Source organism: Kryptolebias marmoratus, linkage group LG6 (genome assembly GCF_001649575.2).
Source record: "Kryptolebias marmoratus isolate JLee-2015 linkage group LG6, ASM164957v2, whole genome shotgun sequence".
Classification (NCBI taxonomy): domain Eukaryota; kingdom Metazoa; phylum Chordata; class Actinopteri; order Cyprinodontiformes; family Rivulidae; genus Kryptolebias; species Kryptolebias marmoratus.
In genome coordinates this window covers 25656256-25725103 of record NC_051435.1, presented here as the reverse complement: position 1 = coordinate 25725103, position 68848 = coordinate 25656256, and the positions used below count along the sequence as shown (strand labels likewise).

At 39.8% G+C, this 68848-nt stretch overlaps 1 long non-coding RNA gene across 1 annotated transcript; it reads right to left on the bottom strand.

Annotated features, from left to right (window-relative positions):
• Nucleotides 1–31490: 31490 nt before the first annotated feature.
• Nucleotides 31491–40202, bottom strand: LOC119617076. Its single transcript, XR_005233252.1, has 3 exons — nt 40160–40202; nt 33669–33743; nt 31491–32763 (listed from the first exon to the last, which is right to left on the bottom strand). It is a non-coding gene; the product is annotated as an uncharacterized LOC119617076 (long non-coding RNA).
• Between the last annotated feature and the right edge of the window lie 28646 nt (nt 40203–68848).

Below are 68848 nucleotides of genomic sequence, written 5' to 3'. Positions count from 1 at the left end.
GGAAGACGCCTGGGCCGCTCTTGGGTATTTTGATTTTCTTGTTTTGTTTTTGTGTCCCCTGGTCTGGTACCTGGTCGTTTTTTTGTTTATTGTTCCTTGTTTGTTTTTTCATTCTTGCCCTCTATCCTTTGTTTTTTTGTATGACCATGTCTAAGCAATTCACTTAGACTTTTGTCAGGATCTTTTAATCACAGCACAGCAGACTGATGGGATGATATGAACCACAGTCTAACAAATTTTTATCTTTTTTCATCAAAACTAATTTAACTGCTAGGGTCGTGGTGGGAGGCAGATTCTTGTCCAACATTATTTTCTGAAACAAGCGTAGAAAAGGTACCAGCTTAGATACAAACTATTTATAAAATTTTAAAGGAAACCCACTGGGACCAGGTGCCTTGCCATTTTGCATGGATCTTATTGCCTGAGTCATCTCTTCTGTTGTTATAGGGGTATCAAGAGTGTTTTTGTCTACTGTGGTACTTTGTGGTAGTGTTAGGCTGTCTAAGAAGGTCTGAATGTCTGCAGTGTTTATAGAGGCTTGTGTTCTATATATGTCTGTGTAATATGCTTTCAAGTGGCCATTTATGGTCTGTGGCTGTATATCCAATACCTGTTGATTTAACTCAATGAAACATTTGATTTGTTCAATTTTCCCCTAAGATGCATATGAGATAATCTGACCCCTGAGATGTGCTTTTAGCGACTCCCATATAGTGACAATTAACATTCCTGGAGTTATATTTATTTGGAAGAAGAAATCTATTTGGTCAGAGATAAACTTTTCAAATGATCTTTGCATTAACAGTAATGGGTCAAATGCCAGTTGCGTTGGCATATCATGGTACCATAAACCATCATCCCCACCATTCTAGTTTTGATACCAAGCCCCATTGAAAATTGTTGACAAACTAAATACAAGGGCAGCAGACCTGAGGCTGAAGATTGACACCTATGACTCGCCCCACTTGCCAAGGCTTATTGATAAAGCACCCTCTGAAAGTCTGCTAGAAAATGTGAATACAGCACTGCTAAGTATTCCTACTGGCACCACAGCTACAGTAGTCCTCAAACCTTCTAATAAAGATCATTATCCATGGAAGAGGAGGAGGCTGGAAGCTAAGATGAAGGCATCACGTCTCTGCTCTGGCTACTCGCGTGAGGAGGTGCAATCAAGAAGCAGAAACCAAGAGAATAAACAGGGTATTCTGCACCACACCATTCAAAGTGTACTCTCAATGGTGGGGGAATAACAAGAGAGTAGATCCACCCAGAGCTGAAATTGAGCAATACTGGAGAAACATATGGAAAAAGTAGGCATTACACAATGACAATGCCCAATAGCTGAAGGATATAAGATCTGAACACACCTATCTCCCTGAGCAAAAACCAGTATCTATCACAGTAGCAGACATTCAAAAATCAGGAGTCTCAAGAATAAAGAGCAGGACAGCACCATAGCATTATCCACACTATTTGTTAAATAAACTAACTGCTCTCCATGAAGGCCTAGCAGTACAAGTGAACCAGATACTAATATAAAGGTCCCACCCCTGCTCTTGCTTCCAAGTTCTCACATTCATTCTGCTGTGATTCCACCAGGGTTTGAAAGTGTTTCACTTCTCGTTGTAATGTAACAATATCATCTGAACATGGGGACAGGGTCTTCATTTCCCTGGCAGCATCTTTTAGCAAAGTTAGTTTTTTTTAACAACTGAGCTCTAGTAAGATTGTAACTCAGTCTTTACTGTGTTTAGGTTGCCTCAGAGCCCTGCCATCTCCCTCTCCAACACTATTTTGATCTGCAGTTTGATAACTTGTCCAATGTTTTCACATAGTAATGTGAGTAGCTCCCGTCTGGTGTTGTGGGTTTTTGGTGCTCTGCCAGTCATGTCTTCTAAGTATTACAGAGATGTATAACAAAATGTAAGAAACCAATAAAACCACAGTTTGTTTCAAGTAGTGCTATTTTAATGCTTTTTTAGCAACATAGTCCCAGAAAGCCTTGATTGCTCATCAGCAAAAATCAAGGCCCCTCGTGCCCACCTCTGACATGCCACCTCATTTTGTTGCATGCTGTGGTGGTATAAGCTGCCTGTCTGTCCATCTACCTGAGATCACAGGAAACTTGCGTTGTTACTTTTTGAGCCATCAGGGTTTCCTGAGGTGGGAGACTGACTAAAAATCTGAATACACATTTGCCTCACTCTGTCACACATGACTCTGCAGTTAATCTAAACCTAGTCTTAGAGGATGATGTGAAAGCAGATAAAATGCCTTGTCCCAGAACTGACACTTCACCTCTGACTCCTCGTTACAAATCGTAATTCACAGAGGTCACCTGTTGTTGTCAGTCTGGGTGGAGATGGAGACAAACCCAGAATGCAGACTCATTCTTAAAATGAAAAAACTAATTTATTAAATAAGGAAATAAACAAAACAAAAGCTGACGTGGCAGCAAACTCAAACATAACAAATGATCCAAGAATGTGGCAAGGGAAGATATCAAGAAAACAAAGCACAGTGAGCAGCAACCGACAACAAACAATGAACCGACAGGGTGTGGGAGAAGTGACCGGGTTTTTGAACACTGAGGGTGACGAGGTAAGTGGAAACAGGTGAGTGGGGATAATGACTGACAAGTGGAGATGGGCGTGGCAAGGAAGGCAAAAGAGTGACGGAGGAGGAGTGAATACTGACAGCAATACAAACAGGAAAAAACCAAACTGAAACAATAACTCAAAAAAACAACAAGATAATAAAGATAAACTAAAAACAACAAAACCCAAATCCTCACAGCTGTGGCTCTCTGTCTGCCTCCGTGTCACCTGTATTATGGAGATGTAAAAAGAAACTATTTTAAAGATGGCATCAGTGAACTCAGGATGATCCAGCCATCAGCATGCATGACTAATTTATTCCATTCAGGTTGTGGGCACATAGTGCTTAATGAGGAAGTTTGGGTTAATTATCTCATAACATACTGATGTATTTCCACTGAGCTGAGTGCTCTAAGTGTGTGTGTGCTCTCCTACCTTTTCTCCTGAGTTAGGCAGGTGTAGCTCCAGCTGCAGGCTATCAGCCTAATCAGGAGATGCCTTTAAATAGGAGCTGATTCCTGTGACAGATGCCAAATTGTTCTCTTTCTCTCATCTTGTGGTAACCTGACCTCAGCAGTTTTTTTCTTAGTGAATCTCAGTTGTAGTACTAACCTAGTTCCTGTCCTGTTCTCCAGATTCCACGTTCCTGGTCTGATCTCTGTAAGAGCCAATCTCCTTTGACGCTGGTTCTCCCTGGTCTCGTTCCATCAGCTTCCACACTGACTCTGGCACTCCCCATCCTCTTTCGCTCCCAGGCTGCCTCCTGGGTCCTTCGCTCAGGATCCACCGTCACCTGCTCATCTGCCTGTCCACCCCCCAACGGTCTGTCACCCTCACCCAAGCCTGACGACATTGTGCAGAGAACACCCTCCTCAGTATCGCTCACCCGCGCATAGCCGATCTTTGCCTCAGTGGAAAGACATACCTCTTACGATCACCCTCATCTTAACCAATGGTAAGATCCATCTCATTCCTGCATGTATATTGACCTCATCCAGTTCCCCTCTATTATTAAATAAAGGTCGATTGATTTGATTGTGTGATCCTTGTTAAAAGAGATAAATCTGCCCTGAAGTGATCTGAAAAGGTGTCTCATGCTGAATAATAAAAAGTACAATAGATCAAATACCATTTTTTTTCTTTTTTTAAATTTCATTTTAAACAGTTAAAATTTCAACCAAACAAACAAAAAAGCATAATAAACGTAAATAGTTCCACCAAAATATTATGTACACAAAACAAGTGTTTGAAAAGAGAGCTGGGAGAAGCAATAGCTTATCCAGTCCTGTCCCTAAGTTTATATACACCACACATACATCCCCATGGCTGCAGATACAAATTTACTCCCGTATCACCTACAGATCAAAACTTAATTTGCATACACTCTGAATAACAAATTAATAGTTGGAATAATGTAATTTCATCTAATTTGTTTTTATACACATTGATTTTCTACTCAAATAAAAATGTTTTTACTTTGCTTAATCTCTTTGTCTAAGCCATTCCACAAAATCACTCCAGGAAATTATATGCACATGCTTTTAAGAGTGCTGCAAACACAGTTGCTTTAAATTACATTTTCCTCTCAGGTCAGACCTTCCCTCTCTATTCCTAAATAAATTTAGAATATTGTTTGGAAGCATATTATTACTAGCTTTAAACATACCTGTGCAGTTTTAAAATCTACCAAGCCCTCCCCAAAAAAATCACAATTTGTGATTTGAAAAAAAAGTTGATTGTGTTCAAGATACCAAACATTGTGTACCATCCTTATTGCTCGATTTTTTGCATTGTGCATATTTTTTGTAGAAAAATTTGTCTGTATTACCCTTCAACAAAAAATGAAGTAAGGCAGCAATGAGCTGAGCCTAACCTCTGAATGCGCAATACATCACAAACTGCAATTCAACCTGGAGAGACTCACACACAGAGAAGGCAGCAATTAAACGGTTTATTGACATGAATGACATGAGAATTTGGCGCTCGGACCCCGGCGGAAGACGCAGGAGTTGTAAATAGTGCTCCGCTTGGACAGGAAACTTAGGTTGGGGATTAGAGGCGTCTTCCCCCCCAAAGAGAGAGCCGGGACTGAGGCCGAGCAGAGTTCTGGTGAGGGGAGACTGACAGACGACTTGTGGGAAGACACGAGGGCAAAAGAGTCGAGGCTGAGAATTCGAGGCGTAGCGAGCCAGTAGATGAAGCCGGCAGGAGAGTGAGTCGGTGGAAGGGGAACGCTGGTACGAGAGGTAGCTTGTCAGGTGCTGGGGGATGTAGGCCAGCTGCTAAAGGGGTGTAATCGGATGCTGGTAGATGTGGGCCAGCCACAAAAAGGGACATAAGCGGACGCCGGTAGATGTAGGCCGGTGCCCAAAAGGGGGCATTGTCGGATGCTGGTAGATGTAGGCCAGCTATGGAGGGACGTTATCTGGTGCTGGTAGATGTAGGCCAGCTACAGAGGGGCGTTATCGGGTGCTGGTAGATGGCCAGCCGCTAGATGGGAGATACTGTGTGCTGGATCGAGAAACCCGCTGCTAGAGGGATGACAGCCGGGGGAGAAGAGGGAATGAGCGAGGCGAGCGAAGGGACTTACAAGGTAGATCGATAGAGAAGCGTTGTAGCGAGGCAAGAAGACGAGGGTCGACTGAGGAATGAGTGTAGGAGCCTGCAAGAGGAAAAACGGAGAGGGAAAGGAGGATGCGGACGAGTGAACGGGGTTTTAGTATGAGAACAAGGAGAGAAGGTAGGCCGCCACCACCAGTTAATTGTGAAGCACTTACCTAGGCGCTGAGAGAGCGTTGAGCGGCTAGCACGGAGGAGAGGTCTGGACAGATGTAAGAGGAGAATGCTGTGGAAGACCAGTGCCTGAGCTGCTGCAGGGATGAGGTGGAGATGCCCTGACTGACGGCGGATGTAGCTGCCCCTATCCTAAAGGAGTGGCCAGAAAATTGGGTAGGTTGCATGACGCTAGAGCCTCTCTTGAGAATTTTATAAACCAGGAGGAGGACATGGGAGAACTGTCAGGGGTTAGGAACAGAGGGTTTCAGGGTGAGCCCAGTTTGTGACGTTTGAGCATGAATCTGACCATAGCGAGAAAAGGGCATGGCGGGCTGTTTAAACGAGCGATGATGATCGAGCATGGGCCTTTCCCTTTTGAGTGCTTAAGGGATAAACTGTAGAAATCGGGATGGAACTTGAGATCCGAAAAGGCCAGATCTCTGTGTGGAACGAACATTTTATTCAGGGACGTGAACTCGCTTAGCTGGAGAAACCCATAAAAAGCTAACAGAATTGCGCTGGAGAGGAGTGACTTCATATAGACGGAATAAGGTTTGAGGTGAAGCGCGGAGAGTAAATTTTTTAGAATGGGGAGGGTGATTGGTTTCCGGTTATCGGGATGAGTATCGCTATGCTTTGAAATACCTTTTAGGAGGAGCTTGATGGCGTGGACTGAAAAACGACTTTGAGAGCTGCAGGGATCATGACATTTAGAGAAAAAATTAATTCCTGCCAGTAAACTGTGAATGTACGGGGGTTTGAAGTGGCAATGATCGAAGCAATAGGCAATGAAGGCTAGAACTGTGCTAATGAGGACGGGGAAGAGGGGGTGTTATGGGATGCACAGAATTTCGCAAAATTGTGCCACGCGAGGGTGTAGGATTTGAGAGTGGAGGGGGCGAGACCGGCTTTCATGTAAAATTTGGCTGACAGAAGAAAGGGTTGGAGGGAAGGGTTGACTAGGCCAGCATTAGGTTCTCTAATGGAGAGAAAGGAGTTGGGAGTAGATTGGCTGAAGGGCACAGATGACGGAAGACCTGGAATTGAAGGCGAGACAGAGCATCGATGATGGAGTTAGAACGACCGGGGACATGACGAGCAGAGATGATGAAATTGTTGATGACCGATTGCCAAGTGATGCGGCGCAGGAAAGGCATGATGGACGCGGAGGAGGAGTGGCCTTTTTGATAGCGTGGACTGCAGCGGCATTATCGCAGAGGGCGACGATGCGCTTTCGTCCCCAGAGATGGCCCCACAGGGTGCAAGCCACTGCGACGGGCACAATCTCGTAAAAAGCTGAGGACTCAGCCTGGGGAAAGGAAGGGGGCCATTTTTCGGCGAACCAGTTGCCCTGGAAGAACCCCCCGAAATCCGAGGATGTCCATGTAGAATTGGGGGGAACCAGCTGGGGACGTGGCGTCGTCATAGAAAAAACAGATGCCGTTCCAGTATCTGAGCAGTTTGGCCCAGAATGCTAGGTCAGAATGGCAGAGAGGGAACAAAATTTGCCAAATCGAGCAGCCTGGATATGAAGGAGCGGCCTTGTGGAATGATGCGCATGGCGAAATTAAGATGGCCGAGCAATGATAGAAGCTGATGCTTGGAAAGAACTGAGGATGTGATGTAGGATTGAGAGATTGCGTGGATACAGGACAGTTTATCGGCAGGCAGCGAAGCGACCATTTTTTCGGAACCCAGGATAATGCCCAAATACTCTAACTTTTTAACTGGACTTAAGGAGAGAGGGATGCCAACGCAGAGGAAAAGCTGTTTGAGTTTTAAAAGGGACAGGGCGGGGGAGGGAGAGGGGGGGTTGATTAATAGGAACTCATCGAGCAGATGCAGCACGGAGGGAAGTTTGAGAGTGTCAAGCAGAATCCAGCAGAGGGCTTCGGACAGCGTATTGAATAGGCTGGGGCTACAATCTATGGCTCGCGGAGCACTGACTGAAGGTTGGAGCTGACGTAGGTGGAGACAGGGGGTTGGGGAATGCCTATTTCGAAACCCTAGGAGAGCCCGGTGATGAGAAAATTAACAAAGGTTTGGTCTGGGTGAGGCTGAAGGAGGGTGGCCAGTTAGGGGATGATGACGGGGTTAGTGAGGTACTGGGAAATCAGAATCTGGAGCCGCGACGGTCCCTGCTGGGGTACGTGCGGCGAGGGCAGACGAACTTGATGGGCAACTTTGCAATGGCTGCATATGTGGAGAAAAGCACTTTTGGGGAAAGCGCAAATGCTTTTGTTGAAATTATTGCAAATGGGCATGTTGTTAAATACCTGCACCTATCTTCCATAGCGATCGAGCGGCGGAAGGCTGGGGGTGAGTCGAGCGGGTTCGGGGGCGGAAGAACCGGGTTTAAAGGGGAGTGTAGGGCAGAATGCGCTCTGATGGCCTGCTGTACTGCAGAGGAGGCAGGACACGGCCTGAGTGAGCATGATCAGAATCTCAGTGTCTAGGACAGACCAGTCCGACCTGCCATATTTAAGATGGAGGTCGGTGATAAAAGCCAGGTATGTGTCTAGTTCAGTTCTGCGGTCGGAATAGATGGAACAAATCACGTCCCTGAACACGCTGAAAGCTGCGACAAAGTCCCTGATTGAGAGATCTTTTAAAAGGCGAGGGTCGGACAATTTTAGAATGGCGCTAAAACCATCGGTTGAAGCAACACTCTGATCGACTTCGGGGGAAGGCAAGATGATGGACACCAAGAGAGTATCCATGGCTGCGGCGAGGGAGGAGGAGAGGTGGAGAACATCGGCGGGGCCAGGGAGAGATGAAGGCTGGCATTCTGAAGAAGCACCAGCGGTTGAGGCGACAGAAGTCCGGGTGGAGGCAGCTGGAGCTGGGAGGGGGTTATGGGCTGAGGCTGATAGCTCGGGCGAGGCGGGAGCCGAGGACTGGGCGGGTGAAAGGCGGCCTTGGCTGCGCTTGGCAGAGGGGGGTGTGTGATTTGCAGGTCCGCTTCCCGCTGATGGTGGCTTGAGGGGGTGGAGATGGCGGAAGAGGAGATGATGAGGAGTCCCCAAACGGCAGGACAGTGGCAAGTGCGTGAGGGGAGACTGAGGATCTGTGCGGGTGGCCAGACGGACGCTGCGGTGGACGGAACGAGGGGAGGGAGGGGCAGGGTCCTCAAAGTGAAGGGTCCCAGTTGAGTTGTCAGCGTCGACATTTTTTTCGAAACGCGGACTGGCTTACTGAAGTTCATCAGGTAGATGTACGGAGCCGTGATGTTGGAGTCCTTTTAAGCGAAGGTTTGCTTGCTGATTGGATGCGATAGAGGCCTGGGCGGGTACTGATGGGCTGAAGAGAGGCGCATGACGCGACGATTAGAAGATGCAGGTGAGGCCGGAGCAGGTCTTACAGTTTGAATTTACGCCTAGGCTTCATTTGGCCTGTGCCTGTTGCCGTATCGCTGCATGTCACCAATATATACGTTTATATACCCTGATTTTCCACAGTCTGGCTAATGTCTTTAACCAAACGTTTAATGTTTGTTAGTGACATATTTAGTTTTGCTGAGGGGACATAAAACCGCAGTGAAAAGGCACAGGGTGAGGCAGGCAGTACTCTGCTGCACTGAAGGGCGGCGTACGTGAGCCAACGGGTGCTTGTTGCTGCTGTCCTTTAACGCAGAGGCGAGTCACGTGCACTGCCACGAGTCATTAATTTTTGTGTTTTGCTCCATCGGACTGACAAAATAGTAATTGTAATGTTTTTTTCTTATCTTAGCTTTAATCCGTATGTGTGTGTGAGAGAGAGAGAGAGTGTGCATGAAGAACGCTGATGAGATATGAAATAACCAGTGGTCAATTGAATAAGCTAGCCTTTTGGGTTTACATATTTGTAAACCTGACTCTAAAGGAGTCAGTGCCTCACCAACCATGAACCTCACCACACGTCACTGCTGGCGGTACCAAGTACTCTCCCTCCTCAGCTGCAACCAATTACCTTGACGAGCAGCACCTGTATTTAAGCCTGCGGCTGGTGCCAGATCTTCGCTGGAGCATCGAGCAGCGGCTCTACTCTGAGTCCCTCCTGGATGACTGAGCTTCTCACCCTATCTCTAAGGGAGAGCCCAGACACCCTGCTGACAAGGCCAGACGTGAGTGGAGTTAAAACGAGCAGACAATAACAAAGTTTTAACTTTTTATTAGAAAACATCAGACTAATAGGAACTCTAGTTCCATTAGCAACACTCACAATCTGGATTGGGACTTGGTCTGGACCAGGTAAGACAGCTGGCGGCTGCGAGGTGGGAGCAGCGGCGGTCTTCCGAAAGGGGCTTAGGCGATTGAGAAAGTCCAGGGTCAGGCAAGAGGTCAGAGGAGGCAAGGCAGGCATGGACTGTGACGTAACGCTGGACATCTACTTGAAATGAACCGTTCAATAATCTGGCAACTAGTGGCTGTGGACAGAGGACTTAAATACAGGCTGTGGCAGGTGAGACTAATGGCAGTGATTGTGTAGGCATGGAAACAGGGGCGTGGCATGAGACTGATGACTGTGGAAAATTACTGGGACTGTGGCATGAGAGCAGGAGGCGTGGCAGGAGCAGTGAAACTGTGACACCTGCAGAGAAAACTCATTTCAGCCGCTTGTATTCACCATCTTGTTCTTTCGGTCACTACCCAAAGCTCGTGACCATAGATGAGGGTAGGAACGTAGATCGACCGGTAAATCGAGAGCTTCGCCTTTTGACTCAGCTCTCTCTTCACCACAACATTCTTATTTGTAATAGTCATATTATTTTGTGCAAAGTAATCTGGATAATTACCTTAGTTTGTTTATTTTGAATAAAAATATTTTATATACTCCATGTTCCTTTCATGTTATTCTCAAAAGGTTTCCAAAAGAAAAATGCAAAACACCTTGAATCTCAATGAATAGCAGTAATTAGAAGAGAAAATTTTGAGCCAAGTACTTTAAATGGTCTATATTTGTATTGTGCTTTTTTAACCTCTCCAGGTTCTGCAAAATGCTTTACAGTGCTTCTAATTCATCCATTCAAATTCATACTGTGCTGTCTATTAGATATTTCAATATTCTTACTCAATATGCCAATAAGCATATCTGTCAGTCAGTGTCTTTCCCAAGGACACTTCAGCACACTGTAGAAGGTGGGGATCAAACCCCCAACCCTCCAATTGGAGGGCAGCCACTCTATCCACTAGGACAAGCCACTGTCTCTGTTCAGTGACAGGTCTAAGCATGCTGCCCTGAGGGCTTGACAAGGTTTGATAGCAAGCCATGCTAGGAGGTTTGGTGTGAGGTGCAGTGTACCGTTGACTCCAAAAACTTAAGAACTCACTCTCTAGTGGTAGTCTCCCTCTGGGATTTGACTGAGATTAATATGTACATATAAGTTAAGTGTATTAAAAGGATAGTCTGGTCATTTTTGAAGTGATGTTCTGTTAAATTGTTATGAATATTGACTATCTTATCAACAATGACATCAGTCATGGAGCACAAAGTATGAAGAAAAGGTTATAAATTTTGATGGGCTATCGCTTTTAGCTTTGATTACGGCACACATTTGCTGTGGCATTGTTTCAATAAGTTTCTGAAAAGTCACAAGACCTATTTCCATCCAGTGTTGCATTAATTTTTGACCAAGATCTTGCATTGATGATGGTAGAGTCTGACCGCTGTGCAAAGCCTTCTCCAGCACATCCCATAGATTCTCAATGAGGATGAGGTGGCCAATCCATGTGTGAAAATGATGTCTCATGCTTCCTGAACCACTCTTTCACAATTCAAGCCTGATGACTCCTGGCATTGTCATCTTGGAATATGGCCGTGCCATCAGGGAAGAAAAGATCCATTGATGGAATAACCTGGTCATTCAGTATATTCAGTTAGTCAGCTGACCTCATTCTTTGAGCACATACTGTTGCTGAACCTAGACCTGACCAACTGCAACAACCCCAGATCATAGCACTGCCCCCACAGGCTTGTACAGTAGGCACTAGGCATGATGGGTGCAACACTTCATCTGCCTCTCTTCTTACCCTGATGCACCCATCGCTCTGGAACAGGGTAAATCTGGACTCATCAGACCACATGACCTTCTTTCATTGCTCCAGAGTCCAGTCTTTATGCTCCCGAGCAAATTGAAGCCTTTTTTTCCGGTTAGCCTCACTCATTAGTGGTTTTCTTAAGGCTACACAGCTGTTCAGTCCCAATCCCTTGAGTTCCTTTCACATTGTGTGTGGAAATGCTCTTACTTTCACTATTAAACGTAACCCGGAGTTCTACTGTTGTTTTTCTTTAATTTGATTTCACCAAATGTTTAAGTGATCGCTGATCATGATCATTCAGGATTTTTTCTGGCCACAATTCTTCCTCAAAGACGATGGGTCCCCACTATCCTTCAAGTTTTTAATAATGCGTTGGACAGTTCTTAACTGATGATACAGTGGGTTGAAAAAATATTCATACCTTTTTGGTAATGTTTCTGTTTTGTTACCTTAAAATGTAGAATTAAATGCCCAACTCAGTGTCCCATCTCAAAACATAAAAAACTCACTGAAAGATTAAACACTGCAGATCCGACGCTGACGATTTATATCAATATTAATTCAAACTCTAAGGATTCTTACTTTGGTACGGGGCACTTAGCGGTTTCAAACCGACATTTGTCAGCGGTCCGAACCCTGACTGGTAGCAGGTCGGGACACTGGCAATCAGCATATCCAAACCTGAAAAGTTTCTGAATGGCCACCTGTTAGATCAGTTTTTTTTTTTTTTTTAACTTTTCTTCTCTTTTATTAACATAGTTCTAATGTTAGTTTAGACAAACCTGTCATGACTTTAACAGAGACGTGTTTCTGGGACAGGTGAGTTGTTCAAACTACAACTTTCTTTAGCAATATCACAGGGACATTACCATCAAAAACAAAATGAAGCCACAGAGTTCTGTTCTCCATGACTGGGAGAACATGCATGGACACATGTTCTATATTGCAGCCGACAACAGAACCTTTTCCTTTTCCAGCAGACATTGTTCAGCAGTAAAACCAGCAGAACTAATGTGATGGTCTTCTTGTAATGAAGTGGGTGGAGCTTCACTTGGGTTGCTAGGTGAGGGGCTGGGCTCGGCTTGAGGTTGCTAGGTAACAAGGATTGTGACACAACAATGCCGAGGTTTTTGAAACAGGTTGTTTTGCAGACACCAGAAAACAGTGTTATTGTCAGAAAAATGGCTAGGTGTTTTTTTTGCACTTGGACTGTTTCTAGAAGCAGTAGATACCCAAATAGAAGTACAAAAACATGCAAAAAGTGAATTTTGCAAAAAAGGTCCCCTTTAAGAAATTATGTGGCTTCTGAAGGTAATGGCTAGGCCTTCAAAGCAAAGGGGTTGAATACATATGCATGCAATACTTTTCAGTTTAATATCTGTTTTTAACTATTTAAAACAAATTTTTACCCCATCTTTTTTACCTTCACTATTCTGATGTGTATTTGTAGAATTATTGCTTTCAGTTAAGTTAAAAATGCAATTATTCAATAAATTAAAAATCCAATTAAGTTCCAGGGTGTAGTAATGCAATAAAATAGAAAGAATACCAAAATGGTGACTACTTTTGCAAGCCACTGTATATATTACCCACAGAGGTTTCCAAATCAAGCTGAAACCAGTTGTTAAGAAGGCCTTACACAAAGCTGTGTGGTAAGATCTCCCCCTGCTTGACTCACCAGGTTCAGTATGTGATAATGGAGAGATAAACATGCTGGTATTTGTCTTACTCACCAACACTTTATATTTCTGGAGGTCTATCAAAACCAGAGACAGGCACAGTATATAAAACCAACATTGCTTTACAATGATTCCTGCTCTCTCTTGTCTTAAATTCCAATATCAGGTTACAAGGGATGTTTAGTCACCAGTTTGAACCTCAGATCTTTATGTAATGGCCATGATTCAGTGTGAGTCATGAACTACCAAACATTCTCACTCAGCTTTGCAGCGGCCATCTGTCTGCAAGGAGATGGTTTTTAGATGCAGATGTGGTTAATCATGTCTGTATCCATCACTGGCTTTTTTGTTGCATAATAATATTTTGAGTCTAAATGTTAAAACTGAATGTCTTTTCAAGACCAAATGAAGTAGTTTTGTATCAGTCAAAAGTTTGAAGCCCCACCCCATAGTTCAATTTCCCTGCAAGTGGAAAGTGAGTATGAACTGATCTACAAAAAGTCTAAATGGTCAACATGTTAAAGTAAAGCCTTTGTTTGTGTTTGTGTAGTTTCAATATGAAAGAAAGTAGCAACATGCAATAGTTTAGACAACTAGAGATATTTGAACTCTTTGAAATCTTTTGTCTGACTCAGAGCTTAATTACCTTGATGCCTTGTTTGGAAAGACTAGGTGATATAAATCTCAAAAATTTAAAAGTACTCTTTCTTCTCAGACCTTGTCCCAACACTCAGCAGCCATGAGGTCCTCTAAGAGGCTACCTAGAACTGTGAATATTTAAATAATCTAGCTCAATGATTCACAACTTGTGGGACAAGAACACAATAGTAGGTTGCAGACCCATTTTAGTTGGTTGCAGGCTTTTGGGCAAAAAAAAAGTAAGAAAAAAATAAATCAACATTGTTATTAGCTCATTGTTATGCCATACCTTTGGCTAATGGCTAAATAGGTGACAAAATAATTTTAATAGGACAATATTGTATAATCAGTGGGTGGGTATTCACAAACTACTTCTCTGTAGTTGGACTTTTTTATTTCACATTTGTGTGTGAAAGCACTGGATTTTGTTTTTTTTACAACAGTAAAAAACAAAAACAACAAACAATTTTATAACAAGAAAAAACTAGCTTGGTTACCTCAAGATATTGCAATATTCAATTTGTCATCTTAAGAAAATTGCTTCAAAATTTATAATAGCAGGTACAGCTGTTATCAGCTTCTGTAATTTTTATAAATGTCTGAAATTAAATAGCTTCTAAACCTGACAGACTACTGTAAGGTCTGTGACTAAAAACTGCTTACATAAATACAAGAGCCATGCAAAAATTTCCAAATTTTTATTTACTTTAAGAGAATTAGGTTTACTGATCAAAATGATTACAGGTTCATTTCATCAAAGCAGAAACCGGATATTTTGCAATCAACCCTATGTAAATTACAAAATGTAAAATCCCTTGCAGGCTGTTTCTGCATATCAAGGCTTGTTGATGGGTAAAGTCTTACTGCAGAGATCATTGTGTGACACTCATTTGAGTTATTACAGCCATGACGCAGATCAGACAGGGACTGTTTTTTGCTCAGGGGGGAAGTGGTGCATCAGCAGATGACTTCACTGATGCCACCTTCAAAAGTCTGCACCCTCACCTTTTGCCTGACCTCCTTGAAAGTGTTTTTCAGTGTGATAGAAGAAGATTGATGACCCATCTCTTTTTTTACAGTCCCTTTTTCACTGAAAGATCTGTTGTTTTGTGTTCTGCCTGTGCATGCAGTGCTCACACTACATACGTCATAAACAGCTTATCAAAGCAACAATAAACCGCCCACACATCCCTCCCATTACAGCCCATTAGTAACCATTTGCATTGTTGGGATTCTCATAGTAATGGATTGGCTCGGCTTGTGTAATATTGTCATAAAAACAGAGTTTGTGAAGCTGAACCTGAGGGCTTGAGTAGTGAAACACTGGCAAGACCTTTATTTCTGCTCAAAATGAGATTGGCAAATCAAGTTGTGAGAAATACCATAATAAAAGCACAACCATAACTCTAGTTATTCTTTTACTGAAAAGCCTTATTTATGAGGTCATTTGTGGCAACCAGTTTTTCTGTTTTATCAAGCTTCACTGCTTTTACCTTATAATAAAGTGTTTGCAACCAGCCATTAAAACCATGTTAAGTCCTTTGTTTACTCAGATATCATTTCTGCAATTTATAATAATAAAAGCAACACAGTTCATATTATGTAAGGTTTTTTTGTTAAGTTTGTTTTTTAATAACCAACACCATTCAGAAACGTTGTACTTAATTACTCAACCTTTTCCTTTTGAATACAACAGTTACATCAGTGTGTCAGACAGACAGAGGGTACTATTAAGGGTACAATCAAATTAATAAACCAATCATTCTTTAAAATCTTTACAGTTGTTTGAAAATGACAATGTATTGTAATCAACAAAGTTGAGTCATATTATAAAATCAAAAATGACTACACAAAAGCACCAGTTTAATATTCAATATGATATAAAATAACAAATATTTTGGAAAACTGTATAATTTTATCCACAAGGTTCCAACAAAAACATGTCAAATCATGTACAAAACAAAACAAAACAAAAATACATGAACTTGGCAGTATTGAAATGATTTCAATGCAGGACCTGGAAAATCAGCCACAACACAGGAGTGAGTAAATAGAAGATCTTTATTTGAAAACTGTTCAACCTCAGCACACCAAAACAGGATCACTAGAGACAGCTCAGGTGAGCAAGAAAGTCTTGGGTTTGACTTCCAGCTGGTGGCTTTCTACTCGGAGTTTGTACATTATGTTCCCCCCATGCATGCATGGGTTTTTTCTGGTTTTCTCCCACAGTCCAGAAACATTATTATTATTAGATTATCTACATTGGCCCTTGAAGTATATCTATTTCTGCTTTTATTCTTGATTATGTCAGTTTCAGTCATCCATAGAATGCAGTTCAAACTTACAAAATTTACTGAAACTATTACAAAACCTTATTTGTTGATTTGTGCTCTGTGTTATAATGTTTAGTTTTTTTTGTTTGTTTGTTTGTTTGTTTTTTTGTAGAACATGATTTTTCTCTTTGTTCTTAAAAATGTCAAGGACAACCAAGATGGTGTAAAAGATTCTTTTGGATGGAATGGGGGCGCAAGTGACAAAAGGACCCAAGAGAACAGAAATCAACAGTTCTGACAGGTTTTAAGACAATCTATTCCTGCTAAAATTATTTTAAACAGTAATAATTCAATTGAAACATTGCAACCAATGCTTTGTAGCAGAAAAAAAACATAAAATTTCTTAGAGGTGAATACTATTTGTTTGTGCAGTCCAACACAATTCCACAGGACTTGTTTTCTTTACTCTTCAGCTGTGGCGTGGCAGGTGCAGTTTCTGTGAATGGTTTTGCGGAAAGACGCTGACCAGCACATTGTTCATCTGCTGGGTGGATGTCCACCAGCAACAATGACTGAACCTTTTCCCATCTCTTTATTAGTCCCACAGTGTCAACCCCTAAATATAGGTTTAGGGGAGAGGAATACTCACAGGCATGGACAGAGGTGAAGCCCCTGCCCCACTCCTATTCAAGAAGGCATGATGCTCACCACTTCAGTTGACTCCCCTGGCAGCATCCCTCTTGGCTTAAGGCTGCATCTCTCCATCCTGTCCTGCGACTTGTCCCTCATTCTTCTCCTCTGGACCTTTCACCTGCTCTCAGGCTGCCCTCAGGTGCCCACTTTTCACTGTTACGACTGGCTCAGGGCTGTAACAAAAACGTGAAACCAAGCCGTGATTAAAGTGCATATAAATAAATATTTATTAACAAAAACAACTGAGGGGAACTGAGGCCTGGCAACCAAACATCCCAGCAGCAGAGTGGACGCTGAGGGCAACCAGCGACCCAGCAGACGGAGACAGCCAGGTTAAAGTACTCTGCACCAAATGAACGAATCAGCAGCACCTGTAAAGGGGAGGAGCACAAAAAACAGACAAGCCCTGCAACCCAAGCCCAACAAGGCCCAGGGCCGTAACACCCCCACCCATAAAAACAGGTTCCTATAGGGAACCCTGCTCCTGTCTAACTCACCATGTGTAGCAAACCCAGCCACCATTAAGATGTTGCTTTTACCACCAGTTGTACTTAGCCAGGTTGACATGTAATGCACAGGTTCTCTCCTCCTCACTCCACTCTCCAAACCAGCAACTGGTGCACTCAGAAGCTCTTTTAAGGACAGGAAAAGGAAACAAAGAGGGAAAACAAGCACAAAACAGGCTACTAAACTGGAGCGCGAGATAACGCATCAGCTACGACATTGTTTTTCCCTTTAATGTATTGAATAGTCAGATTGTAGGACTGCAGGAACAACGACCAGCGAATCAATCGCTGATTTGGACAGTTCAGGGAAGACAAGAACGTCACTGGATTATGATCTGTAAATACCACAACGTTAGCGCCACCACTTAAATAAACATCAAAATGTTTCAGGGCTAAGATCAAAGCAAATGTCTCTTTCTCAGTCACAGAGTAGTTCAATTGGTGCTTATTGAACTTCTTTGAAAAATAACTCACCGGCCTGCCAATACCCAGATCATCAGTCTGTGTAAGGACAGCTCCGGCACCCACGTGACTGGCGTCCACATAAAGCTGGAACGGACGGTTAAGATGTGGTGCAGCCAATACAGGAGTAGCACAGAGGAGTCTTTTCACCTGCTCAAAAGCCTGTTGACAAAGGGAAGACCATTCAAACTTCACATCCTTACGCAGCAAATTTGTTAGCGGCGCCACCACAGATGAAAAGTTTCGGCAAAAACATCTGTAGTATCCTACCAGCCCAAGAAAATGCATTAGTTCCCTTTTTGTAGCCGGAACAGGAAACTGCTCTACCGCCTGAACCTTCGCTGCAACAGGGCGGACCTCACCCTGGCCAACAGCACGACCTGCAGGTAAATGAGCCAACAACGTGTCCAATTTACCCAAAGTTTCAGAGTTTTTAAGACGCCCATGAATCAGAGCGCTGTCCAATTCATCCATGCCGCTGTCACTCCCCACAGGTGACAGTGCGCTGTCCGTGGTGCTGAACGTCTCGCTCCCCCCAACAAGGCTGTTTACAGCACACGCCGGGGTAACGCCATTACACTGTGGCTGAAATAAATCATCACGAGCATAATATGGTTTTAATATGTTAACATGACACAACTGGCTTTTTTTTCTCCGCTCTGGCATTGATATTAAGTAATTCTGGTTGGAAACCCTCTCCAGAACTGTATATGGACCAGCGAATCTCGCCTGAAAAGGAGAAGTCGTGACTGGGCACAAAGCCAACACTTGATCACCAGGCAGAAATGAGCGCGCCTCAGCACGGCGATCAAACAGGCTTTTCATTTTCCTCTGTGCTTCAGTTAGCTTCTCTTTAGCAAGTTCCCGCGCCAGATACAAGCGTCTTCTGAAACCATTTACATAATCCAACAAATTTGTCAGTGGAACAGACTCTTTAAGCCCGTGTGCCACCACAGCTAACGGACCCTTCACTTTGTGTGCAAAAACCAGTTCGTTTGGGCTAAACCCGGTGCTTTCTTGGGTTACCTCCCTGGCAGCCAGCATCAGCCACGGCAAACCTTCCTCCCAGTCGCCCGCCAGTTCTGTACAGTAAGCTCGCAGGAGAGATTTCAGAGACTGGTGGAAGCGCTCTAATGCCCCCTGACTCTCTGGATGATACGCTGTTGCTTTACTGTGTCGCACCCGTAACTGCTTCAAAACTTGACTGAACAAATGTGATGAAAAATTTGTTCCTTGGTCAGACTGAATGACTTTAGGGATGCCAAACACCGAAAAGAACTGGGTGAGCGCACGTACCACAGACCTAGCAGTTATTGTACGCAATGGATAGGCTGCTGGATAACGTGTAGTTCGACACATTACAGTGAGTAGATATAATGAACCAGCCTTTGAGCGAGGTAACGGGCCCACGCAGTCAATTATTAAATGCTCAAATGGCTCAGATGCGGCAACAATTGGGCTTAATGGGAACGGTTTTAAAACCTGATTGGGTTTAGCAATGAGCTGACAGACATGACACATCTTAACATAAGACGACACATCCTTTCTAAGACGCGGCCAAAAAAAATGTCTGAGAACCCGGTCATATGTTTTACGTACACCAGAATGGCCAGACTCGTCATGAGCAACTTTTAACACTGCAGAGCGGAGTTTAATGGGAACCACTAGTTGAAATACTGGCTCACCCACCATGTCAGCATGGGGTAACCACGTCCTCACCAACAAGGAGTCCTGTAACATCACCAACATCGATCAGGTCCAGCACCTTTCGTGTGATATCCACAATTTGGGCAGGGTCCAGCCACTACAAACATTAAACTGCCATTGGCAGTTTGCAGTTTGCAGATTATCTGCAACCTTTACCTCTTTTCACCACAGAGTTGGAGTCGGAAACGTGGTTGCGAGATGTTCGTTTTCACACACACCTTTCATAGTCCACAAGACACTTGGATCAGAACTCCCGGGAAGCTCCTCTCCTCCCTCGTCCTACAGTGTTAAAAGGACTGTCTTCTCAAATCTGCTTCCCTTACTGTGACTGACTGTGTTTATTAAACAGACTGAGACAGTACATGCCGTTTGGCATTTGCAATCAATAATAATGAGTACAATACAATAATGAGTGAACAAAGGGAACGTGTATCGACGCTGCCCAGCCGAGGTGCACTTCCTCCTGGCCACCACTGCAACGAAGAGCCACCTGTGTCTCCTTCTGGTCTTTTTAGGTTCATAGGTTTATAAGTTTTGCTGGAACAGTTGTAAAGATGTATTTTCCAACAACCTCAGCCAGCTGATTCTCAGCAAAGCAGTAGAACCAAATTAATTCCATTAAAGCTCAATGGCATTTCCACATAAATATGCCCACAACAACTTCTAACCAATCACACAATACTTGGCATAAACCCCTGTGCAAAGAAGTTCAACCTGGGCTGCAAAGCTGCTTTGCAAACAAAAATGATGCAATTTTTGTCACACAACTGTGTGAATGAGAGCCTACTTTGTGACTTCCCATGGAGTATAGAAAGGCCTTAAATCAATATTCTTAACCTGATGCTGGTTTCTGGCAGAAACAACAGCACCTCAGCTGGTCCCAATCAGGTAAAAGGGCGGTTATCTGCTACTTGTCTATAAGAGCAGCAAAACCCACAATACAAATATTCACGCCAACATGTTTAAACATACATGAATGGAAACCAGCTCAAACATACAATCAGTGAAAAGCGTGTGTATAAAAATATTAAAACAAATTTCCACTTTGTGATGTAAAGGGTGATTACTAGTTTATAATGGTGAAAACTAGAATTGGGCAACACATTAGTACCAACAGTTTAGAGGAATGTTTTAAAAAGGGCCCTGTTAGCAGTCACAGTATATCTAGTGTACCACTGACAGCTACTATCACACAAATGTTTAAATAGGTACATTTAAATGACTTAGTTATAGCCAGTTTTTTGTTTGTTAATGTAGCTGTGGTGGCCATCTCAAACTCACACTGGCTCCAAAAGGTAATCTGTTTGCAATGCTCATATAAAGATTACGGTCCGAAAGTTTGTAAAAATCCATCTAGTGGTTCATGAGATATTTTGCTAACAATCAGAGTTAACATTATATTTAAAACATATGTTTATAAGGTCAAAAATAATTAAAGATACAAAAAAGTCTGAAATTCATCATAACAGCCAGTGAACTTCAAATCAACTGAATTATGTGGCTGCCATTTTTATTTGCAAAAGCTCTGCCTGGCTCTGCTTTATTAACAAGTGGTTTTTCTACCTTTTCTGCCTGGAAACAGCCTTAGCCAATCAGAAGCCAGATTTCCCCTGCGTTAGGGGCAGAGAGAAGGGATACCTGTTGTCAGAAAGACATCTACTCCAGTGCTTACTATACTCTTCTTGAACTCATTATGCATCATCCTTGACCCATGAGGTGTCCAGCTGTTCTTTTTGACATCCCTACATCAAACTGTTGCAGAGATACAGCATACAGTCATTTCTAACATTGACCTTTGACCTCACTATGCAGTTTGACATTCCTATGATACAGTTATCCATTTAGAGCTCAGACAAGAAATTGTCCACACATAGACAGACTTTCTTATAATGAGCATTTAAAAATGGCTGAATTAAAGGCATTGTCCAGGAAGCAAAGTTGCAGTCTTACACACCTTTTTGCTGCTTTTCCTGTTTTCCACTCAAATCCCCACTGAAACAGTGTCAGCTCATTTACGGCCCCAAATCAATAAACCACACATCAGCTTGAAAAAATCAAATTAAATCTTATAAAATTAACATTGTTACTTAATCCAGAATGAAAAAATTTAAATCACTAAATGTGGATTATTAAACATGAGATCTCTCTCCTCTAAGTCTCTCTTAATTAATGATTTGTTAACTGATCATCATATTGATTTATTTTGCTTTACAGAAACCTGATTACAACAGGAGAATTTTGTTAGTATAAATGAATCCACTCCTGCTAATTACCTACGATTTTATATTCCTAGAAAAGTAAGAGGTGGAGGTGTAGCTGTCATTTTCGGTTATTGATTATTATCAGGCTAGACTGCTGGAGTAAATACTGACCACATTCCCTTACTCCGCTACTGTCTTTACTCTTTACTCTCTATGTTTATATTTGTAATTATTTCTGTCATTAACATCTTTTCTTTGTCTTTCTTCCAATTGAAACAACATCTGGATCAGTCATTCTGTGTCTATGTCTCTTTCCTGTCCTCTCAAACACCAGCCGGTCGAAGGAGATGACTGCTTATCCTGAGCCTGGTTCTGCTGGAGGTTTCTTCCTGTCAAAAGGGAGTTGTTCGTTTTCACTGTTGCCAATGTGCTGCTCAGGATGGGAGACAGCGACAAAGTGAGGACTCAATGCAATCTGCTGGCTTCTTTATATAGAAAACTTTTACTAATTGGCTTTTTATAATGTATGTGCATGTTTGTACAGAGCCCTGAGAAGACTTTTGTTGTGACTTGGTGCTATATAAATAAACTGAATTAAAATTTAGTTTAATTAATGCTAAACCAATTATTAGTTTTAATTCTTTTGAGTCTTTGAACCACAGTCATTAAATATAGTTACTTTACCAGAACAGAAAAATTAAACTACAAAATGTGGATTATTGAATATAAGATCTCCATCTCATCTAAGTCTCATTAATTTATTGATTTGAAAACTGATCATCATATTGATTTATTTTAACTTCGAAAAACCTAGCTACAACAGGAGGATTTTGTTAGTGTTAATGACTTTACTGGTAATTATCTAAATTTACATATAGAACAACAGGTCGAGGTGGAGGAGTAGCTGCTATTTTTTGGTCAGGATTACTGATTAATGCTAAACATATTATTAGTTTGAATTCTTTGATTCCTTGATCCTCAGTCTTTTTCATCCAAAATGGAATTTAGAAAAAATACTTTTACTTGTCAAATATTGTACACCAGGCCCCTATTCTCAGTTTTAGTAAGAATTCTCAGATTTTTGTTTTGTCTGACTTAATATTGAATAGAGATAAAGTCATAATAGTGGGGTATTTCAATATTCATGTAGATGTCGAAAGCGATAGCTTAAACGTAGCCTTTAATAATTTAATAGAGTTAATCAGTTTTACCCAAAATGTCCACAAATCTACCCATTCCCTTCACTTACTTCTGACAAATGGCATAAAAACTAAGGACTTATTAATACATCCTCACAATCCTGTTTTGTCATAAAATAAGAACAACCCCAGATTTCTGTTTAGTACTGTAGCTCGACTAATGAAGAGTCCTATCACTATTGAACCATGTATCCCTATGACTCTAAGTAGCGATGACTTCATGAGATTCTTTATAAATAAAATTATTTCAAAAAGAGAGAAAACTCACGCCATCCTTCCTACTGTTGCCTCTGATTTCCTCTCAGACGAGGCAGCTGTAGAAGTGTCACTAGAACCTGATTTGTGTTTGGACTGTTTTTGTCCTGTTGAGCTTTCCAAATTGTCAAAAATAATAGCTTCATCCAAACCATCAACATGTCTGCTAGATCCCATTCCAACCAGACTGATCAAAGAGATATTTCCCGTAATATATATGTCCATTTTAGATCTGCTTAATATGTCTCTAATGACTGGTTATGGACCACAGAGCTTTAAAGCTGCTGTAATTAAATCTTTATTTAAGAAACCCGATCTTGATTCAGGACTTTTGGACAATAATAGAACTATATCTAACCTCCAATTCATCTAAATATTCTTGAGAAAATAGTTGCAAATCAATTGTGTGAATATCTGGACAGAAATAATCTGTTTGAGGAGTTTTAGTCAGGGTTTAGAGCTCATCATATCACAGAAACAGCACTGGTGAAAGTTCCTAATGATATTTTCTAATGATACATTTTCATTGTTATGCTGATGATACTAAATTATATTTATCCATGAAACCTGATGAATCCAATCAATTACTTAGATTACAAACATGCCGTAAAGACAAAAAAAAAACAAAACTGGATGACTCTTAATTTTCTGCTTATAAACTCAAACAAGACAGAAGTTGTGGTCTTTTGACCTAAGCATCTTAGGAACAACCTTTGCAGCCTTTCACTACCTGTGGATGACATTAATTTGGCCCCAGTTCTAATGTAAAAAACCTTGGTGTTATTTTTGATTATGATATGCCTTTTAAACCCCACTGTAGAAATGTTACCAGGACCGCTTTTCTCCACCTATGTAATATCACTAATAATAGAAACATCTTGTCTCAAAATGATGCAAAAAAACTGGTCCATGCTTTTATCATGTCTAGGTTGTACTATTGGAATTTTAATTAACTGGGTGTCCAAAAAACTCTTTAAAAAGTCTTTAGCTGATCCAAAATGCTGCTGCCAGAGTTCTGATGAGAGTTAGGAGAGATCATGTTTCTCCAGTTTTAGCGTCTCTCCATTGGCTTCCTGTCAAATTGAGAATATAATTCAAATTCTCTCAACAACCAATCCCCACCTTATATTAAAGATCTTATATTTTCACGTTTTCCTAAAAGATCACTTTACTCTCAAACTGCAGGTTTACTTGTGGTTCCTAGGGTTTTGTAAAAGTAGAATCGGAGGAATAGCTTTCAGTTATCAGGCTTCTCTGTTGTGGCTGACATCCTGTCTATGTTTAAGACTAGGCTTAAGACTTTCCTTTTTCATGAATCCTATAGTTAGGGTTGGCTCGGGTTTCCTGAGCTATCCCTTAGTTATGCTGCTATAGGCTTAGACTGCTGGAGGATAAATTGACCACATTTCCTCACTCTGCTGCTGTCTTATTTGCTCTACTGTAATTATTTCTATCATTAATCTGTTTTTGTTTGTCTTTTTTCCAATAGAAACTACACCTCGGCCAGTCATTCTTTGTTTGCCTGTCTTGTGTTCCTTGTGTGTCTTTTCTGTCCTCTCAAACCCTAGTTGATCAAAGCTCAGCCACTGCAGAACTTTATAACTACATCAGTGACCTCAGTTCTGGTTATGAGCTGGCCAACCCCAGAGTCCCCAGACTCAGCTTCTCCCATGGAAGACGTGTTGGTGGGGCTCCAGCATAGTCCATAAAAGTCACAAAGTCAATTTGCAGTCATGTGGTTGCAAGCTGCACCTTTCATAGTCCAAGAGACACTCGGATCAGAACTCCCAGGAAGATCCTCCCACCTACAGCCTTAAAACAGGTTTCTTCCTGCTGGCTTCCCAACTCCTGTCCTGGTACATATTTTGCTTTCCTTACACCAACCAGACGTGTTTATTACACAGACTGAGACAGTACATGCCATTTGGCATTTGCAAATATAACAGTGCACAAAAATGAGCAAATGAAGGAAACGTGTCGATGCTGCCCGGCCGAGGTGCACTTCCTCCACAGCCATGAAGAGCCACCTGTGTCTCCTCTGTGTTTTTAAGTTCATAGGTTTAAAAGTTTTGCTGGAATGTTTTAAGACAGCTGTATTTTTTAACAGCCTTGGCCAGCTGCTTCTCAGTGGAGCAGTAGAAGCAAATTCACTCCTTTAAAGCTCATTCTCATTTCTGCATAAAACCACACCCACAACAACTTCTGATCAGTCGCACAATACTTGGCGCAAACCCATGTGCAAAAACGTTTGGCCACGGCCTTGTGTTATGAAGGGGTGGATGAAGCTGCTTGCAAACAAAAATGACGCAATTTTCATCACGCAACCACATGACTGAGAGCTGACTTTGTGACTTCTCAGGGAGTATGGAAACTCCTTAAGCAGGTCCTTGAAGTATTCCTTTCACCATCCAACGACATCACTGGTTGAGGTGAACAGCACCCCACCGCCACTATACACAATTTTGGTAAAGAGCTGCTTCCCCCGCCTCGGCCACCATATGGTTTGCCAAAATCTTTTTGGAGCTCTTTCCAAGGTCTCGTGAAACTCCTCCCACACCTTATCCTTTGCCTCAGCAACAGCCACGGCTGCAGCCCACTTGGCCCGCCAGTACCTCTCAGCTGCCTCTGGAGTCCTACCAGCTTGGCAGCCTCCCTCACCCAGTGTGTCCACCACCTGGTGGATGGCTGCTATGAGAGGCATCAACAACCTTCCAGCTGCAGGTCAGGGCAACCACCTCAACAATAGTGGTGCAGAACATGGGCCACTCTGACTCAATGTCCCTCGCCTCAGCTGGGATGCAGTTGGAGCTCTGCTGGAGGTATGGGTTGATGATTGTTCGGACAAGTTCTTCTACCAGGCTTTCCCAGCAAACTCTCACTACTTATTTGGGTCTACCAGGTCAGTCCGGCATTTTCCTCTGCTATTCAATTCAATTCAAAAATACTTTATTAATCCCAAAGGGAAATTAAATGTTGACGTAGCTCATTTAAATCAAGGAGTTATTATAGATGGTGATGGCTCAGGGCAGGAAAGATCTCCTGTAGCGGTCCGTTTTACAGCTAATCTGAAGAAGCCTTTGACTAAAGAGACTCTGTTTTCCGATGACGGCCTCATGAAGAGGATGGTCAGGGTTGTCCATGATTTTCTTGATTTAATGCAAAATCCTTCTTTGCATCATCAGCTCCAGAGGTTCCACAGTCATCCCCAGAACAGAACCAGCCTGGGGATGACTGTGGAACCTCTGGAGATGATGATGCAAAGAAGGATTTTGATCCAACTCACCACCAAGGAGTGATCAGTTGACAGCTCAGCTCCTTTCTTTACCAGTGTCCAAAACATATGACTGCAAATCAGATGACATGAATACACAGTCTATCATTGATCTACAGCCTAGGATGTCTTGGAGCCATGTGCACTTATGAACACCCTTATATTTGAACATGGTGTTCATTATAGACAAAGTGTGACTAGGACAGAAGTCCAATAACAGAACACCACTCGATTTCAGATCAGAGAGTCCGTTCCTCCCAGTCACGTTCCTCCAGGTCACACTGTTGTTACCCACATGGGCACTGAAGTCCCCCAGCAGAATGGTCCCCAGCTGGAGTACCTTCCAGCACCTCCACTAAGGACTCCAAGAATGTTGGGTACTCTGAACTGCAGTTTGGCGTATAAGCACAAACAACACCCTGAGCCCATCTTATCAATGAGCCCCTCCCCCAGGCCTGGCTCCAAAGTGAGGCCACGGTAACCCATGTCCGGGCGAGGGACAAGTTTCTTGCTGTCTTTTGTCAATACAAGTGGTTTTGAATTGCTCTTTGTCTGGCCTGTCGCCTAGGACCAATCTGCTTTGGGAGACCCTACTAGGGGGAAACTGTACCTGACAGCATAGCTTCCAGGATCATTCAGGCACACAAACTTCTCCATTACAATAAAGTAGCGAACTATGGAGGAGATAGAATTTTTATTTTATTTATTTTGTAAAGAATGAAGAAATCTTCTTTTGGTAAATGTCTTGTTTTTTTATTATTTTTATTTTACAGCTGAAATTACTAATTTAGAAACAGCACAGTCACTACTCAACTTACTGAATCTTGTCCCCCTGTCAAGATTCCTGCTTTTTGTTATATTTCCCACTAACCACTTTGTATTTCAGGATGAGATTGATAGTGCTTGTGTTTTGCCACTGGGTGGTGGTGTCACTTCCAACAGCATCTGACACAGCTGTCACTGATTATACTTGATGATTCTATGGCATTTAGGCCTGAGCTGAACCAAAACTCTTTCCTTGATTTTTAATGTCACATGGTGATTGCCCTTGCTTCAGCCTCTACGTACGTACTACATAAACGTACCTGTGCTCCTCCAAAGAGTTTTTTGTGTGTTCCCTGTATCGATTGTTGAAGATTCTTTGTGAAAATCCTCCAATGATTGCCTCCATTTGCAAACCTCCCAAAACAAGTAATGATAAATAAGCTCAGCTTTCCAACTCACTCTGCCTGCCTGTCCGCTCTCTTGTCTCGTCCAAAAATAGTACTTATCTTTCTTAGAAATATGGAATCCTCTCCCCTCTTGGAAACGTGCAAAAGAAATAATCAAGTAAAAACAAATCAAATTGTGTAAAAGAAACATTCACCTTTCAATTTACCTGAAGATCTTTAACTTCTGCCCTTCTACAGATTCAGTCGTTACTTGTTTCCAGTCAGTTTTAAAATAAAGCTATTTTTTACTTACCTGTTGTCCCATTGTATCTTTTTGGCAAACTTACTCAAATCCTGGGAAAAGCATTGTATATTATGACACTCAGGGCCGTAGCCAGACTTTAAAAAATACTGAGGTCAACCACTCATTATCCCCCTGCACATCAGTTACAATGAAGACCAAAACCTAATTAAAATAGAAGCATTTATTTAAAACAAGTGACTTGAATGTGTATATGACATGTATTTGTGTGTGTTTGTAAATTCATGAGGCGCAATGTCATCTTAAGCAACAGNTGTTTGTAAATCCATGGGGAGTGATGTCATCTGAAGCAACAGAGGACTCAGGGCACAACCATGATGACTCACTGAAATGACATGAATTAGTTAAATGAATGTTGATTGTTCACGCTGCACAAACACATTCAGAACACAAGATTTTAGCATAGATTTTACCTTTTTATCAAATACCAGTGAGGTGTTGTAGTTTTGGAGCTGGACCAGTTCTAGTGTGGTCTGGATGTAAAAAAAGTGCTAAAATCCCCCTTTATTGAGGTTTCACAAATCAGTTTAAGGTTTCACAGATCACACACTTGGTTTTAAATGTTCTGCAATCAGTGCAGAATAATCTGTTCCAGGTTTGAAGTGTCTACGTGTTGTAGTTTTTTAACTAGAGTAGATTAAAGATGCTGAAGGTAGTAAAAAAAATCGGTGGAATCGCCCTTTAGCCATTTTCCAAATCGGAAGCTGCAATCGGAAACCAACTTCAGCTTCGTGGAATTGAAGGGGAATATTTTTAGGAAATTACCTCGGTTGTGTTTCACTGTAAGTGGCGCTCTTCTTTTTTTGGTCCTTATTTTAGCAGTAAGGTAGCAAAGCCGCACTCTTCTTCGTAGACATTGAGTTTGGCTGCACACAGTTGTAGCGCCTCCTACAGTAAACTGGTGGAGCTACGCAGAGAACCACGCCATTCAAAAGCGTTGTTTTGATTCATTTTTTAATAATATATACAGCAGAAAAATACTGAGGTCCGGATCTCGGTGTCCTCAATGGTAGCTACGGCCCTGATGACACTTCCTCTTTTTTAAATATATATTAATTTATATATAAAATAAGAATTTAACTTCCTGAGACCCTGCATTTTTATATGAGGACACTAGCTTTGTGCATCAGAATATTTATTTATGTTTAGCTTTGACCTGTTGTCTGACTTATCTTTATTCAGTAAGACTAGATTTTAAAGCGTCTTTTTAATATTTCAAGTTTTAATTAAATATATTTTCTATAATTTTTTATATACTAACTTACAAGAAAGAGACGAGATGATATTTAGTTTTTAAGAAAGTTTTTGCCATAAACTCAACTGACTGGCCTCTTTTTTTATTTCTTATGAGTCTTTTCATACCTTAGAACAAAAGACCCTCTGTCTTCTCATAAAAGCTGTAACCTTTCAACTTAAGGGAGGTCAAAATAATTTTATAAGAACCCAAATTAAAAAGCATTTCCTTTAATTTTTTCAAAATATAAAATTACTATGTTTTTCAGATTTCTACAATAACCTGGAAATGTTAAATTTACTTTCTCAATATATGTATTTTTTTTATCAGTCAGAACAAACAGTTTAATGGATATAGTCACTTTTTATTGTTTCTAATGAAAACATTTTTAGCATAGGCTAAATAAAACAAGTAAAAATAACCTAACTAAAAATTCAGACAAACATTTCACGATAAATTACAGAAAAAAACCCTCAAAAGGATAAAATAAATTTATTTAGACAGTCTGTAGCTGTGATGTGACGTGATAGGTGTTTGAGAGTCTGAGTAGAAACTCAGTAGATTGACTCCAGTGGGCATTAGAGTGAAACTGTGTATTTTTTTTTTTCTTTTCATCACAAAGAAAAGTTGCTCACACTGATGAACACAGAGATGCTTAAAGTGCTTGTATGGATAACAGAGAGGGCGACTCTCAGTCATCAGTATATTCAGATTTCTCCTTTCCTCTCAACTCAAACAGATTAATAAGAGGTTCATTTTCTCAGCTTCATATTCAACAAATTACCTTTGACAAACTGGCCTCTAACTGGAAGATTTGTGTGTAAGACAACAGTTCCACTGTTTTTAACATTGTTTTATACATTACCCATCTTAGACATACAAAAAATAAAAATGAAAAAAAAAAACCAAACAAACAAACAAACAAAGAAAATCCTTTATTTGTAAAGAATAACCAGGAAAAAAGGATGTAAAGAATTGTCTCAAAAATAAATACACTACTTTAAGATATAAATTAAGAAGTTATTATTATAATCTATATTCATATAGACTAAAGTTGGAAAAAGTGTTATATACTCTGCGTATGAAGCCAGGATCATTCTGGTCTTCCAGCCCCTCCTCAACAATCATAATCTATTTGTCCACTCAGCAATCTGTCTCAGAATTAGCAGTAGCTTTTTGAAAATCAACTGTGTATGAAAAAGCACTTTCATGCCCACATTAATGCCCCTAATCACTTTCAGAACAAAATGGTTATTTATTTATTTTTTATTTTTTCATTACTTACTTTCTTTGAGATTAATACTTTGCTTTTAATCCTCCCACAGATTTCGGGTCAAAGTGACTCAAAGTTACAAAGGTTTCTCTACTTCTCCTCATTTCTATATCTTTTGAGGTCTTCAGGAGGGCTAAAAAAATTATCTTCAAGATCTCTTACAGTAAATGCCAAATGCTTATTAATACCCTAATGTTATATAATTATTTAAAAAATTGTAACAATGTATCAATCACTGCAACTGCATTTTCTCTGTTTAAAATAAAGTGAGAAAAAAACTTTATTCAGTCAAGTTTAAAATTCAAACTTGATATTTCAGTTGGTGCTTAGTGGTATCAGGCAATTGTTTAACCCTTCTTTTTGTTTGTTTTTAAAGTTAAAAATACCAACGGACTTGAGAATGAAACAAACTCATATTGACAGAGATATTTTCCTGATGAATGATGGTTTTATTTCGTAATCTGTAATCTATACACACAATCTTTATACTTTTCACTCTTAGTGTTGTTCATTGAATGTATGGGGAAAAAAACATGATGTTTTGATGGTGAACACTGATTTGATTGTTACCTGTTTTGCACCACAGCTCAATGTATATATTCACTAGAGGGACCAGTCTCTTTACAGGGTTTTTCCACGTCTCAGTGCTTTAACATGTGTTGCATAGCTTAATGCCTGCTGCTGTTTTATTCATTTACCTGTCTCATATGTCAGTGCCTGAATAGAGGAGTTTATTGAGATAAGTTTACATCAGGAATCTTTAGACAGAGACAATTTTACAGTTTGTTGTAAACATTTGAATCTGAGTTTTTATTAAGTGCACAGTTAAGAAAAACAAACTTATGGATGTAGAAGTTGCTTTTGGGCTTTGTGCAAGATGTTCATAGCTGTGCACACAGGTAGGGATGCCGAGTGTCTTCGAGAGGCATCATGGGACGTTTTGGTATAATTTGAGGTGTACGTGTCTGAGTGGGTGTGTGTGTAAGTGTTATCTGAAGGGAAGACATTGCTGTTCCACTAATAAGAAGCCAGTCTGACAGGAGTCTGACAACCTCCTGACAGACAACAATCCAGCTTTGTGCTAAGTTACTAGAATATTTCTGGCATCTCTTGCTTAAGATTAACTCCTGCGATACAGAGGCTAAACAGTGCATCAATTTAGATTCTGAGATTTCTCTTTCCCTTCAAATAAAACCAATATCTCGCTACTTAAAAAAAAGAAACAAGAGTCACACAGTAGTTGTAAATTTCTTTTATTCAGTTGCTAATGTCAGGCACATTGACAGAATGCATGAATGCTTACCTTTTGGAGCATGTGTAAGTTATGTAACAGCTGATTATATTGCTAGCCAGAAACCCAGCAGACAATGTAGCTGTAGAACTGAACCACACAGAAATCTACATTGTATGCCAGGTTCAGGACAAAACAAAAGTCTTCCCCAAAATGTTTTTCAAACACTCAAAAATACATTTGATTATTTGGTGAAATCATTCATCAAAACTGCACTCATTCTGTGAATGCTGATTCAGCATTCTCCATATTGTTTTCTTGTTTGTTATTTTTCCATCTATTTTTTGTACTCTTACTACTTTTGCACATTTTGTGATATTTTAGCCATTCACATATAAAACATTCAGTTCATTCGACAGAAGGGTGCTATGACATTTGGTTCATGTAACTTTCATACTTTTTAAAATATTTAACTTTAATTACATATATTTTCCCCCCACAGAAATAAATTAAAATGCCTTCAGAATATGTTCAAAAACATTGTTTTATTTGAAATCTGTTTCAAAATACATGCTCTGTTTTTGTCATCTAATACTTTTAAGTCTTGTTGTTACATTAGTGTTTTTAGCTAGCCTTTTAGTGTTTTTAGCTAGCCTTGGTTTTTTTGCCATTTGTAGTTAGCATCTTGGTAATTTTGGGTTTTGGTAGTGTTTTGATTTTTTGTTTTGTTTTGTTTCTTTTATCTAATTTTTTCTTTTTTAGCTTGGACGAGCCAGTTTCTGCTTTCTCAGCTTCTTCTTCAGCCCTCGGCATTCACATTGCATTTTTGCAAAAAATAGTTTTTTAATTTATATTTTAGTTGTTCAAACTGATGATATTTATTAAAAAGAAATTTAAGGAGTGGCAATTCAAAACTTTGAAAACTGATACAGGATATTCATAAGAGCAAGATTTGCAGGAAAAAAATAACCCCAACAAGGGCCCCTTGTGGAGTTTTAACACAGAGAACATCCTGTGTATGTGGTCACAGAATGGAAGCCCCTGATATCGCAACCAATGATGGGATTGGAATGTAACACCAGCCAATGGAGTAAGAACGAGCACCCTTGACTGGGAAGTAAGCAAAGCCGTCAGAGACCCAGTAGCCAGATGTAGCTGCTGATTGCCACACAGGATCTACACTGCCTACTGAGCAACTGACAGCCCCCAAAGAGCCGTGAAGCACTGAGCATTCAGCCACATCTGTCATGGAAGACATTGCACCTCTGTTTACATGATCTGAGGAAAAAAAACAAAAGTTTCTGTTATAAACAGACACCAAAGGCAAAAAAGAAGGAATATGTTGTTCAGTGAGGGGAGAATCATGAGAATTTGGCAAGGATGAACACTAGATGATGCAGATGGGACAGGAGAGTGTGGTCGTTGCAGCAAAATGAAGGGACAAGATCAAGCAGAACGAAGAAGAGCCTGAGGGAGGGGAAGGATATGGGAGATTATCTGCTGACGAACATCTCCAAGCCTGGCATTATCAGTCACAAATTCCTGTCATTCTTTCCCATTAGGCCTGAGGCATGACAAGCAGAGGCCACACCATGCCGGCTCCAACACTAAGCCTGACACATAATGGAAGCGCTAAGTCACTCCTAATAAACTAGATATAGGGGATGAAAAGGAGAGGAGACAGAAAAGGTATTCAGCATGGCTGTCAATTTTCTGTCTCTGCATACCTATAGCCCCATGACCTTATGGATCAAACTTACTAGAACCAGCTGATGGTCACTTGACTCCAATTCTAGTTATTAAGGACAATGTGCCGGGCTCTGTCTCCATTATACCCATTTCTTCCTTCTCTCTCCTCACATTTCCAACTTTCTGTGACCATTCATGCTCCTTATATCAGTTTTCGTTGTTACTACACAGCAGAAAACGCTGGGGACATAGAAGGGAAGGGAGCTTTAGGTTGTCTTACACTGGTTAGGGTTGTATCACTTGTCTTTTTTCACTTCACAGCAGAAATATCTGTAAATTATGTCTGCTCCCCCACTGAATCTTTGTACTGTGGGATTTGAAGGGGTGTAAAAGGATGTGGCCTGCAGCACTGTTCTTTGCTGGAGAGACTACAATTTTCTAAATACAAAAAAGTGAGGAGGGAGAAAGTGGTGAAGATAAAAAAAAATGGTTACCTTTCTTGGAAATAGCTGTGGATCACATGGATGCACAGTTGTATTTCAGGAAAAGTCATTGCAGAGGTGGCTACCCTGCAAAGAGGAAAGGAAAACTTAAGACTGTACTCACTGCAGCTATACTGGATCACAAATCAGTGCAGTTATACAAACGGTTTTGTGCAAAAGTTAAGAACAGCTGCATGTTAATGTGTTGTAGAAGCAGGTCCAGACCGGTGAATATGTTCACAGGGCTGGAGATAAGAGGATCAGGTTATTAAGCTGACTTTTTTCCATACTTTGGTAGTGTTGTCCCCGTCATGTGGCAGATAGGGCAAATGTACATAAACCAATCTGTTTTATTTTTCCACTCAAGCAAAGCTACTGATGTGTTAGACCAGTGGTCTACAATTAAAATTCAGTGAGGTCCACCTGAATAAATTTTCTCTAGCAAAGGTCCAGAATATACTGTATATATTTAACCACTCTTTTAGGGATAGCCATGCTAGTTTTCTTTTTAGGCCTGTACCTCACCGTGGACTGGTATCTTCTCTTTGCAGAGAGAACTGCTGGTCAGACATGGGAATTACCACAAATGCTAGAAAGATTGTGCTGCCTAAAATGAATTACTGTAATTGTGGGAAAAGCTGCACTGCCATAATAAATAAATATTAATTGTAGAAAATTTGTGTTATGTAAAATAAATTACCATTATTGTGGGAAAAGCTGCACTGCCTAAAATAAATTACTTTAAATTTGGGAAAATGTATTTAAGTAAATACTAATACTTATACAAAATGTAAAAATTAATTATTTAGCAAAAAATCGGGGTCCAGATAGGGCTTTATTTGGGGACTTCTATGTTAGACAAATTCTGAGCTTAGCATGACAAGAGAACTGAAAGTGACTCAAATGTAAGTTGGGTAAACGACACAGCAATAGCTTTCAGAATTTTACAAGCATGTGTAGCAGGTGGGGATCTGTGCAGTGGTACAGTTTGTTGGAATGATCAATTTTGGTCACCAGAACCACAAAGGAAGTGTGTGCCTGTAAGCCCCACTTGGGATAAGAGCAACGACTGAGCAGTATATACTGGAAGAAAATGGTGCACTCGTTGAGAAATAGGTGAGCTCTGGGATGGATGAGGAGGGGTGAGGCCAGGGGTGCCATTCCCTTTCTACTTGAGCTTGGTACTTCTATTCCTAGAGTGTGGTCTATGGCAGTTGATGTGGATTTCCTCTTTAGCTGCCTAGAAGATGACTGGGCCTGACCACATCCACATTCACACACACACACACTCACACACACTAAGGAAGCACATTCACAAAGTGACAACTGTGCACTCTTATGCAGCACATACACATTTTAGGGAGGCAAAGAGGAACTGAACCATTACTCTGCTTTAGTCTTAAAGTATGTGTGTGTTTGAGGAAACACAATAAGTTGCACTTCTGCTGTGAGTTACATTGGTTTATTGGTTGTGCGCATGAACTGTTTGTTGCTTAAGTATGTGTGGGCATGCATGTGTGGGTGGGTGTGTAGGATGTGTGAGCTGGGTGTGGATGCATTCCCTTTCCCTCCACATCTGAATGTGTGTGCAGTCTCTTCAACACTCCATCTTTGGATTCCTGCTGCAGCAGCTCAGGGCTTCATATCTATGGCCTTTCTCCTCAAAAATCTTCCATTGTATAATGTTCTAAGCAATTGTGGATTCGACAACAAGTCAAAAATGATTTGGTTTTAAGCCAGTATCTCACTTAACTACAACTATTGGCAACTAGTTGGTAATTGGTATTCTTATGGTGGTCTCCAAAATGTTTCAAAATGTTTGTGAGGGTTCTCAGTTTCCTTGTGGGAGTTGCAGAGGTGTGCAGTCTTGTGCAGCAAACCTTCTCTTAACTAGTCACAATTGTTACAGGTGTCTTAAAATCATCTTAATTTTGCCGAAAGTGTCTTCAGCCTGGTCTCAAGAGAGCAAGAGCTGTATTTTGACACCTGCATGGGGGCTCTCCTCCGACAGAAAACATGTCCAGGTCTAAAAATCACAAGCTCTTTTCTTCACTTTCTGTGCTAGCCAGTGTCTGTTTGTAGAAACTCTTTCAGGAAAAAAAAAAAAAGAATTATCAGTCAAGATCTGTCTATTTTCGTCAAAAATAGGCCCAAATTATTTTCAGTGGGGTCATAAAATAAAAAATCAGACACTCCACCAATCAGGAATGTTTCTGAAAGGCAAGATGTGGCGATCACCAGCATCATTTCACACAACTATCAGCTGCACAGGTTCTCACAGAACCAAGACTGAGTCTAATCGGTACTGATTTGCAAGTAAAACCTTCCAACCAAAAAGTGGGAGCCAACAACTCAGATTTTGTGGAAACAGATTATGGAAGCTAAGTGTTTGCAGCTACCACTGTTTGCTATTCAAAGTCATACACTGTTCCAGGACATTCCTCTGCGATCCGGTAAACGGCCCTCTGCCTAAGAGACTTTTAAAGTCACATCACTCCTCATACAGGCTTTACATGTCAAGCACTTTCAAATGATTCCCTTGGGTGATGCTGGATGTTTTTTAGCCAGTTTGCATACTGACTTCAGACTTAAAGACTAGAGAGCCAAAGATCTTCTCCAGAGGGAGCCCCAGCTTCACACATCCAATCTGTACACCGGAGGACAGGGATGTCTACAAACTCTTCCAGGAGGCTGGACTGATGGGAAAGAGCTGGCGAGACGACCAAGAAAAGCTAACTCCCTCAAGTTGTTTTATAAAGGCCTGGCAAATGTGCAGAGAGAAAAAAGGAGGTGCAGTAAAAGAGGGGGAAAATCAGAAAAGGGTTAGAAGGATGAAAAGTGTCCTTTTCTCCAAAGTCAGCATAAGGGCACTTTGCCTTTATTGGGTCACAGGGTTTATGGAGAACTTGGACTGCACCCGGACAAACACAGCCATAAATCTGCTTCATTAGTCCCAACACAGAGCGGCAAAGAGGTTAGAATGTTATAATATAAGCTCTGTTTGAGAACGCTACAACCTGACGATTAATATCTTAACTACCTCCACCCTTAAGTCCAACACACTCATTGATAAAAAAAAAGGTCAGAGATGAGATAAACCAGTAGTGGTTTGGAAGATTTTAGTAGTTGACAAAGTGGTTGAGTATACTATTAGGAACTTGAAACTTGATTTAGTAATCCAGCTGATTATTTGAGATCTGATTTTTCTTGCTTTAGTGTTTGACACAACTTGTGCAATAGTTACACGTCTTCCCACTACTACTTCGAATTATCAGCCAGGCTGAGTCATTGTGTTAACTGATTACCTTTGGAAAACAAAAGGAACACCTTAAAAACGCAGCCCTGCCGGCCTTGCCCATTGATCCTGGTTTTCCATGACGTGCATCAGTCTCTACTCCCTCTTCTCACACACACTCAAGTAAATGCACGCATGTGCATACACACACACACAAGCGCGCACACACATTGCCACTTATTGGAATTCAGAGTGGGGCCCAGGTCGGGGAAGCTCTGCCCATATATGAGCAAAGGAGGAAATAGACCAGGTGTGTGTGGTTTGTACACCGTTAGAACGAGTGTTCTGGAGAGCACACACACACACAAAAAAACGCTCACATAACAGCATACAAGTCACACACACAAATGTTATAGTGGACTTCTTATGTTGGTCAGACATTAGCACTGTGACGTTAAAGTTATACTACTAAGCCTTAAACTTTACAATTTGCCCTTGAATGACCGGCATGTTGTATAAACAAAGACGAGACATTCTGCTGTATGTACTCATGTATTTAAGTTGTATGGCTGACAGATAAATGTTCTCAGTGTATAAAACAGGAAGGGCTGAATGAATAAGTGAGTAATTAGGTCAGCTAGGACTTTGAGTAGTCAACAAGACAAGAAAACCATAAAAAAACAACAAATGCATTTAACATTTGTGTGATTACACACCTAGATGGATTTATTGTAAAGGTGCAGCTGCAACACTTTGGTTTGTCAGGACACACCTGTCTAACTGTGCCAAAACTGTCTAATAGTATACATGCCTGATGAGAAAATAAAAAAAAAAAATGTATTCTTTATTATATTATTGGAACATGTTCATTCAGGTAAGAAATATCAGCATTAGATTCATTTTAGAATTAGGTAAAACAAAAGCTATATATAATATGTGCCCCTTAACATCAAAAATGAATAACTACTTTAGGAAACGATCAACAGTAAAGACTAAACTTGTTTTTATTTTTGTTTTAGAGACAAACATTATACTGAATAAATTTAAGGCAAAAAAGCTGTGATTAATGGTGTATTTAACTTCTGCAAACTACTCTGGATTTATCATGAAGTAAAATGGGCATGTGTGTATGTCTGGAAAAGAAAAAAACTTGAACGCACTACAGAAATAACATCAAACTCCTTGGCTACGATGTGCAACCTCTGCCTGCACAAGAAAACATAGAAAGACAAAAGATGTTCTTGAATGCCGATTGTCTAATTGATGTATAAGGACCCTGAACTGCAAACATTTTCAACATTTTATGATTAAATATTTAATAATGTTCTCTATTTTTAAGTCAGACACATACTGTAATTACAAGAAATGGACATGTCACACTATGACAGGCTTGAGACAGTTTGAGACACCCACAACAATTCTGTAACTATTTTAGGAGAAAAATTTGTAGCTCAAATTTTTTGAACATGTTCAAAATTCTAGTAATGAGACTGCAAGCCTCTGTGATTAACGTGAAAAAACTGAGAACCCCTACAAATGTTGTGAGACATTTGGATATTCTCCTTCAAATGCCATTTGCATACTAGTCACCAGCGGTTGCAGCTCAATGAAATACCAGTTTTAGCTCTACTTCAGCAGGCACTTTTATTGAAAAAATGTGATGTAATTTACTTAATTACATCGACTCACTGTGTACATAGACCATCTTAGTGCTGTCTTAGGTTTAGGCTGTTGTCTAGTTTAAATAAGTTAAAGTGTTAGCCAACTTCTTTTAAACATAGATTTCAAAATTCACTTCAGTGAATTTTGCCCTGGAAGTTGTACAAGCACAGTTGTCTTGTTGAATTGCTTCCTGCCAAGTAAAACAAGGCAGGGTTTACTTTGCAGAGCGATAAAACGAAAAGGGCAGATTCTATGCTAATCTCCAGCAGGGAATTTAATCTGCTTCATCAAGATACCTGCAATGCATCTCACCGCCAATCAACCCACTATCGTGCTCACACCGGAAACACTGCTCAGATAAGCATGGATCCTTGTGCTTGGACGTGACAATTCCTTATCACCACTCCTCACTCTTTTTTGTTGCTCTCTCTCTCTCTCTCTCTCTCTCTCTCTCTCTCTCTCTCTCTCTTCCTTTCTATCACACCTCCTGGAACCATAACCTATAGAGTCTGGCCTTGGTGGAGGCCCCCGAGGCAACTCCCGGGAAGAAAAACAGGACTGTAATCATCTTTGGTGGAGCTCAAGGAGTGGCTGTCATTGTGTTGCAGTAAAAGAAAGAGACCGAACAGGGTGTGCACGCATGTGTGGCCATAGGCTGAGCTGCTGGCAGGCGCTCACATTGTTATGGAAGTTCTGGTTGCTTTATGACCAAATACACATGCATGCATGTATGCACACACACACACACACTGTTTCCTCAAATAAGCGACTTCAGAAGTCTTAGTCAGATAGAGTGGGAGATAAAATGAAGGACAACAGCTGGGCAGGCAGCCACCTCTTTTAAAGACCTACACACATAAACCACTGCTCAGCTTGTGACTAAGCCTGTCTCAGGCAAACATATCATTCAGAACCACTTACTCTGATTCACAGAACTAAAAAACACACACAAACACCTACTGACTTCCAACGGGGTGTTGACAGATCTAAACGCTCATCGGTTGTAACTCCAAGCGCAGCCAATTGCCTCAGCCATCTGCAGTGTCCATTCATAAAGAAGTAACACGGCACTGTCCATGCTCTATGACACTGTGTCCCCACCCACCCGCGTGCTCAGTTCATTCATGGCCTCTGCTGCTAAGCAGACAGAGTGGACGGTGCTATCTATGTCAAAGGAAAAGGGGGAGGACTGACAGGCAGAGAGAGGAAGTAGTGCCTCTGTATAAAAAAAAAGAGCGTATTAACCACAAAAAGTATTTTAATCACTTTGTATTGAAGGTTGATGATAAACGTACATAACCATGAGGTGACGCTACCATTGACCATTCAGACTTCAGGCAGAAGGTTATCATACAGCAACTTCAAAACTGCAAGCTACTCACACACAAGTCAGAGCACATAATGGCATTTCCTTTATTTGACACAGCTTCAGTCTCTGTCAGCGTTTGGTGACCAGCATCGAGAGGATCTACCAGAACCTGGGAGCAGTTTCTCAAACCTTAACTTCAAAAATACAACAACTATCTACAGCAGTAGCTGAACTTTCTGGGAGTCATCTCCCCCCCTCCCCTCCTTTTCAACTTTTTTTTTTTTGTTATTCACTTACCCGTCTAGGTGAGTTTCCTTCAAGTGTTGACTCTGGAATGAGGGGAACCCCCCCCCCCCGCCACCCCCACTGCCCTCCTCTCTTCCTCCTCCTCCTCCTCCTCATGTAATGTCTTCCTCTCTGTTGTCTCTCCTCTGCTCTGTCTCCGCTTCAACGAAAGAATTCCGGCTTCCTTTCACTTTAACTTCTCTTAAAGTGACTTCTCTTAAGTTCTCTCACGGTCCAGCTGTGAGAGAAGAAGGAGCAAGGACGCTTTTGGGTAAGAACTTCTCACCCATGTCACTGTCCACGACTGTGACGGCAAGTTGCGCAGAACTCTCTGAGACTCCCTACAAGATTTCATCCTCATCTCTTTTCTCTCCTTTCCTCCTCCCGTTGCATTCTTCTGAGTGTAATCAGTAACAGGCTTAAAGTGACAGCAGCAGAAGCAGCAGTGCTACATAACCGGCTCTCACTTTCTATCTCTGACACACGAACACACAGTTTTTACACACACACACCCAGACAGAATGTGAGGCTCCCTCTGGGCTAAAGGTGCTTTCCCAAAGCTCTGGAGACACCACAGCCGTTAAACTCCCTACAAGCCCCAATTCAAAGTTGCGCTATCACAAGTTTCACAGCAGTCTCCCTCTCCTCTTTCTCTTCCTCTCACTCGTCACCCTCCCTTTTCTCTCCACCAACCCCCACCCACCCACTCCCTGACTGACACTGTCCGGCCCTCAGACACACTCACAGGTCCGACAAGAGCTCTCTCTTATAGCCTGGCTGTTAGAGGGGGCTGAGCCTACAGCGGCGGAGGGCAGTGTCCTCTTACACAGCTCTCAATTGAGGTTAGAGAGAGGACATCCATTGAGAAAAAAAGAGAAGAGGAAGGGAGGAAGAGTGGGAGAGGGGGAAGGAGAGAAGTGTGTGTGTGTTGTCTAAAAGAAGGAAACTCCCCTGCTAGGGACTCAGGGCATCTGTGGAAAGGTTGAACCATCTCTAAAAGAAGAATTAAAGGCCTAGCATCACTTGGAGGAATGCTTACCACTCACCACCTTTCATGCCAGAGTTTAAAACTAAAGCACTGACTGATCTCCTGGGAACGTTAGAGATTTTTTAATGTTGATTGGGGAAAAGTTACATGTTTACAGGATAATGATGTGCCCTTGTTTCCGCTGTAGTTTCCATGCCAGGTCACTAGCTACTATTGTGATTTTTGTATTTCAGCGACGCATGCTTGGGTATGGACACTTCAGTCTCTCCAGCATGAAAACAGTTACTGTACATCCAAAAAGGTGAATTTTTGTACATTTGTTTGGACAGTGAGGTTGAGTTGCTGCTACATATTGAAAAGGGAGAGTAGCCCAAACAGTACTCCGCTACCCGCCATTGTTACTGTTGTGATCTACACACACAAGCCCAGAAAAAAAGTTGATTGCAGTTGTACGGTGCATTTCCAAAACCTTCCAGTCTGAAACCTGGGTGACAGAGAATCTGATAACTGTTGTTAGGTATATAAACGGCTAAATCACAGCAAATAAGTTTTGGTTGCACTTGGAAACAGCATTGTGTAAACAAGACCTATATGTTGTCGCTGCTTTGGTCAAACCATGAAGGTAATGTTAGGCACAATCTAATGTGATATTGTGAGATGTCTTGCTCAAAGTCCATGTTGTGAATTACACTCAGCTATTGTCACATTAAAATTAGCTCAATATCTAATCAATTTTTGTGTTAGCTGATGTCAATTAGCTGTGGCAGCTATTCTAAATTAAATTTATTTTAAAAGTTAATCAGTTGTAGATGTACTTCAAATGATTACTTTCTAAAAGTTTCATTTGAATCTGTCCAGTTGTTCATGATATGTTTTACAGACAAACAGGATAGACACAAACAGTAAATGCTAAAACTTTAAGCAAAGATCTAGCTCAATGAGTAGTGCTTGAAGTATAAATGACTCTCAGCTACTACCACACCAAATCTAAGTATATATCTGTGAAACTGACTAAGTTATAGCAATTTTGTACGTTTTTTAAATATAGTTGTCTATGGTGGCCATCTTAATTTGGGTTGCTCCAAAAATTAATCAGTTGTAGGTTCATAAGATATTCTGACCATAGAGACAGACAGATCTGACTCCAAATAGTTTATGGCAAAGCTTCAAACAAAGCTTTTGTGCAATCTATTACTGCTCAGAATATTTGTTGAGGATTTGTCTCAGTTACTACCACACCAACTTTCAGGTCAATATCTGTAAAATTAGCTGAATTATAGCCATTTTTAGCCATAAAAAGGAAACACTGGGCTCTTTATGATATTCACCCTCTGTCATAAACAGATGGTTAGTGTGCATCATGTGTCAGCTGCTTCATAGATTACATAGAAACCACAGAAAGAAAGTACCAGAGTTTGCAGGACTGAAGGGAGTCAGAAGCCTTATGATGACTACAGATTGTTCAGAGAAAGTACCTGAGTTCTGATGCTTGACCTCAATTTGCCCCTGGTTCTCCACCCTAGTATCCATCCCGGTTCTCACCTACATCCTGCCATTTTGCCCCAGTTCTATTCTTCACTGAGTCAGCCAGCCACACCTACAAGGGGGCCCACCCTGCCCTGCCTCTTCCACCCTCCTCCCCACTGGTGCATTTGCAGCCTAGCTGGGCCGGGGTGTTCAATGGGAGTCTTGAATTTAAGGAATCACATAGTTGGCGTGTTACTCACCAGAGGCCATGTGACTCATCACAGACCATGCTTCACGCTCCTGTTACACATATTGTGGGCCGCAAACACAAAGTCACACACAAGTGTTTAAGTGATTCCTGCTATTGTCAGGCTCCATTCAGAACTATTTAAATAACCCAAGTGAGTCATGGAGCAAGTTAAGTTGAGCAATATTTGACCTACATGCACACGTTTCTACTCTGCACTGCCTCCCCTCAGTGCAATCACTGATGTCAAACGTTTCATAAATATAGCAACGTAATAAAAGTCTTTTTGGAAGTCAGAGGGTTGAGTCTTGCTTCTCAGACTGGTTCATTCAGGTGTATTCATTTCTGAGGTAAATTTTGTAACTTAAAACAACAATCCTAGTTTTATTCCACAATATTAGGATCTTGTGTTTGAAGCTTAAACAATTGTTTCTTTCTATTTAGAATCTTCCCCCACCAAAGATGAAAGGGTCCTAATGTTTTTTTTTGCGCTAATAGATTGTTCAAAATTATTCTTAAAAATTTTGCCATTAACTGTTTAGAATCATGTTTTTGTCTGTTTAATACTTCAATTATTAAACAAGTTTTAATAAAACTTTTAGGAAACAATCAGAAGAAGTACCTCAACAACTGATTACTATTTGGAGCTAATCCAATTCAAGATGGCCACCAGAGCCAACTGACAATGGAAAACACAAAAAGACTTAAATATTCAGTAAGTTTTACAGATATTGAGCTAAATTTGGGCGTGGTCATAGCTGACAGTTATTCACAACCCATAGTTCAAGAGCTAACAGACAGATTACAGTATTGCATAACATTGCTTAAATTGTTATTTTCAAGGTTTGACCAAAGTGGCTATAACTGTCATTTCTCAATATGAGACTATCTTACTTCAAAGGTGTTTGGAGATATGCATTTTTTCAAGTATTACTGAGCCTTTAATTCAGCTTGTTTTTAACAACCGATATGTCATTAGGAGTTAAAGATGAACTGAAAAGTGTTTTGAAGCCAACATCAGTTGAAATAATATCATAAAACATGCTTCTAGTAAAATAAATAAATAAATAAAATAAATTGTTCTATGTTTTTTTAATACCGAACACCGAAAAAAACCACTTGGGTGTTTTCATTACTTTCTGTGACCCCCCACCCAATGTGTGATGTCCACAGAGCCACTGAGGTTTACGAGCACTCAGTAATTCATCAGTGAGTTGTTGAATACCGGTACAACATGGTTCAGTAAGTTGGAATTAATTGTTGAATCAGCCAGAAAACACCACTGGAGTTTAATTTTTTTGCTTCCCGAATAATAAAAACCTTTCTCAGATTTGGATCCATAAGCTCCGATGTGGGAATTACTTTCAGAACTCTGGTTCGGACCACTTCAAAGAGGAGTACCGCTCCGACCCTCGTTAATGGGGTGAACTGGCTTCACGCTAAAAAAAACAAGACCATTTGCCAACTATTTTAATTGTTAAAAGAGAGGCAAATGGAGAGAAGGACATCACCACAGAGGAGACGAGAAACAGGAAGTTTTACTTCAAATGTGACGCTGTGAACGCACTCTGTCATAAAGGTATAAGCTGCTTACAGACCGACAGCCTGAGATCAGTTTGTGATTCAGAGCAGTTTGTTATTGATGAAAAATAGACAATTCATGTGTGGTTAAACAAATGTCATAGTCTGAAACTGCTGTTGATAAGTTTACTCTGGTGTGAGAGTTTATAAACGCTACTCTGAGGCACGCTCATGTTGTTTACAAGTTAGCATCAAGTTAGCATCCAGTTTATCCGCTTTATGTTGATTTGCAGTGTTGTGTGCTGATGTCATGACAATGATCTGGTGGTAATCGGTTCTATGAGCATTGTTTTGTCAGCCATGATGGTCCTGGTGATCATCAAAATCTGAATCTAAAGAGTTTTCATCTGATTCCAGAGATCCAGCCGTTGGTTCAGGTTCATACTGGTATGGTTGTATATCCATTACTCCTGCAAAGTCTTACGGCATTTCTTCATATTCAGAAAAGGTTTCTTCTTCCAGTTCCACTAGTAAACAACCCGACAGCAGCGGCTTTCTTGGCCGGCTGAAGCACAATGCCCGTCATGAACCCAGGACGGCAACTCCTCCCTAAAAATCACCCACTTTGGAAATGATTGACTTAAACACTAAAAACAATTTATTTAAATTTTAGGTCAGAAAAATGGGTCACTGGAATGTTGCGCGGATGTGTTTGACTGAATAACATTCATGAAATGTCAATTTTTTGTGATTTCATTGATTTCAGTTCACCTTTAAAGAAAAAAAAGTACAGTAGATTCTCAGCAGACATTCTTAGGAATTCAAAATTCCATCATGTCATTTGTGGTTGTAGTTTTCTTATTTTTTTTACTTGTCCCAAATCATATTTCTAACTTTGATAATAGTTTAATAATATCTACGTTCACGAGATGACTGTGGATCTCATCAGCTTTACCATCAAAAGTATAAATCCATAAAACAGTATTTGGCATAAATACACATAGAGTGTGCGGGTGTGAGTGAATCACAGAAAGTGAATGGGTTTGACTGGGTGTCGCTGAACCACAGCAGCATGTTTTATGACTCAGGGCTGCAGAGGGTTACAGATTCCAGACCAGCCAACAAATGGCGGCATTAACCTGCAGGAGTCAAAGATCCGATGGGTACACTCCCTCCTCCTATTTGTTTTTGTGGATATTGAAGCTCCTAGCAATAATTGCTATATGAATAAACATAAGATGTCTAAATTAAATAAACTAAATAAATCAGAATTAAAAATATCTTTAAAATGGAACCTTTGTGATATTGATACAGTTCATGGTGATATTAGGTATTTTAGGTAACCCTAATTATGAATATTTACGTAGTAACTTTTAATTAGTCAAAACTTAGATTTTTATCATCCAAACTGTAAAAAATAAAATTAAGGATGTCCTTTTTGCTTTGTTTTGTCTAAATATGATGAAAAAAAAATAAAGGGGAAAAAAATCAAGGCATTCTCGTTTTAAACAATTTTTAATGGGGTGGTCAAATATTTTTTTTTAAAAAGTAAAAAAATTTACATGATTTACAAATTCAGATATATTTAAATATATTTCATAGTTATTGTGCTATATTTTTTTACAGAAAATTAGAGCTGCTCTGACCAATAATAATTATGATTTTGATTTTAAACATTTTAAAATGTAAAGCCGCACAAAAATGTAACAGAGTATGACTGTGGGCACAAAATGAAAAGCGCCTGCTTGCTTTCTCTGGGTGGATACAAGGGCGGAGATGTGTTTCAACACACACGCATGAGATGGGTGGGGGCCTTTCCTTCATGTTGTCTCACACACACACACACACACACACACACTCACACAATGGAGACTGCGATGAAAAGGAAGCTGGGGATTCCTGAGATTCCTGTGGACAAAAAGGTGTGAACTCAGGCAGCTTGGGAATTCTGCCAGGTTAGCTTGAGAGAGGCAGTTTAATGGCTGACCAGAGTCACCAGTGACACACACAGATGAAAGAGATAAAGTCAAAGAATTCAAACAGCAGGAGAGAGTTGAGTACAACGGGGAGAGCAGGAGACATGACTGAAATGCCAAAGTGAGACAGAGCAGGCTTTATTCTTTAGGCGTAAATATCAAAGATACTCATCTGCCATATAGACATGAAACTGAGGCTACGTTTACACGTGACCGATCTCCTGGAAATGTTCGAGATTTTCTAATGTTGATTGGGAAACAGTTGCACGTTTACACAGTAATCCTATTCCTGTTAAATCCACAGTAGTTTTCATGGCAGGACAGTAGCTGGTGCTGACACGCACATGACTGCAAACACCAGTCACTAACCCTGAAAGCAGTTATATCCAAACTGGTGAATACACAGACGTTTGATTGGCCCAACAGCGATGTTGGGTTGCTGCTACATGTTGAAAAGGGTGAGTAGCACAAATAGCACTTTGGTATCTACCATACTGTTGATCTACTTGTGCATGCACAGAGCAACTATTGACTGCAGCTATCTGTGGTGAGCATGTACAATTTCACACATTCCTTTTTAAATGCACCAGGAAGTATCCGAAAAGTTCCTGGATTCCAAAGGTTTCAGTCATAGAATCTGATCGTTGTTGTGGCGTACACAAACAACCAAAGCGCCAAAGAAATGTCCTGGCTTCACTGACTAACATTGTTGTGTCACCTGTATCAGAAAGTGCTTAAAGTGTCCATGACTTGTCTGTGTTTAAAACTGTTGTCAGCCACCTATTATCTGAGCTGCCCTGGTTATCTTAGATCTACCTGAGTGAAAGAATGGGCACTGGGAAGTGGAGAAGGGGTGCAGAAATAAGCACAGTTTCCACAGTAGGTTTCCATACTATAGTTGAATAAAGTGTTGAAACATCACAAGTCAAATTTAATTCATCTCAACAGGAGGAAGCATTTCAAAAATATCTCTAAATGTAAATAAAAAAATAAACGACACTAATAATCAAAAAAAAAAGTTGTATGAGTGTGTTAAAAAAGGGTGTTCAGAACTCCTGGGTGTTTTAGTGAATGTACTTATTTTCCACAAGCTCTAAATGCAAACAAACATTAAAGGAAGCTTGTGGGATTTACACTGTAAAACACAAATTTTAATGCAAAATCTGACACAAATTTCAGCACATTTAGGTCTTAAAATCTGCCTTCAGTGAATTCTTAGAAAAACAAGTTCAAAAGTTGTCATCAGAACAAAATGTTGTGCAATACGTTTCCAAAAATAGCCTAACACAATTTCACAAAGTCCAGAAAATGAAAACAAACAAAAAAAACTCAATTAAAATCAAGTTTCCTTTGATTAGGATAGAACCAAAACTTTCTTAGAAAGCACCAGATCATTTAAATTCAAACAAAATTTCTTCATGTTGAATTTCTGATTATTACTCGTAATTTAAGTTTAAGTTTTAGGTTTCAATTTGCAACACACTTACAAACCCACAGAGAAAAGCACCAGGAGATTCTGTCTCACACACACTCCTACCTCTGCCAAGCCGAAACGCTTTGCCTGTGATGGACAGGAACAGACGTAACAGCAATGTCGTTTCATTCACTAAAATGTCTCTCTCTCTCTCTCTCACACACACACCCACACCCACACACACCTCAAAGGAAACTTGCAACCAACCAAGGACAGCAGATAGAAATTTGGCAGCCGAACCTCAACCCACCCCAAGCTTTATGTGTGTGTGTATGTGAGATGTGTGTGCGTGAGTGTATGTGTGTTCTACAATGACTATATTAGGCCAGTCTGTTTGCCCCACAGGAAGAAGTGATGTCACAATCATGCTGGAGAGGCATGACTCTACACCTTATCTCAAGCCCCTCTGCTTGATCTTTGTGGCTCTCCACTGCCCCGCAGTGACGTGTGTGTGTGTCTATGTGTGTGTGGCATGCGCTCATTACCCTGTGATAATGATTGAGTTTAATGTCACGCGAAGATAACAGCACCTCCTTCACCACAGAGAAACATACGCAGTATTTTGAGTTGTCAGACATGTGGGTGATGCTTGAATTTTCCATGACTTATGCAATCTGTCCGATTACGTAACACACAAATACTTCTATTGTGACACAATGCTTAGCTATGGGGTTAAGCTATATTAAGCAATAGCTGCTATAAAAGTCACATTAAAGATAGTGAAAGCATTAAAACATTCTCTGGGCTATTTTTAGCTATTCTTTCAGAATAAAATGGGTAGAAAACCAAACAAAATCTTAATCCAATTTAACTTTTTTACAGCTGTTTCTTGACAATGTAGCCACATTTTCATAAATTAAGTATTTTGGTCATTACATAGGTTCATTACCAGTACTAGAAACTATCTGAAGACATTTAGAAGGATGCCAATGCAGCAACTGCCGAAAATTCCAATATCACACTTTTTTTTTCAAGCATTAGTTTTGAAACAGGAAGCTCCAGGATCTTTTTATTACAGAGCCTGTTGATGAGATACATACGATTTTTTCCAATAGCAAGTTAAGACATAAATAATTGATGTAGAACTAATATACAACATACAAGGGAAAACAATAAAAAACAGCACACCACGTATCAAAATAGGTTGACAGACAGCTTGACTTCCAGGACAACTATAAAAGTGTCAAAACAATGAAATAAAAATAGCTGAGTTCTCATTTAAAAAACAAGCAAAAATAAAGTTTTGAAAATTAAACAGATTGACTATTTTTAATATAATGTTTTTTACTGAGATTCTTTTCAGTATTAAACAAAAGCGTTTCTGAATAATGATGCATTGTCAAGTTGTTTGGCAGCTAGGAATGTCAAGATTGAGCAACTTGAACTATGCAGTTTTGAGATTAAATCTAGATGAATCGGTTTTTCATGTCTTTGTACTGATGAAACCTGATTTATTTATTTATCCAATAAAAAATCAGCTAAAAAGGCATCCACATTTTTTTTTAAAAAAGCAAAAAGGTAAAAAAAAAATTAAATAAATAAATGTGTTGTTACATTTGTCTATGAAGAATATGTTTTCTATAAAATGTTTTGTAATGTAGTGTATGTTATTCCTGCTGTTTGGCAGTATTGTTTTCTGCTGCTGTTTAATTGGAAAACTGCAGCAGCGCCAGTAAAACCCATCAACAAACACTGAAAGTGTGCTTCAAACTGATCATGTGAAGGAACTAATATTTTTATTGTTTATAATAAAAAATGTATTTTGATGTCTACTGCTGGGTAAAGTGTCAAACATATTTGCAGCTGGTAATTTTTTTATATAAATAATTTTGCATTAGGTATTTTTGTGTATTGTATGTTGATTTTGAGTGAGCTTTTAGGACAGTTTTTATGAGACCTGTTTGTGACTACTCATTTTTTTACTAGGTAGTAAAAAAATAATCTCAAAAACTTAGATTGAATCATTCCTTGCTTTGTCATATTGTACTACATTGAATCTTCTTATGTTGATTCAAACTCATATTGAATCACATTGTATTGTGATAAAGTCCTGAACAGTCCCTTTGTGTGTATGGTTTTTGCTACTCAAGCCTTTTTAATGAATCGTATTGTTGGCAGTGTGTTGAAATACATATCATATCAGCCACAGACCAGAAACACATAACTCTGTTGGCAACAACTAAAATCCTGCAGACACTCTAATAAAATGTAACTGCACAGATGTTATATCTGTGCATGTCTAATAATCTTAATAAAGATCTTAATAAATCGTTCATAAAATCAGGAAATGTCAAATGACTTTATTTGACAATTGTAATATTATTCAATATATTATAATGTGAAATTATTATTATCTTTTTTTGTCCACGTTGAGTATGAGGTCAGATTGATGTGACTGCTGTTTACCTGCTGTCATCATGTTCAGAGTAGTATGTTCAATTGATTTATTTCAGAATATTGTTAACCGTTGTTAGAGATGTTTGGTATGATCAAGAAAAAATGCCTTGATTGAGAACCCAATATGACACTTGCAATTAGATCAGAGTCCCAATTATTGATTGGTATAGGAGTAGCTGACTGCACTCTGCTCCCAATCTGATTGCTCTGTATGGTTTTATGTAAATTGCGCTGCAATATGACAGCTGTAATATGGCAGCAGATATGACGTAACATGCCAACATGTCTGAAGTACTAAGTATTTAAAAATAGGAAATGAAAGCAGTTTAGTAGTTACAGTAGATAAATCTTGTGACAATAGTGATAGAGCTCCATTCAGTACCATCAGTTTATTTAGACATTTAAAATCCAAACATTCCGTTTAGTACACGAGTTCATGAGTTCAATTTAAAATAAGTTCACTAGCACGATTAACAACATGCTTTAGAGAAAACAATAAAAAGAAGAGACAACTTTCCCTGGCACAGAGGTAAGGCAAAAAGGATTCCACAATGGGTGATTGAATTTATCTCCCTGGATGACCAGCCCGCTTGAGTGGAGAAAATAGGTTGGGAGCTGTTAGAGCCACAGTATGTCCTACCCTCCCAACACAAGAAAACTGACAGAACAGTATTCGAGATGATTTTAAAATTTCACCATCACCTGGCATATTTTTCCTATGTTGATAATAAAAATAAATTTGAAGGACAACATAAATACAGGTTTTCTTTATGCCAGTGTAGAACTATGGAGGTGTCAAGAGCATGCTTGGCATTTTTAACAATTTTCTTATAAACTGTAATCTGCAAGCCTGTGCTGCTTAAAACAAAAAGAAAGAAAGAAAGAAAGAAAGAAAGAAAGAAAGAAAGAAAGAAAGAAAGAAAGAAAGAAAGCCTAATAATACAAGTACTAGCTTGAGACTGCACTGGCCAATACTTAATCCTAAATGACTCAAATTTGTATGGGCGTAAAAAGTTTTGATTGGGAAAGCACTTTTTTCCATATCAATGTTGTCTCATCAGAGGTTAAACAAAGTGCACTCAGGAACAGATGATAGTGATATGAAAATTATTAACAATTAGGTTTAAAAAAATGTATTTTTTTTTATCCTATGCTGTTCATTACTGTTACAAAGTTTATATTGTCTTTATTAATATTCCTTAACTTATTGTAATAGATTCCCCCAACCCCTCAATTAGGTACACATAAATGTATATCTTTTGAGAAACTGACAACATTGTAAATAATTTTTTATGGCTCCATCCTTTCATCCGTACCCTTTCCCTCCCTCTCGGTTGCCTTTCTGTCCTACCCCCTTTCCTCTTCCCTCTTCCCTTCAGAGGTGTCAAACAGTGAGACTCTCTCCCACCACCACACAACGTGGGCTGTGTGAAGGCTGTGACTCTGCTGTTGGCTGACCCACTCGCAGGATATAAAAGCTGTGAGTGTTGCCAAGGCGGTGAGGGGTCACACTGTAGAAAAAAATGTGTGTGTGTGTGGCTGGTGGCTGTCTGAGCAGCGACACAGACAGCAGATGCCCTCGATCTGATGATACAGAACGATGAGTCTTCTTGTGAAACATTCCTCTCTCCCCGGCCTCACTTCTCTGTCTCTCCCTCCTGGTCCTCCACTGCTTTCACTTGTTCACACGCCAGAGTCACTACTCCAGCATTTCTTATCTACAACCCTGTATCTACCTCTTCTCCAGCCCACTCTCACCGCCTACACACTTAGACTGCTGCACTTTCATGTGAGCTTTCTGGAGAACCACATTTCATGATTAAAACAGCCAGCCCAGCCCAGATTTGCAGCACTGGCAGCTCCTAAGAAAAAAAGCTGAAATGGAACTAAAATAACTTCAGATATGTTTGATTAATCTACAGAAAGGCAGTTTTACTGATACTGATCTCTGGAAAGAAATCAGTCACTTTTACTCTCTTGTGATACTATGAGAAAGTTGCAACCAAATTCAGTAGAGACACCTGCTTCTTTAAAACGTCTCTAATCCTGAGACGTTTTAAACTGAAGAAATTTCACCCAATATTAATAACAGTTTTGTCCTCTTTAAACTATCGCAGACTTTGGAAATTACATTTTGCACAGTCTTATGGGATGCTGTAAGATGTACTCAGTATATCATGGAGATGATCAGCTACTATCACACAAAATCTAGCTCAATATTGGTAAAAATATATTTTTAAAAATACTCAGCAGTTAGGTACACAGTGTTTCCAGGGTGAATCATCCACCTGAGGATCTACAAACTACCATTCACATCTTACCTCTTCTTCGCGCTACTGGCATAATTAAAAGGTGCTCACTGCAAACTATAAAATCAAGTATAAAAGCTGCAATTTGAAAAGGTCTGCACCAATAGTTTTTCAGATTTATTGACATGCAATTCTGAACTGTCGGTACATACTCAATGTAAACAAAGCACTCACATGGAAGCTCGAGTCACGTGACTGACCTACTTTAGGCTGGCCATAGTCTGTAGGTAAATATTCAGACAAGCATAAAATCTTGCAGAAGTCATTTAGGTGGAAATATAAGAGTGAGTCTGCAGCTAAATGTAAAAGAAAAGTGAAAGAATGAGTAAGTCAACTGTCAAGAATAAATATAGGGGATCAAGCAAAGATGGTGGAATGGCATAAAGACAGAGCTCAGCATTTAAACCCACGCGGCTTTTGCTAAATTTATGCTAGACTCTTAGCTTTATCCTACATTTATTCAACTCAAGTGTAACGCTCAAAATATTTACAACTTGAATCTAAATTTATCTTCAGTCCTTACAAGCTGTTTATTAGGTTGGATTAGGCCAGTCAAGGGTTGTCTCAGAGCTAGAGTTATGTCATTTCTTGTCTTTCATGTGCACAGTCTATAGCTTGTACCATTGTAGTGTTGTGTATCCAACTTTGCACTTGACACACCTATCTGCATAACTTTTTCAACGAATCTGAGCATAAACATGTACCAATAAATCTAAATTGTATAATTTGTCAATCCCAAATTGCTTTTCCTTGGACACCAACATCACAATTGTTGACCTATTTTCAGTCACTTCGGCTGTTTCCGTCAAGAAACAAATGTGCATGGTAGTTGGCAGCCATTCACAATTTTTGCTTAAAAAGTTTTATTTATATGTTTTTACCAGTTTTCATGTCTTTGGAATGAGTAATTTTAACTGAGAAAATATTTTTCAGCTATTTGAGCAGACAACTCTGCAAAAGCTGAACTTGATCAAGTTTCACTCTAGGAAACATGTTTATTAATGTGCAGAACTTGCCAATGACAAGCAGCTCTCTGATTATGATCAATAAATTATTTATATGTATGTACATGTTCAAGTGTGGAATTGGAGTGTGTCATTCACACGAGATTAAATGGACATGCAGTGCAGAGCTGTGTTTTCTCAGCTCCCTCTTTCAGAGAGCAGACAGAGTGAGAAGGAGCGAGTGTTTCCAGCAGATGGGGCTGAGCCTAACACCACCATCTGTCCTCGAAATGCACAAAATGAGGCTGAGAGTGTTCTTTACAAAACACCAGCTGAATTATACAATTTAGATTTGAATAAAAGCATTCCATGATGGAATGCATATTGCCTGCTGCCTTTCATGACAGAGTTTTACACTAAGATCATTTTATATTGAGAAAGGAATTGTAGGGCTTTTGGTTAAATCTAAAAAAATATATATGTTAACCACAATCCTATGTAATATTGCAAGATGCAATGCTAAGTATTCTTGGTGATCACTCTCAGATACTACCAGATCAAACTTTATCTTTGTCTTTAGTTGACTAAATAAAAGACATTTTTATGTTGGCAAAGTGTAAATAGTTGTGTAGTCTATCTTGAATTTGACTGACTTCAAAAACTACTAATTTGTAGATATTTATCCAATAATTACTTTCTGAAAGTTTAAATCAAATCCATACAGTGGTTCATGAGATATTTTGCTAACAGACAAAAAGGGTTGACTGCAACAATTAATGCTGAAGTTTTAAGCAAAATCATGTGCAATGAGTAGCACTTGAATTATGTGTTGTGAATGAGTCTCAGGTAGGTAGGTAGGTGAATAAGTCTCAGCTACAACTACAACAATTTTTAGCAAAATATCTGTAAAATTGACTGATTTACAGCCATTTTTGTGTTTTCTAAGGTGATTTGTTTGTGGCAACCCACTTGAAATTGGTTGACTCCAAAAGTTATTTAGTTGTAGATGTACATGCAGTGATTTCCCAAAGGTTTCATAAAAATCTCTCCACTGATTCATGGCATATTTTGCTAACAGACAAGGTTGACTGCAAATATCTTGTAATCTGTTAACATTCAGAATATGTTAGGGAGCAGTCTCAGCTACTTCCCTAACAAATTTTAGCTCAATTCCTGTAAAATTGACTGACTTTTAGCCATTTTGTGTTTTCTAAATAGTTATTTTCAGCAAACATATTAAAGCCCATCCACTGGCTCATGAGATATTTTGCTCATGGTACAGACAAAAAAACACATACAGACAAAAATTTGATCAACTTTGCCTGAAGGGTGGGCGATAATAAGGGCATCACCAGAATCCAAACCTCAGTGTCCTGAGTCTATCACGTTTTAGCAGACATCAGCACATCCAGTGCTGCCTCTCCAGACCAGAACTCTCAGCAGTCCTTCTTCTCTCAGAGACTCTGCAGGATATGTGCACTTCTCAGAATAAAGTTTCTTCAAACGCTGGCAGTGAGAGAGTTCCTTCCCTCAACAATCTCTTGTTTGGGGGCTCAGCAGCAGGGCTGACTCACAGCCCCAACCCACTCTTCCCCACCCACTCAGCCCCAGCCGTAGCCCAGTGTGGGAGGCAGCCAGCCCAGGACCAGAGCCTCCAGCTGGGCACACACACACTCACAGCCAGCATGGGCCCACAGCTCCAGAGCTTTGGCTTTCATTCCCCTCACCCACACAGAAACAACAACACACACGCATCATACATGCTGCCTACGCACACGCAGTACCCACAGTGATTTTTAGAGCACCTCTTTAATGATGTCATGTGCCTTTACATCTGAAGGGTGCAGAGGGGAAACACGTGGGAGGGTGTGGGCCATACATGCTGTACCTTGGTGTTTAAAATCTCACTGTCAGATGTTTTTTTTTGTTTCTTTTTTGGAGCTTATGTTAAACACTAGAAACACAGTAGCCTTGTCAACAGGTCCACTGTAAGTAAAAAACTTTTTACCATAGGAGAACCAGACACTAAATTTCTGACTACATGTGCAAAGTGGATTTACCGGAACTCATGAGTTTACCCAGCTTGCTGCTGCCTGGGTGGATTTTTAATTTTTTTTTTTTATAAATGAGTTTCAGAAACATGCAAATCACAGTTAATATGTGATTCTTACCAGCAGGACAGGAGGCCTCCGCTGCTGCTTCCCAGCGCCTTTTCACTGATGTGCACGGTGGAGAATGAAAACTGTGAAAAACAGGTGGTAGAGGGAATGCGTCACTCATCACATTTAATCAGTGACACTTTAACAAAACTGAAAATTTCACCCAAAAAGAGAATTTTAGAAGAAATTGATAGACTTGCACAATATAACACATCGCAGGAAGCCTGCTCTGTGAATAATATTCAGAAGGGCCAGATTGCTCATTAGAATATCTCACATTTGTGTGTGGGCGAGCTTTTAGCAGCCCTTCTTCTTCTGGTCCCCAGCGCTATTCCAGAAAACACTGTTCTGAGTCCAATACCAACCGGGATCCTAACCCCAGTCTGTCTGTTAAAAGTGAACCATGAACTAACTTCTGTCCAAGTTTCTTCTGCTGAACATGACAAAAAACTGCCGCTGCACGCAACTTAAGAGCATTAAACTCAGTCCGTCGGACATTTCTAGCCATACTAAACTCACAGGACTTATCACCCCAGATGTTACATTTAGATTTATGAGACATTCCCAGAAATTCAAAACATAGCTGGTTTCTGACTGTGCAGAACCTGAAGGGGACAGAGCACTGTGAGGCAGTGATACCACCATCCCAAACACACCCTTTTTGCTGCACATGACTGACTCACAACAAGTCAACTCACTGCACATGACTGACTCACAGCAAAGTGAATCACCAGGAAAGACCATGTATGGTGACTTTCTGATCAAATATCTGAAGCACATGTGCAGAACATAAATAAGTGGAGGATATTGTTCCAGCAAAAGTCTTCCAGAAAACAACAACAACAACAAAAAAATATGCTCAGAAGTTCAATTTAAACACAAATCATTCAAGACAATTGACCAAAAAATCTAGAGGTTGACTGATATGAGTTTTTCTATGGCCAATGCTGGTATGTATTTTTCATTTAACAAACAATACTTATTTAACATAAATATATGAATATTTTATGTATGTATAAGTATGCACAGGCATGGGCGATTGTTAATTTTTAAAAGCTGGTCAATGTCAGCCAATTAAAATTGGTCAGCCAATTAATTGGTTAATCACTCTCTACAATTCTGCATTTGCAGAACTGTGAATAATTAACAGTAACTCAATCTATCTGAAAAATTGACCCTTGTTTCTCTTTTCTAAAGATGTTGAAAGGTTGTTGCTGAGAACCAGCAACCAACGCAGTTGGTGGTTCTCAGCTATCACCTTTCAACAGTGGCACCGCCCATGCCACTGTGGTGAGATTAATTTATCTTGCAAAGGTTAAACCTCCCAGCTAACATTCATAACAATCCAAACAATGGGGTTAAAGCATCAAAAAAATGCAACAATGGGTTGCATCAAAACAAGCCACCATTGCCAATAGAGCAAATGATATATGTGAGCAAAATAAGTTGATTATCATTGGCTTTGGGTTTTTACATACATTGCTGGTAAAATATCAACAATGTATGTAAAATATCAATACACTGCTAATAAGTCAAAAAAGCAAAAGCATAATAAAAGCCATGCTCACATTTATATTACTAATGTCTGCAGTTTTGTCTCATTATAATTATGGGAAGAAAGTTCTTAGTAAACATTTTCAAAATTAATTAGATTCATAGGGATTATCCTCAGCCTACCCATTATTGTCTCATAACACACAGAGGGGGTCTAAACTTCTGTTTTAGGAGCTACTGAGGTAGAAGAATTTTCTTTTTTTTAGCGGGCAAAGTTAATTTTACCAACAATGATTTTAATTGCTTAACGTTTTGTTATTCAGTTTATTCAGTGTACTAATGTTGGTAACATCAATGTTTTAAAGTGATGATTTTTCACTACAGGTAAAAGGAGGCAATAGCATGAAAATTATATTTTTTAATCATCTTTTCCTTCCAAGATGGCAGCATAAATATAAATCAGGAACAGTCATATAAAAGTCTCATTGCAAGCAAAGACATGAGGACAAGACAAATTTACAGGAGACAAATTTACAGGAAAAGAATAAAATAGAACACAGGTGTAAACGTAAAAAATATAGGGAAAAAACTATAAGAATAATATATTTCCTGATTGGTTAAAACCTAGGAGAAATAGTTATTACAAGTTTGTTTTAGTCCAGTTATTAGGATTACAAAATGTCAAGAGAGGAAAGTGTCTGAAAACTGACTGTGTTCTGAAGATTATTCCTGAGTTGAGGAGAATACAAGAAAAAGCAGTTTTATCAAGTTAACAGAAGATTTTTTTGTTTGTTTGTTCGTTTTTTTGTCAGGAAGAAACCTTCAAAAACGCAACTTTTCAGGAAATGAAAAAAAACAACAACAAAAATTTTTTTTTTCTTTTTAATTAAATAAAGTATGTGGCCATAGGCTCATGCATAAAACCACATACAAATGTGGAAGGTGTCCAGTAAAGATGATTTATACAAAAAAAAAGGTGAAAACATGACATACAAGGATTTTACCGCAAAAACTGAGGATGGCATATGAACATTTTCTTTCATAGCTACAACTAAGATCAGTAGAATTTATAAGTAGAAACTTGATTTAGGCTTAAAGTTGTAATAAGTCTAGATGTTTGTCTTTATTCTTTCATTTTAGATATCAATGAGATCTACTGATTTAGCTGTTATCGGAAGTCGTGGTGTTGTGATTGCAGTTAATGCGAGTTCAACCAAATTATGTTTAAAATCACAATTTCCTGGAATCTGAAACCAACTCAATCTGCAAAATGGAAACATGCCCAATGTCAAGAGGTCACATTTACCATAAACTATTACCAAAATCCATGCAGGTCAACTTCCTAAAGTATTGCATAAACTTTGTGGAAAACTGTTTAGCATTGTGTGTAACACTGTGGAGGAACACAGATGAAATTTTCTACCACAAAACATGTCCGAAGACTGGCTCACAACAAGGACAGGCTTAAGTAATACTGAAAAAAGCTGCTGAATCCAGGCCTGCTGTAATTATTGAAACAAACAAGGTGTGTTAAAAACACACATTTATGGAAAATGTGCAGGCAAGTATGGGTCTGTGCAGGCAAGTATGAGTGTTCTGTGTAACTTAACCAGTTTTGTTGCATTTGATGACAACTAAATATGTTTTTTAAGCACAATTTTAAATTTATAGACATGTGTCCCAAACTATGTGAATGGGTGTGAGAGGAATAAATAAAAGAAAAATGTGGCCATATTATAGCTGCTGCAGAGAAGAGAGCTACAGAAATAAGTTTTGATGACATAATGTAACAGTTTGTGTTGTAACATGACCAATTTTGTTGCACTGACGTCAAAATTCCACCTCTCTCAGCGTGATCACCCTGCAATGAGAAGATTCATAAATAAAGCATCTATTCCAGGATTTAATACGTCTTTGCACATTTTAATTTTCAACATTTTATTTATTGTTTATATTTATTTTAAAAAAGTCAGATTAAGTTAACATGTGAACAGTTGTCTTGTAGGCACTTTATTTGAAAAGGTTTCTTGCAGCTATTTTTGTAAATTGATTTGTCTGTTTTGCCATGTTTGACAAAATAAATACATTAATAAATAAAGCTCCAAAACTATGCAACTTTGATGGCAACATTAAAAAAAAAAAAAAAAAAAAAGCTGCAGCAACATCAGTTATTTCAGGCTACAACAATCTCAAAAATAAAAAGAAAAAATCTGCACACACCTGTTTGCAGACTGATTATTGGTTGAATTAGTGTTGTACACGTCAATGCCAGCTTGTGATTTCTGAGAGGTGACAGTGAGGAGCCTCACCTGGGGCCCCACGCGGGCTTTGACCGCCCTTGCCTTCCTAACACGTGACAAAAGTGCCCCCTGTTGGATGCGTCCCCACTGTGTGTGAAGGCTGAGGAGCAAGGCTTTAATCCGAGTCCTCCGGGAGGTAAATAATCCCAGACAAATCGGGCAGAGGCATTTAGAGTTTCTGATGAGATTCGCCTAAATATCTGCTGTCAGTCCAGCTCACAGCAGTAACAACACACCACTCAGGGAGTTCTTAGAAAGCGCTCCCGCTCTTTATGCATCCCTCCCTCCTCCCCGGGTCTGTCCCCGCAGTCACGGGGTTCCCCCCTAACGCATTCCAAAAAGCACATGAATTTCCTCCATCCACCCCCCAAACAACTATTCTCTGTCTCTCATACGGAAAAGCGCCCAATGGTCGGAGAGGACCACACACTGCTGCAGCCACTTTGAACAACACAAGGCTTTTTCTTTCTTTTTTTCTTTCTTTCTTTCTTTTTTTCTTTCTTTCTTTCTTTCTTTCTTTCTTTCTTTCTTTCTTTCTTTCTTTCTTTCTTTCTTTCTTTCTTTGTTTTGTTTTGTTTTGTTTCTACGACACAACCTCCTAGCCTGTTAGCTTTACTTCTTTAATAAAAAATGTCCCTCCTTTAGACTTTTAAGAATCAATATAATAATCAGTCTTAAAGATCTGTACCTGAATTCGTCTTTGTTGCACATCTGTTAAAATCTGCAGATCCCTTCTCGGAGCGCGGTCCTGTGATCCATCCGAAACAGATACACCGACAAAACATTAATAATAAATACAGAAAGAACAGACGGGAGGCAAAGCCCGAAACAAGCCCGAGAAGCTGCGCACACCGTGTCCCCGTACAGACCGAGGAGAGCCGCCGTTTATAGCCGGGAGGAGCGCAGAGGAGGAGAATCTGTTATCTGTCAGCAGATATGTTACTCATCCGGTGCGCGTGAGAGTCCCCTCTCTGATTCAGTACTTTTAACCCAAATACCACTCACTGGCTGACTGCGACAGGCTGCTTATGAGACACCCCCCTCAAAAAACAAACAAACAAAAAAACACCCGCTCTTTCCCCCAAAACAGATTAAATTAGGGGACTTTAAGGACGCGGAAGACTGAGTCGCCTTCAGCTCGTAAGAAATCCCCCCCTTCCTGCTCGCCGCCCCTTTTCTCACCCCGGGGACTGTCCCCCTGATGACTGCACCTGAAACACCTGCAGCGGGAACAAAAGTGAAAGTAAAAGTCTTTTATTATTATTATTATTATTATTATTATTATTATTATTATTATTATTATTATTATTATTATTATTATTAAGGATAGTTATTATTCTAAATTGAATCACGTAAGAAGAAACAATAATAAAACTACACAAAACACTAGGTTAGGGTTCCTGAGATGATCTCTGGAAAAATAAAATAAAAATAAAAAGTAATTCCTACAAGCTTTTTTTTTTATTGTTAGAACTGATTTTAATACAAAAGAAAAAAATAATAGTCATTACAAATAGAAATGTAATGTAAGTTTTTGCTATTGTCATCATGCCCTTGTTTATTTAATTTTGTAGCAATGTCTGAAAGATTTTTGAAGTTCCCAGTGCTGCTGGTATTTTAGGGGTCAGAGAAAGTTGAAAGTTTGGAAACCCATGAATTAGAGAGTAAAAGTCAGCAAGGATAATACAATTGATCAAGCTTTCAAACCATAAAAATCTGAATTCATATTCTTATTCTATCACACCAAATTTATATAGAGCTTATTAAACATCCTGAACTACAGCCAGAATTAGAAGCACATTTGTTTTCCTACTTCAATGAAAACAATGAAACTGCTCCCAAAATGGGATCCAGGAACCTTCAGGTTTTCGTTTAAAAAAGTTTTTTTTTTTGTTTTTGTTTTTTTTTTACAAAATTTCTTGTATTTCTAGCAGGTAAAAATGATCACCTGATTCCTGGTCCTGATGTATCAGCATGAGGTATTAGATGTTCCCCACAGATATTTTTAAAGCTTCAATGATGAACAAAAAAAAAAAAGTCACAGCTTGAAATTATTATTTTAAAAATATTTTAAAAATGATCCTTCTCCTTCTCAAGTTGCCAATTTTTTGAATTGCAAAACATAAAAAAGGTGAACAGGATTATTTGCAGCTTTAGAGATGAAAAGAAAACTCAATTTCAGACAAAAATCAGCTTCTCACACTAACTTTGCAGTCAAATATAAACTGAAATCTAAACTTTTTTTGTCTTTGGGGAAATACACCTGCATTGGGATTGTACCTGCTTAGCTAAATTTATGCATGAACATTTTAGTGAATTTCCTGTGAAAGGCAGAGGACGATCTGTCATCACTCACCTGCTCCTTCCCCCTCTCTGTTTCTCTTGCAGAGTGTATCATTGCTCTCAGCTTCAGAGTCAGAGTGATTTCGCTGCAGCGATCTGGGAAATTAACAAATGTTTTTGCTGATTCTTCGCTCCCCTCCGCTGGCACTGGCTGAGGAGGTACGAAGTCTAAAAACCACACTCTGACGATTACTAGCATGATGACTGTGACTTCATATTGTAAAATTCCCTGAATAAATTACTGTGCCCACTCTTTCTCTTATCAGCTCATGAGTAGTTATGACCTCAGTTTCTGGTATTTGGGATGGGTATTTCTTCAGCTCAGACTTCTCAGAAATTGTTAGGTATTAATTTGTTATGTCAGTAACACATCCAACAAAATTTATTAACCCTTTGCACAACTAGTTGTGTTTTTGTTTTAAGTAAGAAGCCTTTGCAAGATTTAATTGATGAATTGACAAGAAGAGGAGTTTTTAAATGTTTTATAAGTTAACACTTAAAATGTTTGACTTCCATTTGCGGTCACGATAAAAATCTAATCAGTGTAGTTTTTTTTAAGCAAATGAACACCAATACAGTCCAAATTTCACAGGAAGTTCAATAATGATTGTTGAAGAAAAACCTGAAAGAATCATTGTTGAACATGCAAAGAGTGCAGCAATCAGGGATAATCCCTCACTTTCCCCTAACTGTTTCACAACAGGATTGAGTTTTGATTCTGCATCTGTACTGATCTGACTCACAGAAAGCAATATTGATTTAAGGCATCCATGACCCTGCAACGCCTCCTCCTAGTTGCCACACGTCACACATGCCACAAGCATGCAAGCCGGACATCAGAGGCAATGAGAAACAAAAGACATTGACCTGCCTCGTACACTGACCTCCAGGCGTCCCCTTTTCTGTCTGCCTAAACATGGATGACAAACACCTGATGAAATCCCTGGCAGAGATACGGACCTGGCTTTGAAGTCAGAGATAAACACTTTCGCAAGGTGTGCCTCGTCCATTTCACGATGTCAGCGCAAAGCTCCAAAAATTGGGACATATCTATAGGAATACTGTAAAGTTTGCACTTATTTTTTAAGAGGCACTTGGGGGAACTTTGGAGTTACTCTGAAATGCTTTCTTTCGAGCTGTTGCCTGTTCCTCTTTTACAAGCCTTTTTGACAGCTGCTTGATCTGAAACTTGTCATTCTTTAGAAATTTGTCGCTAAAAGTATCTCTTTAAAGACTCAAACCAGTGGCACACCAAATGAGCCACTGGTTTATCATGGCGGTACTGGTGTACCGCAGGGGCAGCACCAGCAGTCATGTGTTTTGGCGCTGGTATGTTGACTCCCAGGTTGGCTGTATATGTGAAAGCAGAGGTGCAGTTTGTGTTTTCACGGTCTCCTCCCTGGGAATTCCCCTCTGTTCCAGTCTCTAACAGGCTGTTGTAGCCGCAGCTGTACATATGTGTGTGTGTGTTTAGGGATGTATGCACATTCAGTTATTCAGTGCATGTGTGTGTATGTGTGTTTCCTTCCTGATTCCCATGGTTCTGCGGAGTTAAACCCTCTTAAATGTCCCCCTGGCTTTTGTCCTCACATTTCAGCTGAATTTCCCCACATTCATCCCACCATTCAGACTCTGTGTTCCAGCGCTCAGGAATGCACTGGGTTTGACAGGCGTCTGAACTGTGTGTGTGTGCGCATGTGTGTATATGTGAATACAACATAAAGAAAGACAGAGGTTTTGGAAAGGCTTTTTTCCTCTTCTCTTCCCTCCTCCGCTTTGTGCAAAGGTGACTCGGAAACACACAATCACCTCACCTTTGCACACCACATACTGTTCACCGTTCTACACACACACACACACTCAACACCCACACACACTTTGAGTCACATGTGCTCTCACTCAAAGGGAGCTCTGCACCCACTCACCCTGACACCCACACAACCACCCACACACTCACGTGCACTGCCAAATAGCTCTCACTCTTTACCCTCCCACTGCCCAATCCCCCTCCCCACCCATCACCGCCACCAAGCTCACAAATGGATCGTGCACACTCGCACACACGTTCACACTAAGTGTTTGGCATACGCCTGATCTGGTTTCCTCTTTTGCTTTGCGAGTGATAAAATAAACACAAATACATGATAATCACATTCCAGACATTTCTTTCCTGCTGGTGGGAAGTTTCAACTGGTTTTCTGGAAGAGTTGGTTTCCGTGTGTGTATGTATGTGTGTGTTTCTTTCTGCAAAAGAAGAAGAAAAAGAAAACAGAAAGGGGGAAAAAAAAGTCCAAAGAAAATCAGCGAGAATAGGAACAAAGAGATCTGGGGTGAAGTCTCACACATTCCTCAGTCTTGCCAATATCTTACCAGTATACCAGACCATCACAAATCAACACGCACATGTGCGCATGCATGCAAACACATAGCCAGATTGGAATAAAATCTTCTCATTGGCACTACATTTGTGGTATCATTTTGACACAAACAGTTTCACATTTTTTATCCTGCAGATCCCATTATGCAACATTTAAGTCAAACAAAAAATTCCACTGATATCCATACACACAAAATTAAGCCAGTAGGAGAATAAAAACTTAAGCAAAAAGAAACAATAAAAAAATGAATTCTCAGACTCTGTCTCTTTACAATTAGTTTTAAGCAGTCCTGCCTTGTGTCATGTTTTCAGGAGAAACAGAAGTTGTGGGAAAGAGATTGTGTAGGTGAGCAGAAAGCAGAATTCAATGGAACCTACCTGAGCACATGGCCCGCATGGTATGCACACTTCCTCAGTCAACACGCTTTGTTTCTCCTCCACCTCCTCGCTGCTGCTGCATGCTTCTTCTCCATCTGTCCGCCTCACTGTGCCTCTCTTCTTGTCTTTCTCGTCCTCCTCTCCCTCCCTCTTTCTATTCCTCCCTCTCTCCTCCCCTCTCTCTTGTTCTCTTCAAACTTCCTCACACTCCTTATGTTAAAAAAACAACCCCAACTTCTCCCTTATTTTTTCACACAAGTTCCCCCCCGCCCCCCACCCCCGATTCCTGCAGCTTGCTAGAGTAATTTGTCTTTATGTAAAAAGTAAAAGTCATCCATGGAGACGTTGTTATCAAACGACTTCTCAGCACTTATTGGTGCATTTGTTACATACTTCCAATACATGTGCAAAAAAATCTTTGTCTAATTTTTCTTTTTTTAATTTCAAAGATTTATCTTTCTTTTCAAAAAAATTCAGAAACCTTAATCTTAATTTGTGGTCCAATAGAAATGCATAATGACGATGTTAAATACAGAAATAAATAAAAGAAAAATCGAGCAAAACAGTTTAGGAAATAGGAAAAAAAGCAAATAAAAGAAACATGACAAAAGAACGACAACTGAATGCATTTTTTTCTCAGAAAAGTATTTTATTAATGATAAAAACCAAACAAAAACACATTACCTTTTTGGTAATGCATTTTCAGTTTTCAGTTCACCAAAGATATTAAAAAAAACAAACATTAATACTAATACTAAAATACTAAAACTAAAAATATTGATGCAAATTACACTAATGCTAAAAATACATTGCATAGAAATTTTCAGTTTACCATACAAACACAAATAAAATAGAAAATGTAACAAGCAAACAAACACAACAAAATAATAGCAAACAATAAACTGCAATAACATAAAAAAGAAAAACAACCACAATGATATGGATTAATAGATAAAAAAAGATAAATGTATGAATGTGATTGGATAGATTGATTTGTAGTTGACTTGTTGGATGAATGGATTATTGTGTAAATGTTTTGTGTAGATGAATGGATGAGTAGATGACTGGATGGATAGATGATTGTGTAAATGACTGGATGGATGGATGTGTAGATGAATGGATGGATGGATGGATGGATGGATGTGTAGATAAATGGATGGATGGATGGATGTGTAGATTGATGGATGGATGGATGGATGGATGGGTGGATGGATGGATGGATGGATGGGTAGTTGATTGACTGCATGTACAGTATGTGGATGGATTGATGGACTGTCCAGTCATCTGTTTGGTTTTGTTGGTGTGTTTTGACCAGAGTTGTTGTTTGGCCCCTCAGGGCCACTGTATTAAATCACTGAAATCATGATCTTTAAAATTATACAAATAACTCTGAAGTACAGCATAAAGATCTAAAATTTTGTTTTCAGTTTGCCTAAAATACAATGCACTTGAAATAGACTAGAATTGTAAAAACTAAAATTCAGTATTATTCTAAAATAACAACATGTTTGTGTAAACCCTTTCTCCATAAATGCACATTATGATTAGGAAGAAATAATAAAATAGTTGAAACATTTGTTGACAGTATTTTATTCTGCAGCAGGACCTGTAACATTATTATAGTACCTAATTTAAAAGGATAATAATGAACACCTAAATCTAAAATGTCTGGTAAACACTAAACTAAACACATCCTTTTTTGATACATTTATCTTAGTCCTAATTTAACCAAGATTGCAATCTTTGATTTGACAAAACATACCAAAAATATAAATGTTTATGTGTTTTATCCTGCAGAAACTGGAAAAAACCGACTGGTTTCTGGTGTGTTTACTGAGAGCAATTTGAGCCTTCAAAAATACTTTAATTAAAAATGTCTTTCAGGTTGTGATCAACAATGTGATGACCTTGTGCAGAACTGCTGTAGAAGCTCATTCATCGCCGAGCGCAGAGTCTGAACAAGCACAATGTGAAAGCACAAAATGTAAGGAGGTCTTTTTTTAATTTGTGAGAGAACAAAATGCTTTGTATATTAAGAGTCACCTTAAAATCACTGTCTGTGTGAATCAACAATCCTTTGTCTACTTAAAGACACACTGACATGTCAAACAACACACTGATCTCTGCATTCCCAGTGGGAGAACATTGTTCTATAACTGTTTATTTTTTAAATGATGAAGTGATAAATAAAAAAGGAAACTTTTCCAGAAGCTAGGGATTTTAGAGGGCACATTTCGTAGTGCCTAGTTTCCATTGCAGAAAGCATGCCCTTAAAGTCTTTACTAAAGATATCTTACCATAAAAAATTACCCTGGTAGGGAGGCAACACTACTGAGATTTCTCATTTCATAGATGGGGTTTGAAACACTGAATATTTTTGATTAGTTGACTTATCCCAGTGTCTTAGTTTTGTTCTCTTTTTCAGTCATCTTACATTTAATCTCCAGAACAGCTTATAAAAACTGTTAACTGCAATTTCTTTAAAAAAATGTTAGCTTCTTTCTACTATTTGTAAAGTCAACATTCAAATTCAGCTATTTATGTAACCTTAAATAAGCAAATTAAGTACTCAGTGGAGGATCCAGCTCCAGCATAAACGAGGAGAAGAAGCACTGACTGTGACAAAAAAGCTGTAATTTACATAAATCAAATGGTTATTTCTAATTGATTCACAGCTGACATGTTAACAAGTCCTAATAACTTGCTGCTAAGTTCTAAATCTTTGTGGCTGAAATGTATTTATTTATCTTCACTGATTGTATTCATTCTGGTAAACACATTTTTTGTGACTAACTCCCACTCCCCTCTCCCTTAACCTTAAGTATAGAGCCCACGCAGTGACAGCATCAAAAATGTTTATTCTGCCATGATGGACAGTAAAAGATGGATATATTATGTGTACATATAATTGCAATCAGTGTAGATGACTAAAAAAAAGGAAGAAAAAAATTCAGGCTAGAATGAGAATGACATGAGCCCCCAGGAAGAGCAACAAAGAGAAAGGTGGGCAGCCAGGAACTTGAGACTGTGACAAAAACCTAATTATTATTTTTACATCCTTCAGTGGTGGCCAATCCTGGTCCTCGAAGGCCACGATCCTGCATGTTTTCCTTGTTTCCCTGCTCCAACACACCTGATTCAGTGGTTAAATTACCTCTTCATGTTCTTCAGAAGCCTGTTAATCCCCCATTGATTCAAATCAAGTGTGTTGGAGCAGAGAAACAAGTAAAACATGCAGGATAGTGGCCCTCGAGGACCAGGATTGGCCACCCCTGCTCTAGATAGTCAAGTCTTATTGTCTTCTCAGCACTTTGCTAAGGTCATGGCTGACCCCAGCAGAGACATTTTGAAGTCTTCCCTAAATCATTTAATCAGTAGTAGAGTACGGACCCCCAATTTACTTTTCTAATTGCTGCTATTCATCTGGACTGCTACTGTGGGTTGTTTTTGGAAAACAATGACATATCAGGTTTGATTTGATCCCCTAATAATTTTCTCAGACTTTGGCAGAGCACAAGAAAACTATGTTGCTGATTTTTGTTACCCAAAATTTTAAGGGATAAATATATCACTTTAAGAATTATTCACACACCACAATAAACTAACACAAAAACCATGAGGTATAAACATAAATGACATGATTCTCAAACAAAAGCTTAATGGAGTCTTCACCAATGGGGAAACTCTTATGGAGCAGAGGGCTGCCATCTAGGGTGCATAGGGAGAAGCTGGAGGGGTAAGGGCCTTGCTCACGGGCCCACAGTGAGGTAAATAAGGATGAAGGCAAACATGGCACCTCCACTTCCTCACCCAAATTTTGCATTGGCCTGGGGATTCAAACCTGCAACCTCCCTCTCACAGGTTTGCTTCTCTAACTTCTTTGTCACTACTCCCCTTGTATCTGTGGGTGTTTCCAGTCATGCATTTTTTGTCTTAGGAAGGATTCATCTATCCATCCCTTTTCTTTACATACAATTTCCTTTCCAGGTTGTGGCCATCTCCAGCAGTCACTGTGAGAGAGGTGAGATACAGCCTGGACAGATCGCAGGTCAGTCACTGGGCCACACAAAGAAACTCACACTTAGTTACAAATGAACCTAACGTGCATCTTTTTGGTCAGTGGAAGGGAACCAGAGTACCCAGAGAAAACCCATGAGTGCACAGGGAGAACATGCAAACTCCGCATAGAAAGGCCTCATGCTGGGAGGTGAACCTTGTATGCTGTCTCCATATGGCAGAACCAGTCAAGCTTGTTGTCCAGCTGCATGCCTACATACTTGTTGGGGACACACTCCACCTCTGTCCCCTGAATGACAACATTCTCTAG